Source organism: Mchenga conophoros, linkage group LG11, assembly GCF_057382185.1.
Source record: "Mchenga conophoros isolate Kocher_MC1m ecotype Shallow Benthic linkage group LG11, M_conophoros_male_GT1.1, whole genome shotgun sequence".
Classification (NCBI taxonomy): domain Eukaryota; kingdom Metazoa; phylum Chordata; class Actinopteri; order Cichliformes; family Cichlidae; genus Mchenga; species Mchenga conophoros.
Window position 1 is genome coordinate 2,370,730 of NC_140536.1, and position 70,898 is coordinate 2,441,627.

The 70,898-nt window shown below is 42.8% G+C and overlaps 5 protein-coding genes across 6 annotated transcripts; 4 read left to right on the plus strand and 1 right to left on the minus strand.

Annotated features, from left to right (window-relative positions):
• The first annotated feature begins 12,621 nt into the window (after window positions 1–12,621).
• Window positions 12,622–23,372, plus strand: popdc3 (popeye domain cAMP effector 3). Its single transcript, XM_085290505.1, has 3 exons — window positions 12,622–13,207; window positions 18,105–18,213; window positions 21,811–23,372. Exons 1-3 carry the CDS (start codon window positions 12,702–12,704, stop codon window positions 22,087–22,089), a joined length of 894 nt encoding a protein of 297 aa, XP_085146631.1. The 5' UTR covers window positions 12,622–12,701; the 3' UTR covers window positions 22,090–23,372.
• A 33-nt stretch (window positions 23,373–23,405) lies between these two features.
• On the plus strand, window positions 23,406–32,475 carry popdc1 (popeye domain cAMP effector 1). Its single transcript, XM_085290506.1, has 8 exons — window positions 23,406–23,543; window positions 25,139–25,390; window positions 26,408–26,532; window positions 27,443–27,630; window positions 27,767–27,875; window positions 28,542–28,709; window positions 28,813–28,954; window positions 30,614–32,475. The coding sequence occupies exons 2-8, from the start codon at window positions 25,162–25,164 to the stop codon at window positions 30,736–30,738; spliced, it is 1,086 nt and encodes a 361-aa protein (XP_085146632.1). The 5' UTR covers window positions 23,406–23,543; window positions 25,139–25,161; the 3' UTR covers window positions 30,739–32,475.
• Window positions 32,476–40,150: 7,675 nt separating this feature from the next.
• Window positions 40,151–56,583, minus strand: cnot10 (CCR4-NOT transcription complex, subunit 10). Of its 2 annotated transcripts, none has more exons than XM_085290509.1 (19): window positions 56,360–56,583; window positions 54,780–54,871; window positions 53,898–54,059; window positions 53,667–53,817; window positions 51,310–51,446; window positions 50,491–50,559; window positions 48,097–48,180; window positions 47,817–47,934; window positions 47,504–47,653; window positions 44,841–45,043; window positions 43,956–44,077; window positions 43,408–43,587; window positions 42,088–42,168; window positions 41,876–41,989; window positions 41,557–41,687; window positions 41,444–41,476; window positions 41,155–41,282; window positions 40,684–40,759; window positions 40,151–40,479 (listed from the first exon to the last, which is right to left on the minus strand). In XM_085290509.1, exons 1-19 carry the CDS (start codon window positions 56,373–56,375, stop codon window positions 40,337–40,339), a joined length of 2,190 nt encoding a protein of 729 aa, XP_085146635.1. In that variant the 5' UTR covers window positions 56,376–56,583; the 3' UTR covers window positions 40,151–40,336. The 2 variants fall into 2 exon arrangements, with proteins under 2 accessions (XP_085146635.1, XP_085146634.1); XM_085290508.1 differs by having other exon boundaries at window positions 51,310–51,449; window positions 56,360–56,582.
• Window positions 56,584–57,883: 1,300 nt separating this feature from the next.
• On the plus strand, window positions 57,884–62,379 carry calhm6 (calcium homeostasis modulator family member 6). The gene is made up of 2 exons (XM_085290510.1): window positions 57,884–58,463; window positions 60,205–62,379. Exons 1-2 carry the CDS (start codon window positions 57,918–57,920, stop codon window positions 60,637–60,639), a joined length of 981 nt encoding a protein of 326 aa, XP_085146636.1. The 5' UTR covers window positions 57,884–57,917; the 3' UTR covers window positions 60,640–62,379.
• A 3,744-nt stretch (window positions 62,380–66,123) lies between these two features.
• On the plus strand, window positions 66,124–70,260 carry LOC146563424 (calcium homeostasis modulator protein 5-like). Its single transcript, XM_085290511.1, has 2 exons — window positions 66,124–66,890; window positions 67,843–70,260. The coding sequence occupies exons 1-2, from the start codon at window positions 66,348–66,350 to the stop codon at window positions 68,233–68,235; spliced, it is 936 nt and encodes a 311-aa protein (XP_085146637.1). The 5' UTR covers window positions 66,124–66,347; the 3' UTR covers window positions 68,236–70,260.
• Window positions 70,261–70,898: the final 638 nt, after the last annotated feature.

Here is a 70,898-nt window from a genome sequence, read left to right on the forward strand (position 1 = left end):
GCAGCTGTGCAGCAAAGACACAGAGTAACTCCAGCTTTGTGTCTTTTTCATTGTAGCTGAATTACGGGACAAACTGTTCCTTTTCACCTCAATAAGAAACGCGTAATATTTTCTCTGAATACCAGACGGGACGGTTGGCAACTCTAATAACTTATGAACAAAATAAAGTTCAACATCATTAACTTCATAGCACCACCCAGCTGTATAGAAACTCCGTCATGCTAGCTAGCACGCAGTACGGAAAAAGTCAGCATAACAAAAATAAACTCCACCTAAACTTGGTTCATATCTGACCCAGAGAGACTGCAGGTCATAACTTCTTACCTGAAGTTCAGTTCACCTGACACTCGGACCAGTGGCCGCCTCGGGTCTCACCGCTTGCCTCCCTTTTCCCTCCTCCACCTGCTGGCTTCCACCACTTGCTAATGTTACTGAATCTGTGGAAGCTCCGCGATGCCACCACACGAAGTAACGAGTAACGACCCTATCTAAATCCCAGTAACGAGTAACGCGTTCCTGGTTTTGGCATAATAACTAGTTACCGTGCTCGTTACCACAATAATAACGTAGTTACTGTAACACGTTACTTAATAACGCGTTAGTCCCAACACTGGTAATCATGCTTATGTACATCTGGATAATGACACAAACTAGTGTGTGGTTCTTCACTTTTTAATAAACTAAAAGACAGAAATCAGATTATAGGATCTGTAGTGTTGTTTATTTATATTATGGTGCTTATCATTCGTGACATTTATGACTGTGTGCATACTTTATTAGAAGAGATGAAATTTTAAAAAAATCTCTTTCTTACTGGTTCCATCGAAGAAGAAATGCTCAAGTAACTCTGTAGCACGTATGTAGTCCAATTCCACAACACAATGTGATGGGGAAATCAGCTTTGTTTTGCTGTCCATTTTATTTTGAATCTGGCGCGAACCGGCGAGCCAGTTCCTGAATCAGTCACATGGTACGGACTGCCCGCGAGGCCTCGACCGTCACTGCATACGTAATCAAAGCAAGCCTCGATACGTGCTTCACAAAAACTCCCCCGAGATTACCCGACACGGGCAACGAAGCTTCGACACACAGGACACATCACTAAACATTTGCTCAAACACCTTGAAGAGGACACAGGCAAGAAAGGTGAGTAATCATATCTTACAAACACTTATTTGCATCACCGGGCGACCGTGGCTCAAGGGTTTGGGAAGCGTATCTGTAACCGGAAGGTCGCCGGTTCGATCCCTGGGCTCTCTGTCCTGGTCGTTGTGTCCTTGGGCAAGACACTTTACCCGACTTGCCTACTGGTGTTGGCCAGAGGGGCCGATGGCGTGATATGGCAGCCTCGCCTCTGTCAGTCTGCCCCAGGGCAGCTGTGGCTACAACTGTAGCTGCCTCCACCAGTGTGTGAACGTGAGAGTGAATGAATAGTGGCATTGTAAAGCGCTATATAAATCCAATCCATCATTATTACTTTGATCTCTAGATTTTCACACCCGCATTTGTTGGTGGTAAATCTTACTTCCTCTCAATCATCATTCCTTTCTCCTCACAGACTACCACCACATTCCTTGATGAGGAGCAACTGTGCAGGATCTGAAACAAGGCTACCGACTGATTTTTAAAATTCCCAATAAATATTCAATAAATAATTAAACTTCTTGTGTGCAAATGTTTTACTATGCAAATCCATGCTTAACGTGCAATGCTAAATAAAGTGCTTATTAAGGTGCTTTTAATAAAGTGAAAGGTGTGCTCTAAAGTGCTATACAGACAATATAAACAATATAAATAAATGTAGTAAGGGAGTCCTCTTCCTTACAAGTCTCCATGAGGTAAAAATTTGGTTATCACAATTTTTTCTTACAGACCAGTTAGCTGATGCCCTAGGTCCTCTTGCTAGCCATCTCTCGCTCACTGTAAGCAAGAGATGGCGTGGTTTTCTGAACACCTAAGTGTCAAACATCTATAGGAGAGATGTTTGGTCTTGGGAAGGGGGGTGTTATGGCCCTGGCCATAATTAGTTTTGGTGGCTGTTTCTTTGTCTGTGTCTTTAAGTCTCTGCAGGTCCCTGATTGGATGAGCTGACGGCTGCTGATTGGCCCCCTGATCGTATGGTTTTGGGGACCAGGGCGGGGTCAATCTTTCCAACTCTTATGCTGCGTTCCTGTATCCCTAGACTGGGGCGTAACGCTCTACAGTATAAGATGCCTTGAAGCAACTGTTTTTTGTTAAAAATATGTTTTTCCTTTTTAAAAATGTACAAAATAAAATGTAATCAACTTGAATCAACTCTTACTCTCAAGTGTTTTTGTTTTGTCGCTGGTGTCACTGCCTCTCCGTCCGCCACTTTTTGATAAGTGTTAACCTGATCTGCTTCAGATTGAATTGATCGGGGCCCTGGTAGCTCCACAGTTCAACTCGAGGTGACTGGATGAGGGCTGGTCTCAGCACTGCGGTTCTTTGTTGTGTGGTGTGAAAATAAATGGCCAGCTCTTGTTCCCACTGATGCAAATTACGATTTCATGCAGTGAAGTCATAACAACAACCGGTTTAAACTGGTTTGTTGTCTGGATTTTGAATGTCTACCTTTTTATGTTTACTTAGGTTAACAGTCTGATCATATTCTGATTCTTGACAATAATCTGCTTTTCTTGTCACATAATAAAAAGGCATATAACTCTGTATTTACACAAAGTTAGACAGTTCAAATGAAGGTGTAATACACTGATTACAAATCATTTAGCTCATTAATGACTGTAGCTTTTGTATGTTCCTCATCTTCTCCTAGACAAGTGGACCAATTTTGACCACACTTCGCTCAACAACTGCCAACTTCTGTATTTTATCAAAATCCCACAATCAAATATATTTGTACATTTGACAGTTCAACTGTGCACCGAATGAAACGGAACGCCAGCATTGACTCACGCTCTGTAATATCAGATAAGACTGGTGTGTGTCAACTCAAACACATTTCTGAAAGACTTTGTTTGGTAGGATGTGTTAGGTGTGGCTGTGTGCAGACAGGAATAGGACCCAAGGTGCAGACTCCGGAGACAGAACTTAAACCAAAACAGCTTTAATGCTGAACTCAAATATAACATAACTGGGGAAAAAAGGTCAAAAATAAACTAACACCGGCAGATTGACAAAACACACAGCAAAATAAACGGTAGATCACGACACAGACACTAAGAAACACAGGGATTAAATACACAGAGGGAGCAATCAGGGAATGGGTAACAGGAGGGAAACACAGCTGGGGCAAATCAGGCCTAACAGACAAGGGGAAGCAAAACCAGACACATTAACATCAGACATGGACTTTCAAAGTAAAACAGGAAACATAACACAGACTGAACAAAGACACAGACTCGCACGCACTGCAACAGAGGGAACAGAGACGTGGGACCAGGGCAGACACAAACACTGACTGGACACGGGGATATAGCCACTAAGGACACACAGAGACGCGAACTAGACAAGGGGATACAGCTGACAGGGGAGACAGAGCAGCTAGAGAAGACAGAGACATAAACTATAAGACAGAACTCAAAGAAACCAAAGACTAGAAAGTATAAATAATATAATAAACTCAAAACCCCTGGGTCAACGACCCAGGCATCCTAACAGGATGTTCATTTGATAGCTATATCAACAAGCTTTTGATATAGTTTGCAGCTCACTGGTGCAGTGGGAAATGGACTGGCTCTTATATAGTTTTTTTCTGCGCGCTGCAAGTCTCATTCAACAACTATACAAGCACAACTCTACTGTGTAAATGTGCTATTCTTTGTATATTACGTCAGATGAAGTGGAACGCTCTAATGCGTGGGTGTTCTTGCAAACACAACTTCCTGCACATATAATATTATTATTTTTTACAGACAGTCTTTCAGGAAATCTGTCTGTCAGACCCTACAGAGGCTGTGCAGTTAGTCCAACTCCTCCAGTATTGCACAGCAATAAGTGCTATTGCCAGAAGCTTTGCTGTGTCTCCCAGCACAGTGTCAAGAGCATGGAGGATATTTGAGGAGACAGAAAGTTACTCTAAGAGAACTGAACAGGGCTGTAGAAGGTTCTAACACATCAGGAGAACCGGTATCTTCTCCTTTGTGCATGGAGGAAGACGAGCTCTGCCTACCTCCAGCAGCCCACTGTCTGATCAAACAAACAGAAACAGACTTCGTGAGAGTTGCTGGAGGCCATAATGTCCTCTAGCGGGTGCTGTGCCCACTTCCTGGCACTGTAGAGTCAGATTGGCATTTACCATAGAATACCAGAATTGGCAGGTCCGCTTCAGATGCTCTGTGCGTTTCACAGATGAAAGCAAGTTCACCCTAAGCACACGTGACGGATCTGAGAGGTACTGGATAAGCCGTGGAGAACGCTATGTTGCCTATAACATCACGACCAGTTTGGTGGTTGGTCAGTGACAGTCTGAGGGTGGCATATCCGTGAAGGAATATCTACAAGCTAGGCAACGGCACCCTGACTAGGTATCAGGATGAAATCACATTGTCAGACACTATGATGGTGCAGTGGCTCCTGGATTCGGCCTAGTGTCCGGCCTCATGTGGTCAGAGTATGGAGAGAGTTTCTGGAAGACGAAGGAATAATCATCATCATCATCATCATCATCATCATCATCACGATAATAATAATAATATCAGTGACTGACCCCAAGAGTTGCATGACCTAAATCCAGTAGAACACAAATACAACATCATGTTTTGACTGCATCCCAGATTCCACCTGGCTGCATCTGGGAGGAGATCCTACAGGATACTGTCCATCATTCCATTACAAGCCCCGAAATCTAGAATTGAATTCAAAATCCTGCTCCTCACATACAAGGTCTTAAATAATCAGGCCCCATCTTATCTTAATGACCTTGTAGTACCATATCACCCTATTAGAGCACTTCGCTCTCGCTCTGCAGGCCTACTTGTTGTTCCTAGAGTATTTAAAAGTAGAATGGGAGGCAGAGCCTTCAGTCTTCAATTCAATTCAATTTTATTTATTTACACAGCGCCAAATCACAACAAAAGTCCCCTCAAGGCGCTTTATATTGTACAGTAGATACAGAGAAAAGCCCAACAATCATATGACCCCCTATGAGCAAGCACTAGGGCGACAGTGGGAAGGAAAAACTCCCTTTTAACAGGAAGGAACCTCCGGCAGAGCCTTCAGTTTTCAGGCCCCTCTTCTGTGGAACCAGCTTCCAGTTTGGATTCGGGAGACAGACACTATCTCTACTTTTAAGATTAGGCTTCAAACTTTCCTTTTTGCTAAAGCATATAGTTAGGGCTGGACCAGGTGACCCTGAATCCTCCCTTAGTTATGCTGCAATAGACGTTGAATTGAATTGACATTGTCAGGCCAGAAGTGACCATATTTGGAGGGTTAGAGGGTGGAGTATCCACCAGCAAGTTTTGGAAGAAGTATTCATATTCAAACTAGTAAAACACTATAATTTACCCTTCGAAACTGGAGCACCTCTTGCCCTGTGGTAGCTGGAATAGGCAAGATGGCATGACTCTTTATCATGTCATTTTTAATAATCAGCTCTGCACAGGAGCTCAAGAAGAGTCCATCCTGTTGCTCTTGGAGTCTAAAATGACAGTGTCGGCAACGTTAGTGACTGAGCAGACCTACTGACCTGTTGGGGCGATCGTGGCTCAAGAGTTGGGAGTTCACCTTGTAATCGGAAGGTTGCTGGTTCGAGCCCCGGCTTGGACTCGGTCATTGTGTCCTTGGGCGCCAGTGTCCGGCAGCCTCGCCTCTGTCAGTGCACCCCAGGGTGGCTGTGGTTACAATGTAGCTGCCATCACCAGTGTGTGAATGGGTGGATGACTGGACGTGTAAAGCGCTTTGGGGTCCTTAGGGACTAGTAAAGCGCTATATAAATACAGGCCATTTATTATTGAGACAGCAGAGAAGGAACAGTCAGTACTGAGTCTCCTAAAGGTCAGATTTCATTAGGGAAAAGGATCAAAAACTTTTTCTTAAGGCTGTTTCGCTTTTCTTCAAAGACTGAAGAAACCTAACATCAACCCTCCCCAACTGGTCATGACAGATGGCCGCCCCTTCCTGAGCCAGGTTCTGAGTTTTTTAAACCGAATTATTTGTGTCAGTTTGCTGTAAGATAAAGTAGGACTCGAATGCACAACTCCTTCAAAACAGTGAATTTAATTTACACTGATAAGTGATAACAACAGTCTCCAAAAATGTAAATCCACAGTAATGATGAGTCCTGATCCCAGGTGCCAGCAATTCTCCTTCCAGATGTTGTGCTGCACTTCAGCTCACTTGGTATTTACAATTGCTCAACACATTCACCTCTGATCCACAGATACCTGCTATTTCTTCTGTACAGGAAAGTTTCATAACACGTAGCAAAAGGAATCTCAGTCACCAGAGACTGTGACTGTAGTCATTCAACGATCTGATCAGCCACTCTTGAGTAGTGGCTCTTAATAGGGTCATCACAGGTAGGCTTGTGATTTCCAGCAGGTGTGTGGAGCGGAAAGGTGGGAAAATTCCATTGAGTCCTGCTGCTGCACAAGAACCAGCACACTCAGAAACAAACATACACACATATTAACACATGAAACAGAGGACTGAGGAAAAGAGCATGAGATGGCAAGAGAGGCAAAAACTGACAGATCAGGACAGCAAGGACGGAGGGACGATGACAATTTGTCCTTAAAGACTTAATTACGAAATAAGAAATTCAAGTTGGTCTTCACTCTGTGTAGTTTATCAATTGAGATTTCAGCATTGACTCTTTTTAAAGTTTATTTCTAAGAAAAACAGGACAGCAACTTAAAAAAAGATACATCCAGGAAAAGGACATAAACGACTTACAAACACAGACAGAAAAACAAACACTGAAACAAACGGACAGAAGAGAGAGCGTAGCGCATAAATCCAGAATTGAATTCAAAATCCTGCTCCTCACATACAAGGTCTTAAATAATCAGGCCCCATCTTATCTTGATGACCTTGTAGTCATTATAGGGGGCGAGCATTTCTAATGAGAATTGGGTAGAAGAGGTTATAATTTAGATTTGTCTGGTCACTGGTTTTTGTTTGGCTGCAGGGGGAGGGGAGCAGCTGATCGGAGCAGCTGACAGAGCTCAAAGGGAGAAACGTGCACAATAAAAACAAAAGTTTTGCAAGCAGCCATTTCTGGGTCCTGCCGGGTCCTGTTATAGTTTGTTTGAAGTGAGATCAGTAATTTCAGAAGTGAGATTTAAACAATGACTCACAGTGACGCAAAGACACAGGAAATGCTCACAGTTAGATTTTCTCCTCTCTCCACATGCACTGTTCTATCAATCTGCTAAACTTAATATCTTTATTTAGTACTGGTAGAATCTGACTTTTTAAAAACATCTTCATTGTGCCTGGGTTGAAGAAATAATCATAATGCAGTCGTTATCCTCACATGTATCCTATAGAATAAAGAACTGTAAATCTGTAAAACTGTAAATAAATAAATAAATAAAACTAAATGAATGAAGTAAATTGAAGTAAAAGAAAATCTAAATTAGACAAATTATTCTAACTTTACTTGAATATTTATTGTATTAATTCGACCTCGAGAATGTCACGGTTCTGGGTCCGTTGGACCCAGTATTTTGAGTTTATTATATTTCGGTTTAATTCTGCTTCATGGATTGTTTTCTTATTCTGTGATGATAATTATTATTATTATTAGTTTCTTGTTTCTGTTTATCCGTGCTTAAGGATTTGTTCTCGGTTATATCTCACGTTTAGTTTAGTTCAGGTTCCATGTGTCATTCTGTCTGTCTCTCAGTGCTTGTTTAGTAATTCATGTTTCCTGTTTTATTGTGAAAGTCTTTGTCTTATGTTAGTGTGTGCAGCTTTGCTCCCCCTGTCTCGTTAGTCCAATTTCTCCCAGCTGTGTCTCCCTCCTGTTGCCCATTCCCTGATTACCACCCTGTGTATATTAGCCCTGTGTTTTCCTGTGCTCAGCGTCGTGTCGTACCCTCAGAATTATGCCTGTGTGTTCAGTTCACGTTTTTGTTTATCACCAGCAATAAAGCTAAGGTTCTCAGTTTCAATTCAGTCTCAGAGTCTCGCATTTGGATCCTCCTCTCCATCCGCCTGCACACAGAGCCCTGACAGAGAACAAATCTTATGATAACAGTAGCGTAAGTTAGTGATGGGACGTTCTGTATCGAGGCTTCGGAGCGTGTGTCGAGTAATGGAGGGGGCGTTTCCGCGAAGCGCGTATCGAGGCTTGCTTCATTTATGGGAGGAGCTGAAAATGATGACGTCCGAAGCCTCGCTGCCCGGCTGTACCACGTGACTGGTTCGAACTTTGCCGCGAGATATGACAGCGATATAAACCCCTCAGACTTCATTCAAAATGTGGGTGTTTGATGGAGAGTTGCGGTTAGTGAGAGTTTGGAGACAGTTTGGAGGTTTATGAGAGTGAGGAGAGAAAGTCAGGAGAGAATGGAGCCAGCTAAGAAGAGGAGGATGTCCTCCCCTGTGTGGGAACATTTTGATCTTATTCCTCCCAACAAGGTATGTAAATTTCTACAGAAGATGTATTTTCATGATACTGATGGTGCAATACAATTTATGTTAAGCTGTCTTGACTTTTGTACAAGGTGAAGTGTTTGCTATGTGCCAGGGAGCTGGGATATAACAACACCTCATCCATGCTTAGGCACTACAGAGCTTTGCATGAGAATAAGGGGAACACCGATTGTGGAGCAAGACCAGGTGAGCCATCAAATGCAATGATAATATAGGATGCAGTAATGTTACTAAATGATATAACAATATTATACAACTGTTATAAGTTACGTGTGTGATATTTATATTTGTGCTTTGTCTTTATTGTCTTTCCTCAGGAGAACAATCTCAAATAGATGAAGACCTGGTCAGCATGGTGATCGAGGACTCCCAGCCATTTAGCATTGTGGAGGACAAAGGATTCAAAAGATTTGTTAAATCATTAAATCCTAGCTATGTTCTCCCCACTAAAAAGGTCATAAAAGCAGTGAAAATGTAGTTTTTACAGAATAAAATATGAACAGGCAGGACTGAGGCCTCAGTGTGTAGCTGTCCATACCTCAACGTTACAAAAGCACAACTACTGTCCACACCCCACCCACACCTCACCTCACAGTAAATGATCATTTCCATTTTAAGCATGTCCAAATAATCATTTTCCATACTGCCACTATAAATATACACAGTATACTGCCATCACTACAATATACATGTTTTACACACTCCTTTTGTTGTTGACATTTACAGGCTGTGTGCAAAATGCCACACTCTTCAAATTCATGCCAGCTATTATTTTTACGTCCAGTAGGTGTCCTACTAGAGCAAATGAAGCTTCATGAAGCTTCGCATTGGGGTGAACCAATTGGATGAAAAGCTTCAGTGCTTCATGGGGCTTCATCTGCCCATCACTAGCGTAAGTATCTCTGCAGCGAGCCTCTGACACTCTGTCCTGACATGAGTCATGGATGATGGTGACGTGTTCATAATTAACAGCAGGGCTGTGGTGTGATCGTACAACTGGCTTTGTGCTGAGTTAGCTTTCACTGAGTCAGCTGGACACTGATTTCATTAATCTCATTAATCACTCCTGCCTGCTAACCTTTCTCCTCCTCCTCTCTCTGCTTAACCCCAACTACACTGTGCAACAGCATTTTCAAAGACTTCTTTTAATAGCTTAGTCAAGCTGTCAGAGGTGACGTCACTGTTCCCTTAAATTTTTCATTGTTTGTCATACCCATGGACCGCTCTGATCCCTCCTGTTGAAGAGAGTGATTAAAGACACGTCTGCACCTGTGAGTGAGCAGAGCCATCAGACTGGAAGGGACACCTCAGACAAGGAGGTGCAGGCAGAGTAATCTTTCCTGTCTTCTGCAGTTTATAATCTTTTATATCTAACGGTCACACTCAGGTGAACGCATCAGAAACAGCTCAGAGGTCAGGATCTTGCCCCTTCTAAAGTCTACTCTCTATACAGAAAAGCTTCCTGGTGCAAAACACTGTCTTCCCTTCTTAATTAATTCAGTTATCATAAATAAAACTGCTTGTTTTTAACTAATATTAATATAACAATAATAATTATCGTTAGTATTTCTATAAAACTTCTTAGTTGTAAAATGTATTTATTTATTTTTTGCCTGTCCTGTTTTGATTCTTTTGCCATCAGAATTATTGTCTAAAGGTGAAGAAAGATGCCCAACGGATTTACTTTACCAAATGGACCATCCCAGCCTCGCTGTATTGGTCTGTTTGATTCACCTTTTATTGCTTATTTTATTTTCACTTGCTCCACACGGGACAGACATGACTGGGAGAAAGAACAACAGCGGGTAAGAGGGACGGGGCTAAAGGGCAAAAAACAAAAACCAACAAAACAAACAGACAAAAAATCCAAATATTGATCACCTGGATCACCTTTTGAGAAAGGAAAAAAGAGAAAACAAGGAAAAAATGAGAGCAACATAATAAACAACATCATCGCGATGATCTATGTGAATATAACAGTAAATACTAAATATTAAACATTATTGTGCAGCACATAAGATCAACAGAACACAGTGTGCTTTGAGGTAGGAGCCAAAAAGGGTGTAGTTTGTGGGTGTGATCACCCGTGTGTACACCTGTGAGCATGGACGCGCTTGTTTTGTTTTTTTTTTAAAAGGTTCCTTCATGTAATAATCTGCTACAGGGTGTGGGGGGGCCACAGCCCCGTCCTCCAGGGCATGAAGCAGGTATGGAGGAGATCAAAACTCCAGACATCCAGAGGCCCCCAGAACACAAGAGACCAAGGAAGACCAACAGAGGGGCAGCTGCGCCACTGTCCCAGAAAGAGCTGAGGAGAGTCCCAGATGAGGGCTCACTCAGCAGCCGCGGAGCAGAAGCCAGGGGGAGTTGCAGTGACGCGCCCGTGAGCTCCGCCGGCAGCCAGCCGCGCCTGAGTGACCGAGCCCCAGGCCGAGAGGCCGGGGGCACCCCACCTCCAAAGTGGCCCGAGCGAGCCCCAGGCTCCAGGCCCCGATAAGCGGCCGCCAAGGAGTGAGCCGGTGTGTACCACGTGTACACCGGCATGTGTGTTCTAAGGTGCATTTAAAACCCAGGAGGGCATGGAGCTACCTGCCAGAGAGCAGCAGGTAAGCGCATGGTCCCTCCTGCTAGCCCTCAATGTCTACGTGTATTTAACATTGAGAGGTGGGCAACGACACCAGGGGTGAGGTGTACACCCTGATGGACATCTGGATGCTGTGTAGCGTGCCCACCCCTAAGATCCTATATGTATGTGTTATGAGAGTGTGAGTAATGTGAGTGTCTAAGTTGTGGGATAAAGTTGAGGCAGAGGCAGCCAGAAGGGGACAGAGGGGGGGATGCCTCCTCTGCACCCTGGTGAACCACCTTTACCCCAAGGCCCTGCATGTGTGGGTGATTGTGGTGGAGCGGGAAGAGGGAGGCAGCTGGAGATGGGGAGGGAAGGAAGGGAGGGGCAAGTGACCCCTTGTAAAATGTATTAAATGTCTTGTTGGTGTCAGTCAAATCAGATTAACAGATGCATGAAGCAGATTTTAAGCAGTTTTATCTCCTCAGTGTCACATCACAGCCTTGGTGTGTGTCTGTGTGTGTTCTGTTTGTTATGCCTCAGGTGTCAAGCAGTGGTTAAAGGTGTTTTTCTTTGTTTTTTCTTGTTAATAACTGTTTTTCATGCTTTGATTTTTGTCAGTGAATGTAGGTTTGTGATTAAAATTGAATTCTTATCACCTACTTTTTTTTACCCTTCATTCAGTGATATTTTTTCTACATTTAATTAGATTATCTAGAAAATAATTCAATAAGGAGAGATTGTGTGGAAATACCAAACATGATTTATTAAAGACAAAAATAAAGTAAGCCATCTGGCAATTAACTATAATGACCCATCATAGAAGAAAGAATCCCAGCAGTGAAAGGAGTTAGGAGGGTTGCATGACAGTGTGTGAAAGACACAAAATAGCAGCCGAAGAGCGAGGAAGCCTTCAAATGGGTTTCTAAATACTGTCCTAATTTAACTAATGCATAAGCTTAATTTTCTATATCATCAGAATATATCTGTATTACAGCTTTTTGTGTGTGACTTTGCATTAAAACTGGGACGTGTATGTAATTGTTGACATTCCAGACTCACAAAAACTGAAATAAACTAAAACTATCTTTTGAAAAATAACTAAAACAGGACAGAACTGGAAACCTGTTTTAACATAAAAGCAGCAAACACATAACCTATAATTACTTGTGGTGTGTATCATCTCAAAAGTGTAATGGTAGAGTTTATTCTGCATTATGGGCTGTAACACTGTATAATAATAATTTACAAATAAACAGGATAATCAATCAATCACAAAGCAACTGTTATCTACAGTAAGTAAAAACTGGTCTTTATCCTTTCATCATGTAACACGAGCTTTGTCCGCACCTGGACTCGAACCCGCGCTCTGATGGTTCCGTAAAAACTCCGTCTTTTTTTCATTGGATATAACGTAGCGATTTGATTGGTTGTTTCTGCGTTCCACCTATGAGTGATGGGCCGAGGTGTCAGCGTTTTTCTACCCGCTCTGGTGGCACGGAGCGAGGCTGGCTGTGGTGGATGTGCTGCGGGTCGAGTCGCTTTATACAGTATGGAGCCGCCCGACTTCGAAAGCATGAATTTTACGGTGGCGCCGGAGGTGTCTGCCTACCCGGTGTGCAAAGAGTGGAAAGAGGGTGCGGAAGGATCGGTGTTCCATCTCGCCAACATCTTTCTGTTCCTTGGCTTCATGGGGGGCAGTGGCTTTTACGGACTCTTCTACCTGTTCACCTTTCTCACTCTGGGCTTCTTCTGCTCCACTCTCTGGTCGTGGTCGGACTCCTGCACCACGGACTCTTTTCTGTGGAGTTTGGCGATCTTCGCGGTGTGTCTGGTACAAGTCCTGCACATGTCATACAGGCTGAGGAGCTTTTCGTTTGACAAGGACTTCCAGGAGCTGTATAGCTGCATGTTTAAAAGAGTCGGAGTGTCATTGTCCCATTTTGGGAAGATAGTGGCCTGCTGTGACGGGGAAGTCCAAACTTTAGAGAAGGACCGCTGCTTCGCCGTAGAAGGAAAAACCGCTATTGACAAGCTGTCAGTGCTGCTCTCCGGAAGGTGATTGCGCACACACGCTTGAACAGCTCAGTGTCAAACATGGTACACCCCAACATAGAGTTTAGCACAGTCATGCCCCTATTGATATTAGAACAAAGGGTGTGTTTTCTAGATACTCTTTGTCATGTGAAAGTCTTACTGACAGACTCCAAATGTTTATCTGGGTCAGGGTTACTGGGACTGATCAGGATTGGCTCATGAGCTAAAAGGTTCATTATTGTAATCTGCATTTCTAGTTCACTCTTTACCTGAGGAGTCTTTGCAGCTTTGACCGCGTAGCTTTGTTTGTTTGTTTGTTTGTTTGTTTGTTTGTTTGTTTGACCAGGCTTTAACCACAACAGCTCCATGTGTCTAAATTATGCGCAAGTAAAATGAGCACATGGTAAATTAGTATAGCTTTCAAGAGCCTAGATTTAAACATGCTTTTCATAACCACATGTCCTTGGGGAGTAAAGGCTGAATAGATTACACTGTAATGATTTGCTTTTCACTCATCTATGGACAGCAGCTTATTGAACAGTTAAATGTTTTTCTGCGGTTACTGTGAAAGCACTCGCATTAGGTGACTGATTACCTTAATGATTAGTCTACTAGTATTTTCATGTAAAGTCAATGCATTTTCATCAGTTTTTGTGCTTTATTACTTTTGTAGCTAAAAATGTACTGGAGTAATAGTTTGTACAAAACGTAGCCTAGTGCACAAACGCACATTGCAGAATTTATCATGAAATCAGTTTTACACGTATTAGAATATATGTAATATATGTAGTAGAGTGCTCTGAGGCAGTGGATGCTGCCTGTGAACTTACATTTTCAGATATTTGTTCTGAGAAAGTGAGGCAGAACACCACCACAAATTTTGGATGTTACTATGATGGAAAGAAGTAGAATTGGTCCTAGCACAGAACCCTGTGGAACTCCATAATTAACCTCAGTGTGTGAAACAGCACTACTCACACGTCTCTGAGTCCAGACGCTAAAAGGCAAGGAGCACTTGCTGCTGGAGCTATTTATGAAGTTCTGCATCACTGAGAGAGCAGCTCTCTTTTAGAGAGGCTAAAAGGTCATCGAAGGTAACAGGCTCACTGCACTGAATGGAGACGGGGTGGTTCATGTATATGTTAGTTTGGTCACAGCATGTCTCTGTGGCTTCACTTTGTTTTTAAACAAATTGACTTAGTGTGGAGTGAAGTGTTTGCCCACTTCCTGATTTCCTGGTGTTTTGCCTATTTGTCACACTTACATGGTTCAGATCATCAATTGATATGAGACAAAGATAACCCAAATAAATATAAAATGCACTTTTTAAATGATGATTTCATTGATTAGAGGAGAAAAGTTATCCAAACCTACCTGGTCCTGTGTGAAAAAGTAATTGCCCCTCTTGGTAAATCATTGATTAACCACATTTTCTTTGGAGAGCTGCGTTCAATTTCACTAAACACACTCAGGCCTGATTACTGGAAGATCTGTTGAATCAAGAAATCACTTGAACAGAACCTGTTAGACAAAGTTAAGGAAGGCTAAAAGATCTCAAGAAGGAACACATCATGCCATCTAAAGAAAAACTTGAGAAAAAAATCACTGATATCCATCAGTATGTTAAGTGTTACAAAGGCATTTCCAAGGCTTGGGACTCCAGTGAAACACAGTGAGAGCCATTATACACAAATGGAGAAAACATGGAACAGTGATTAGCCTTCCCAAAATTACTCCAAGAGCATGTCGAAGTCTCATCCAGGAGGTGACAGAAGAACCCAGAACGGCATTAAAGAACCACAGGCTTCACATTTCTCAGTTAAGGTCAGAGTTCATGATTTAGAGACTGGGCAAAAACAGGATCCATGGGAGAGTTCACCAAACAAAAACCATTGCTGACCCAAAAGAACACAAAGGCTTGTCTCACATTTGCCAAAACAAACATCTTGATTGACCCCAAGACATCTGTGAAAGTATTCTGTGGACCGATTCAACTATTTGGAATGTTTGAGTACCGTTACATCTGCCATAAAACTAACACAGCCTTTCAGAAAAGGAACAGTCCTCAATTACTGAATGGTTGGAAGTGATGCAAATTATATAATGTGGGCTTTGTAGTTACCAGATCTTAAACGAAAAAAAACACCATTATGAAATTAACCAACAGTAAAATATGGTGGTGGCAGTGGAATGATCTGGGGCTGTTTTGCTGCCTCAGGACCTGGAAGACTTGGAACCATGAATTTTTCTACCAAAATATCACGAAGGAGAGTGTCTGGTCCAGTTTGTGATCTCAAGCTGAAGCACACTTGGGTTCTGCAGCAGGAAAATGATCCAAAACACAACAGCAAGTCCACCTCTGGCTTAAGAAAAACAAGATGAAGACTTTGGAGTGGACTATTCAAAGTCCTGACCTGTTATTAACCTCTGTCTCTCTTCCACAGCATGTCTTTATCCTGTCTTCCTTCTCTCACCCCAACCAATCACAGCAGATGGCCCCGCCCCTCCCTGAGCCTGGTTCTGCTGGAGGTTTCTTCCTGTTAAAAGGGAGTTTTTCCTTCCCACTGTCGCCAAAGTGCTTCCTCATAGGGGGTCATGTGATTGTCGGGTTTTTCTCTGTATGTATTATCGTAGGGTCTACCTTACAATATAAAGCATCTTGAGGTGACTGTTGTGATTTGGCGCTGTGTAAATAAAATTGAAACTGAATCTGATTGAGATGCTGTGACATTTAAAAGGCAGTTTATGCTTGAAAAGCCTCCAGTAAAAGACTCATTGCCAGTTATCGCCAACACTTGAGAGCAGTTGTTGCTGCTGAGGGTGGCCCAACCAGTTATTAGATTTATGGGTACTTATGAGCCTTGGAGATTTGGATCTGTTTTCCCTTCAATAATAAACACCTTCATTTAGAAACTGCATTTTGTGTTTTAAGCCTGGTCTAATATTTAAAATAGTTTGATCATCTAAAACATTTAAGTGTGACAAACAAACAAAAAATAGGAAATCAAGAAGGGGGCTGTATGCTCCAGGCCACTATTATTTTAAGCTGCCTGCATGCAAGTGACTTCTCATCTATATATTATAGTGAGGATGACGTCACTTAATGCTGCAAATGACATTTTCTGTTGAAAGTAGAAAACTTAGAGAACAGACAGAGCCGGAGCTAAAAATTGTCTGTTGCCTGTTTTATTTTCTCGCTGAAAGCAGACGCGATTTATTGGGATATTTTAATGATTTTACAGCTCAGTGTGCCACTCTGCAGCAGGTACACCACCTGTTAAAACTGGGGCACCAAAGCCTCATTTAGTCGTGGTCACGTGATCTGGGTGTTTTTAACCACGTTTCAGAGCAGTGTTTTGAAACATCTGCACTCGCGAAGCTCGACACAGTGTTGAAATGTCTGTTTTGAACTTCCCATCTTCTGCTGCTCAACCCAAAGATGCATTTGCATTACAAATATGGCACAATTTAAGGGGAAATAAAGAGTATAAGATTACCAAGAAGCATTGTTACAACAAAGAAATACCAAACACAAATTTCCTTACTTTTTGTGCTAAGTTTAGAAATCGGAGAGGGGAAAGGTCAATTCAGAACTTGCTGGGGAATTCTCAGAATTTTACATTTTCTGTCTTTATGAAAAACAGGATAACAAGTGAACAAGACATCTCCACGATAAGAGCAAAACAGCACAGACAGCAGGACAATCATTGGACCAGGGGGAAATAGGAATGGGTGTAAGGTGAAAAATGTGTAAGGAATTTTAATCTTAAGTGTCAAAATAAAGGAAAGAACAATATAAATGCTAATAGTTACAGTAATTGAACACACATGTGTTGGTGCCCAGTTTGTGTGTCACTGTGCTCCGATTGCCACAACGAACACTGTAACCCTTTCACCTTCTACCTCTTCTCTAGCTCCTCTCTCATCCTTGCTATTTCTCCCGCTTCTCATCTTTTTTCTTCTTGACGTCACTATCACTTGATATAGCTACATCACTTCCTGTTCATCTGTCTGTATCTGGAAGTCCCACAGGATCTTCGCTTGGTCATTCTCAACCTCCGTAGGAGCCGTATCCCATTTTGACCTTGGAATTTCCGTGCTATACTTAGCACAGATATTTTTATATACTATACCAACTACTTGGTTATGGCGTACTCAGAGCTTGTTTCTGAGCTGCCATAATTAGTGCCTCTGTGCTTTCAGTGCAGCTTTGCCGTGCAGGGGCCTGTCCTTCCATCATGGTTCCTCTTCTTTCTGTTGCCTTAGGTATTCACTAAACATACCATCAGTTGTGGCCAGGCTATTATCCCAGCAGGGTATCTGACGCCCGGCAGGGCATAGGTGTTGATTGCCTGGATCAACATCCATGCCCAGCTGACTCCTCGGGACTTGCCTTACTCTGCAGGTATTTGGTGGTTGCAGCTTTCGTAGTCCATGGTCCCATTTGCCTGTGGGATTCTGAGGCATTTGTAGCTGTCCTGCAATGTGGTCCTCTGGCTGTGCATTTAACTCAGTTCTTACTACCTTCCCTCTTTGTTACCATCTTACTACACTTCTCTGGTCTGAATGACATGCCCATGTTCTTGTTCACTCCTGGCATACAGCTCAATGTCATCCGTGTAGAGGAGGCGGCAAACGATTGGTCCATAGTTGTACCGTTTTCATTGAAATTTCATTGCAAGTATTCCAAAAAAAAAAGTTTATTTCTGATATTAAAATGTCCTGGGGGCATGTGGTTGCCTGATCACCCTGTGTGATAAAATTACACACATGAAAAAAACATGTTGCACACTTATGTAGTATTACAACACTACCATTACAGAATGTTTTAGGTTGTTTTAGTTAATAACTTTATCTTTAGTGTCTACTGTTGTGAACTTGACCTATTAAAATCAACTCTTGCTCCATTGTCCAACAGAATCCGTGTGACAGTTAATGGAGAGTTTCTGCATTACATCTACCCTTTCCAGTTTGTGGATTCACCAGAATGGGACTCTCTGCAGCCATCGGAGGAGGGCGTATTCCAGGTTCATTTTGTTGTAATCCAAGCTACACATTAAATACTGTGTGTGTGTCTGTGTGTGAGTGTGTGATGCACAAATCACACATCCACGAATACATAAGGAAGATGGCTCCAACTGGCGTATCGCTACATCGATCACTACGGCCGTCTTCTTCTGTTTGTCTACCACCACTATGTCCGGTTGGTTAGCCACCACCATTTTGTCCGTCTGTATCTGGAAGTCCCACAGGATCTTAGCTCGGTCATTCTCCACCACCTTAGTGGGCGTCTCCCATTTTGACCTCGGCACTTCCAGGTTATACTCGGCACAGATGTTCCTGTATACTTGGCCACTTGGTTATGGCTGGGTGTGGGTTTAAAACATTGATTTTCTGATTAAAATTGATTTTAGTTTTAATAAAGTGATATCGATTCCTTATATCCTGAATCGATTTTTAAATATAAATGTATTTTGCCAGAAATGCCAGAATCTCATGTTAAAGCTCACAAAACTATTTTAACAACCACCAAACAGCTAAAACAGCAAATGAGAGCAGGTGAACGGATTCTGCAAAAAGATGTAAACACAAAGCGTGTGTCGTCACCCCGCGTCCACAGACACACCGTCGGGGCTGAAAGCCGACACCTCACAGATTCTGGTGCTGCAGGTTTCATCACTCTGACCAAAATTCACTGAACCAGCAGGAAAATCCAAACTATGCTTAACAAACAAATAGATATCATCATTAATTCACTCTGACTTTGGCTGTTTTGTTTCCACATCGATAAAAATCACTCTCTCTCTCAGTGTACTTCAAGGACAGTTTCCCATCTCAAATCTCTGTTTTCTGGATTATTTGCTTGCTTATTACACACCAGTCTACGTACAGCGCTGTCAGCTGCTGTTTTTTGGGGGGGTTTTAAGCGACCTCTGACAAGAAAGCCTCATTTCTGCTGTTCAATACAGAAGAAATTTTAACTTTTTAAAATTATGCCAAATTGCATAACGCTTGGCTGTGTCTCTAATAAAGCTTATTTTCTTCAGTTGTTGATCTACGGCAGAATATTTTAAGGTTATCTGCTATAAAAAGCCAGGCCGGGAAAATCTCCTTCATGTTTTTCTGTGTTTTATTCTCAGTTACTTTCACACAAAGGCTCCTCTGATGAAGTCCTACAAGTGTCAGCTTTGTTTTTATACGTAGATATAAAAATGTGCACATGTACTGATAAATGATAAAAGAATTATGTTTCTGACTGCCTGAGAAAAAATTGAATCGAATCAAATCGGTGATTGAATCAAATCCATCCATCCATCTTCTTCCGCCTATCCGGTGCAGGGTTGCGGGGGCAGCAGCCTAAGCAGAGAAGCCCAGACCTCCCTGTCCCCAGCCACCTCCTCCAGCTGGCCTGGCCCAGCTGAGAGATATAATCTCTCCAGCGTGTCCTGGGTCTGCCCCGGGGCCTCCTCCGGGCCGCCATCCCTCCCGGATGGCTGAACTCCTCACACTAGCTCACACTAGCTCTCTAAGGGAGAGGCCAGCCACTCTTCAGAGGAAGCTCATTTCTGCCGGTCACTACCCACAGCTCGTGACCATAGGTGGGGGTAGGGACGTAGATCGACCGGTAAAATGAGAGCTTCGCTTTTACGCTCAACTCTCTCTTCACCACGACGGACTGGTGCAGCGTCCGCATCACTGCAGCCGCAGCACCGTCTGTTGATCTCCCGCTCCCTTCTCCCGTCACTCGTGAACACGACCCTGAGATACTTAAATTCTTCCACTCGGGTCAGGAACTCGTCGCTGACTGGGAGTGGGCACTCCACCCTTTTCCGGCTGAGGACCATGGCCTCAGATTTAGAAGTGCTGATTCTCATTTCCACCGCTTCACATTTGGCTGCGAACCGTTCCAGTGCCAGCTGGAGGCCTTCACCCGATGAAGCCAACAGAACCACAACATCCGCGAAAAGCAGAGATGAGATCCTGAGACCACCCAGGTGAAAGCCTTCCACCACTTGGCCTAGAAATCCTGTCCGTAAAATTTACGAACAGAATCATTGACAAAGGGCAGCCATGGCGGAGCCCATCACCCAGCAGGAACGAGTCTGACTTGTTGCCGGCAATGCGACCTTCCGGTTACAGATGCGATTCCCAACCCCCTGAGCCATGGTCGCCCCTTTTACAAGTCCACAAAACACATGGAGCAGTGTCCTGCATGGAGAAGGACACTAGAGGCTGAGATTAAGAGATCATGGAGGAAAGTTAGCCAACTGAGAGCCCCAAACGAGAGGTCATCCAGCAGCCACGGAGCAGAGACCAGAGGGGGTTGCAGTAACGTGCCCGCTGGCTCTGCCGGCAGCTAGCTGTGCCAGAGAGGACCGGGCCTCAGGCCCAGAGGCCTGAGGGCACCCACCCCCCCGGAAGGGGCCCAGCCAGGCCACAGGCGCCAGGCCCCACCAATTGGCCACCAGGAGTGAGCCGGTACATACTTGAGCGCCCAGCCCCAGACACCAAGAACCACCAACACACCAACGTCTGAAGGCATCGGCCACTGGCAGGGAGTGTGGTGAGGGGAGATAAGCCTCCATACCTCAGAGAGCCTGAGATGTTCCCAGAGAGGTGGAGTCTAAGACCCGACCTGACATATAGATACAGACGAGCAGGCGCACGCAGACACAAACGTGCATTCCCACCCCCATATACACAAACGAATGCTCGGCACTCACCCTGTAGCTGTTGGCATGATGACATTGTATATAATTTGGATTATTTCTTTATCTTGTCAAGATCCGTGTCATCATTGTAAATTGTTTAAGCTGCACATTACTTTGTTTGTTATTTTATTTAGTCAAATTTACTATTTGACAATTTACTTTAGTCAAAGTTTTGGTGCTTTTATTTTGAAATTCAAGCTTGCTTACAAGTTGCGCTAGTTTCCTCTTTGGGTAGAAAGAAGGAGAAAACACCTGTAAGTGCAGAAAGAATGTTTTTTTTAATTATAAGTTATGTTAAGAGGACATTAACTACACACGGTTAAACTGGTAAAGGAAACCTCAGAAGAACCTCAGAAAACCACTTGCATCTGCCTGTGCTTCCAGGGAATCATACACCCGACGTGGAGACAGACACAAATAGGCACTGTACACACAATCACACTCCCCAAACACACTCTATAGGGGCAAACCGTACCCAGACCCAGCAGATGTAACCCTTCTCTCTGGGGTGGAGGAAAGCAGACCGCCTCCTTATCTGCAGTAGCAGGGAGGCCCCGCACCCCAGACCCCAATCTGACGGCCAGCACCTCCTCTCAGCCCCCCAGCCCTGACGGCTAACAGAACGGGGGTGAGTGAGGCTCAGTGTCTAAACGAGTCTCACAGGCCTGAATGCGCGCTTAAAGCCTTTTATGGTTCTTGTTTGATCTGCTGCTCACCACTAACAAGCACAAGCATACGTTTTGGACTTTTCTGTAATTTTGCACATTTATTTGTTACAATTTAATTCCAAAGACTTGTGATGACAGATTTCTTTCTTTGTCACAACAGCTTTTTCTTTATCATGCAGAAAAACAACAAAAATGTTGTATTGAGGTTAAACAAAGTTTAACTTGTTTTGTGGTTTATTCTCAGGTGACGCTGCGTGCTGATAACCCCTGCCGGTACGTAGCGTGGAGGAGGAAAAAGCTCTACCTGCTCTTTGCTAAGCATCGCTACATAGCCAAGATCTTTGCCCTGGTTGTACGCAATGACATAGCAGAAAAGCTGTATTCACTCAGTGACAAGACTTTTGACAAATACGGACACCGCTACGATCTCCGCTTACCATGTTACCCTCACATGCCGGGGACTGAAATAGAAAGGGCTGATGACCATCTGCAAGTGCCGGTGCAGAGCAGGGGGGCTCCGTAAACATACACACACATGCACATTCTTCATGCGCTAAATCGCAGTGCGTGGAAGTCAGTGTCAGTCAGGCTGCAGACATGTTTGCAGACAGGTAGACCGTATACCTGAGCACGAAAACAGTCTGTAGTGTTGTTACTCACAGGGCCATAATTTATGGGGCAATGAAACTTTTGAAACTTGCTTCGGATTTTAAATCAAACGATCAAGATCTGTTAGAAGTGCAGAATTTATCTTTATTTTAAGGGGTTTAGCAAAATGATTGCATTATATGACTTATACACACTTTTATACAGTTATAGCGGCGCCAAAGAGAATGGACAGTAAATTAAATTATGGACAGTAAAAATGTAGCAGATCTAAAACTCTGGATTTGATTCTAAGTGTTGAAGTTTGGAGAGTTAATGCAAAGAGACACAGATGAAGGATGACATCATCAGGCTGCAAAGCCAACAGAAGCCCGTCAGAGAGGAACAACTTTAAGAGTGGCAAATCAACAATCGTGGACATTTTTAAGAAGGATGCATTGGCCAGCTCAGCAGTAACTGAAGGCCTGGACAGCAACTAAAAGGAATAAATTCTTTCTGGGTTTTGGGGGGTTGTTGGGTGCTGGGGTCCTGATCTTTGAGACTTTTCACTCTCATTGTTAAGTGCATTTTGTGACAAACGCACATACTCAGACAAAACACAGAAAACACAAGATTGCTGGTTTGTGTATCCATTTTTTCCTTGTAGGCGCTGCTTGTTTTTTATTGTTTTGTCTTACAGGTGCAGCAGTTGGAGACTCATTGTTCTTCTGTCACAGGACAGCAGACGTCTTAAATTCATATGATATTGACGGATTAGATCAATATGTGTTGTCAGTGGTACACTGACTGATGTTGTTCTGTGACAATAAATGATTTTACTGTGTAGATGCCAAACACAAACTTAATCAGTTTTCTAAGCACATGAGTCTGGAGTTCATTTTGTCAGTATGTTAGGAAGTCTAATGTATAAATATATTTTCAGCCTTAATGCCTCTGAAAGTGAAGTTACTGCGGGTTTGTCAACCAAACGCTTCGACAAAGATCCACACACCCAGCAGTCATTCAGATGCTGGTGCAGTCTCACTGCTTGTGTTGAAAAAGTTCACATATAAGAGTATTAATAAAGTATGAATAACAGAGGGTCGTTTTGTGTGATTGGATCCATTGAGGAGAAGAGAAGGATGATCCGAGCAATTCTGACGATTTTGGAGAGAAGAAGCAAATTTTCTTAAGAACTTCTGCTGAAAGTTAACCTTTGATCTGTCGCCCCCTGTCGGAGCTCTTGGGCACTGCTCTCGCCTTGTTCCCCTTTTAGCGTTTTCCTGTCAGCTGTGTGGAATGTGAGACGCACACAGCATCAGAGGCTCCAGCTATCCGGCCGCTTTCCCCTCTCACTGCTGTCCAGAGCTCCTCCGGCTGCTCCTCTGATCGGTAAGTGAAGAAGTCCTCACTTTTACGGGCTTTTAAGTTGAACCTAAGAAATTCCAGCGCAGCTGCGCAGCTGGACCATGTCTATTTCTACATGTGAGCTCTGCGCGTGCTACAGCTGCTGTACAGAAATATTCACTGGCGTCCACATTTACAGTCAGATGTTGATAAAAGAGCTTCTTTACCATGAGCTGTAACGCGTTGTGTAATCTGACTACTGCTGCGTAGACTGTAAGCTGTACTTTCCCACCGGCGTTGAAAAGACAGAAACATGAATTCATTCATGACTGTAAATATGCAGCTGTGTATGTGTGCGAGTCTTCTTCAATGACAAACATGACGGAGCTCAGCTAGACCCAGTGTAGGAGCTCACTGTTGCGTTCACTAATGAATAAAAACGAGAGGGACCGTTTCTGTCGCGAACCTAAACTTAGCATCAGTAGAGTGACTGTATGACTTAATGAAGGGCAGCTGGGTTTCAAACAAACCGAATTCTAAAATAAACGTGTCAGGGGAGATTTGTGACAGAAGGATAGCAGGAAGGCTCCGAAACCAGTGAAACCAGCTCTGACGTATGGTGTGGACACTGTGGGACCAATTAAAACCACAGGAAGCTGACCTGGAAGTGGCAGTGGGAAGATAAGATTTTTGTTGGGAGGGACCAGAAAGGATAAAATTAGAAATGAGTATAGGACAGCATATATGAATAACAAGCAGAGAACTAGTTTCACTTTAAAGCTGAGTCTGGTCCACCTTTGTTGTCCTGGAGTGAAAACAGATGACAGTTAATTATGCACGTATTTGAAACCATCTACTTTACTCTCAGATGAAATTTCGATCTGGAGATTTTGTCAGTTCCTGACATCTAAAAGACCCTTCAGTTCATAGAAGTAATAAAAGAATAAAAGCTGTTATTATTATCATGTCTGGTTTTTCCTCCTGGTCATTCCCACAGTTTCAATGGGAAACTAACCTGTAAGAACACTGGTTTGGTTCAGTTCGAGATGTTGTCCTCAAATTATTTTTGTAGGGCAAATGTTCACCGGTGTAACTGACATTCTCGTTTGGTTTAATGTTACATTGAACAATGTTTAGTGGATGAATGGGAGCAAAATGAGAAGTGTTTTGTCCACATGGAGGAAAATGTTCTAGCATTCGTCTGCCTGTGAAACGCAGCAAACATCATGGTAAGTATTAACGTGCCATCCTGGAGGAAGGGACTCGCTATGCTGCTGCCATACGTGACACTGACCCCAGCCAAATGCTAAACCAGTGAAACTACAGTTGGAATATATTTAAAGCCCTTCCTATTTTGGAGCGCGTCTCATTGTTGGCTGCTGTTAATTCCAGTAACACCAAAGCAGCTGAAGTTCACTAACAACCCACTTCACTCCCCAGATCAGTTTAGCAGACTCGATGCTGTACTCTGATTAAAAGTGTTCCTTACATTGTTTGAGAAGTATATTAACATACAAGTACCTTAAAATATTAGAAGCAAAGTACTTGAATAAGTATACTTAGTTACCTTTCACAGCTGTGTAGTTTGTATGCTTTGAACAACCATCCTCCCACATTCACTTGTGCTCGCCTTACTCCAGTGTCCAAGGTGCCTAGCCAAAGGATGTCCTCCACCCCAGATGGGCCCACCCTCCTGCTCACCACGCTGTCCTCCTTCCCTTCTTCCATCCCGGCCGCCACGTCTGCAGATTCAAATGCCACCTCGTGCCAGGAGTGGGAGCAGACCCACCACCTGCTATTCCATGTGGGAAACCTGTCCCTGCTGTTGGGCCTGGCCATCCCGACTACCTTGGCTCTGCACATGATCATGCTGCGCCTCCTCCTGACAACAGGTCAGTTCACAGCTCGTTCCCGTGATGGGATCCAGAAGCAATGTAGTGGGGAAGATTTAAGGAACATAAAGTTATCACATCGTAAGCAGATGCGTATTCTGAGTAAAAGCTGCCCGTGCGTTAGTAAACTTCTACCAGGACAGGCTTGTTGACAGTTGACTGTAACGCTGGCATCTTAAAGATTTATTGGAAACTGTTCTGCACAAACAGGGGAGACCCTAAAAGGCTGTGACAGTGGGAGATAAAAGCAGGATGGAAAAAGCACTTCCAACATGTTTATCTTTGCTTGGCAAGAGAATGGAGACAGGAAGCAGCAGGACTTATTGAGGCTGTGGTTGTAATGTTGACAGCTCCGTTATTTATGCTGCTATTTTAGAGCAAGTCAAGTTTCAGTCTCTCAGAGAGCGAGTAAAGGAGAGTGCTGAAATGTGTAAGGCAGCAGTTTTGGTGGTTTTATCATAAGACTGGATGGGTAATCATTATATAACACCGAGTAAGACATTTATTCATGTATCCAGACGAGCACATTTCTAAATAATTGTCATGATGTCTAAAATCAAAATATGTGAATGCAATGATTATGAATTTGTGAGCGATACAAAAGTAAAGTTTTGGACAATACTCCCATATATGAGCTTAGAAACAGAGCAGTGTGTGGCTCAGCGTTGTCCCGTAAGTTTCCCATAGAGCGATTTATTTTAAACGTACTACATTTATGGAACAATTAGACTACCTCGCTTGTTTGTCTCACTGCCCAAAGCTGCTTTATTGTTTTGCTGGCAAATTCAGATTCTGAAGTTCGAAATGTGCAAAAGATAAGTGAACAGAAGAAATAAACTGGGAGGAAATCATAAATGAATGGTGGGGTGGCTCAAGACTTTTGCACAGTAGTGTACATTAAAGTAATTTCTGATATTACAACCATACCAGATAATTTCTCCAAGATAAGATGAAGTGTTTCTTGTCTCAGCGTGGTGTGTAATCAAGTGCAGTGTGTAAGTCGGGTTGTTCTTGCAGCATGTGGTTTATTCATCGCGTGGGCCACGCTGTTCAGGTGCAACATGGATCTAATGGTGTGGAACGTGGTCTTCCTGGTGATCAACTTCGTGCACCTTTTCTACCTTTTGTATAAACGCAGGCCGGTGAGTTCAGCATCAACATCACTCACATTATACAAGATCATTGCAGGCCGCCCACGTGTGCTCATCAGAGGAGCAGTGGAGCTTCTAGCTAATAAATATGGGTTCAGTTCTGTTTCGTGGTAACACAATGCGATTATGTCTGCAGCAGCACACACCTACACTTTGGAGCAGCAGACAGGAGGAGCAACAAAGTGCAGCCGTAGTTGTTTTTTTCATCAGAGAATTAAAGCCTTTCATTCATTAAAGTTCAAAAAACATTTTTATAACTTTTATAAAAAACATTTTCTCTCGAGTTACTTTGATTGTCTTAATAAGTGACTTGACATAAAGGACTATTTTTATTTCTTTCATTCTTTAATTAACCAGGAAAGTACGAATAAAGCTTTTTTCATAGTGTCAGTGTCTGAAGTGTTTCTGAAATATATCTGGAGGACAAATTACAGCTGTTCTGGAAACTTGCCAGAGTTGTTTTTGTCTTCGGTGCAAACGAGACACGACTCGAGTGTACAAACTGTGGAGGCAACAGAATCATCCTGGTTATTCATGCGCTGGTTCCCTTTTCTTAAATGGTCAAACTCTCTGTGTGTGAGGTTTTGGAAACACTTTTGTGACTATTTACTCTTTATTCTCTTTATTTGTAGTACAACAGTTTTAAAATGTATCCACACAAAGTAGCTAAACAAACATAGTAAATATGCAGAATGCCCCATTTAAGAACAATATGCATCATGTTGTTGATTCATTAACTTGTGAATTCATATAATTCATGTATACTTATTATTTTCTATACCATAATTTATAAATGGCTCGTGTCATTATCCCAACTAGGCCTGTGCTTCAGTGCGCTGGGCTACACTGACTGTGGATGAATGCTCAGGTCAGACTAACCGTCTCAAACTGTTGCTGTCAGATTAAGATTGACAGGGAGCTGCGGTCAGTCTACAAGAGGATGTTTGAGCCTCTGCATGTGCAGGAGGCTTTGTTCCAGCGACTCACGGGACAGTTCTGCACCATTCAGACGCTGAAGAAAGGCCAGGCCTACGCTGCTGAGGACAAGACGTCTGTAGACGAACGCCTCAGCATTCTGCTCAAAGGAAAGTATGTGCTGTTTGTTTCCCTAATGAAAGTCACATAGGTCTGACTAGTACACACGATTAAGGTTATTATTTTAACACCGTGCTTTTCTGATTTAGTTGGTCAGAATTTTGAATTTCATTTTTTTTGTGTGTGATAGGATGAAAGTTTCATACCGAGGCCACTTTCTGCACAACATCTATACCAACGCATTCATTGACTCTCCAGAGTTCAGGTCCACTGAGATGCACCGAGGAGAGAAGTTTCAGGTAAATTCACTTGCATGGAAGCTCTGACATAAAGGATGGACATCGTTTGCAGGGCCGATTTCCTTCTCTGGCTGTAAAAACATGTCTGACTTTGCAGAACATGAATATTCAATAAAGATTTAAGGAGGTCAAATTTCTTTAAACAGAGCTCTGGAACATCATAAAGTTTCACATGCATGGTAATTCAATGTAGCATATTTTTGAAGTACTAATAATAATAATAATAATAATAATACTAATAATAATAATACTAATACTAATAATAATAATAATAATACTAAACATAGTAAAATAAATGTTCTTTTGCATTCAGAAATAACAAAAAGCTTTTGAGAAAGTTGTCATAAAATAAAGCGCTTAATTCAAAAACTTGTGGAAAGGTATCATTTGACTTTCCCGTCTTCTTTTTTCCTTAACTACACTTCATGTAAGCAGTCTGAAGTAATGTTAACTTTAAATCCTCTGAGGTCTCTGAACGTTCCCTTACTCATCTCCTTACAGACTTCTGTTCAGCCATAGACGCGCAGAGACGGCACAGTGTCTCAGTCAATCTGTAGATAGACGACGAGAACAATCAGGCCCAAGAAAACCGTGAAACGAAGCATATAAAAATATGTATCCCTACCTGTGGACACCTTAACACTTGTTAATGTGTCTGATTGACAGGTGACCATCATGGCAGAAGAGAACTGCAAGTTCCTGTGTTGGTCGCGAGAGAGACTTACCTATTTCCTGGAGTCAGACACTTTCCTTAATGAGGTTTTCAGGTTCCTCATCGGCAAAGATATCACCAACAAACTGTACTCTCTGAATGATGCCACACTCAGCGACAAGGTGAGTCCCGCTGGTGTCGATTTATTGGAGCATCTTGTTTAATGTGACAGCTGTAAGAGTGCTCACTGTGCTGACGAGGATGTTGGTCATGGATATGTTCTAGGCTGTGAAGAAAATGGACCGACAGCCCAGCCTGTGCTCCCAGCTGTCTATGACGCAGGTGAGAAACAGCATGGCAAGCAGCAGTGACACCGACGATGTTCTCAACCAGATCCTACGAGGTGGATCTGCTGGATCATCACTCCGTGAGTCTTAATGGGATATTTACTCTGTCACTGCAGCACGTGCTACAGCAGCGATCCACAGCTCTGCCAGTGTTCCCAGCAGCTCAAACGAGTGGGGCTCCCTCACTTCCTCCATAAATGTTCAGTGATGTTGAGGTTTATCTTTGGACTTCTGCATGTTGCCTCCTCGCAGGCTTCTGTTCACACGCACACATTTATATTTCTAAAGGTGCTGCTGAGATGAAATCCTCACCAGATGTTGGTAACAATCCATTCAATCCACACGTGAAAATTAAAATATGTTTAACAGTGAGAAACGACACATGAACACAGTGAGGTGCAAATAGTCATGAACTCTGAAATCCTGGCTCAGCTGCAGAGGGCTGGTGCAGTGGATTCAAGCGGAGGCTATGGCCACCTTGGGCGCCATGCAGATCCTGGTCCACGATACACTGGTTTGACTCGAGACGTTGTTGGACGCAGAGCGGATGGAAATTAAGTGTGTGCATGGGGATAGTCACATAGATCCCACGGTGCCAGTGGAAATAACGTATACATAGACTCGAGGCTGTGGTTTGACAAGTTAATGGGGCAGTGTGAAGAGGTGCGCTCACAACGTGTAGGGACATGTGATGTTTGTGCTGCGCTCAGTGGTGATGCAAAGTCGTCACTGCTGATTCTACTGGTAGGGCAGATAGTGTGCTAGTTTGGGCCATTAGTGGGGGTCCTGTTCGAGCACACTGGCATGGACCCCATCATGGCATCATGGCACAGGGTATCGCTTTCATAAGTTCCTTCATGAGGACGAATGCAGTTGGGATCGCTGGCTGGACCCTGTGTTGTTGGCACTTCGGGAGGTGCCCTAAGCATCCATGAGTTGCTGTTCAGCAGGAAGCTGCAGGGGCTGTTGGACCTTAAAGAACACCGTGAGGAAGGTCCAAGCCCGGGTAAGAGTGAAATTCTGACGTTCCTTGTAGCACACCTGTGCATCAGAGAGGTTCCTGAGGCAGGCGGGGCTCACAGCCAACCTGAAGAAGTGTGCGGTTGGATGGAGGGAGGGACAGTATCTGAGGTCCCACTTGGGATGGTTGTTACCGACATCTGGTGAATTTTATGTCAATAACACCTTTAGAAATATATTTCTTCAAAAATTGGTGAAATGTTTACTCGCTGTATGTGATGTTAAAACAGTTCTTCTGTAGTGCTAGCTAAATGCTGTACACACGCTTAATGTAATTGATCTGTGCAGCATGAATGCATAAAGATGAGAAGGGGGAAAGGATGCATGGTAGGATTGTAGGATGACATTAAGTAGCAAATATTATGCTGCTGGCTGGAAGCAACGCAAGGGAATAAGATAGCAGTGAAGGAACACACAGGTGGACTGTCTTATGCAGAAAATGTCATCTGAAAGGTAAACTGCATGGTGGAGTCAGCAGAGAATTCATTTCATTCACTTTTGTCCTATAACACCAAAACACAACACAGTTGCCTCAGGGCACTTTATATTGTAACGGCCAAGGAGGGGCGCCCAGCTGCAGTGGATGATACAGGACAAGGACACCCTGTGGAAGAGAGATTAATAATAACTAATGATTACATGCAGAGTGCTGCATATGCTCACACTTCAGATTGTTTAGCCACAATGTTCCATATTTTTTTCATTTTGTGTTTTTCTAGAGATTTCACCCGGCACCAAAGCATCCTCAAAAATGAATCCTATAGAAGAAGGCATGGAGGATGATGTGTTTGAAGAATCGGCCTCGTCTGACCACATGCCCAACACTTCCACTGAGAATGTGTAGCCAGCAGCGCCCACAGGGGCATACTATGGAGTCCAACACAGCTGACACAACTTTCCTTGTGTTAGCTTGAGGGAACGCAAAGCCCCATCAGACACGATGGGTATCATGACGGTGGTTGTCAACTTATGTTTCCTCACATAAAAATGTGCATCTCATGTGTCATATGTCTTTTCATCCCTGTGACTGCAACATACTAATTAGGAGATGTTATCAGAGAAGAATCTTTAAAAAACTTCAAAAATATAACTACAATGTAATATTGTTGCAAATAGGACCAAAGTTAATGCTGCAAACATCTTTAATACAGTGATTTAGCACAAAGTAAACCTTTTTAATTGAGATAATATATTTATTTTACCCCTGAGTGCGCTCTAAAGCTGAAACTTCAAACTGGATCGATAGCGTAATAAAGGCTATAGGAGCAGTTCAGGCAGTGTAAAGGAGACACGTAAATCTCAGAAGGTTGATTATGTTCTCTCACTGAAAACATCCAGATGAACAGAATCAACCTTTAAAGTATAAAAACATTTATATATTTTCTGCATCACCAACTGAGACATACAACTTAACAAATTTCTCATATAAAATTTATTCTCCCAGCAAAGAATCCTTTTAAGAATCAGTGAAACGTGGTACTAACTCATTTTAATCTGAAACTCTAAACCACGGAGTTTACAAAGACAGCCACTGTCATCATGCAAACCTCTGTGTTTAAGTCCAACATAGCTCACTAACCCTTAATCTTGCTTCATAGCACATCACTCAGCTCTATAGTCTATAGATATGTTTAGCACTAACTGGGATAGCTGCAGCTCAGGAGGCAGAGCAGATGGTCTACGGTTGGCTGGTTTGATCCCTGGCTGATCTCCAGTCTGCACGCTGAAGTATCCTCAGGCAAGATACAAAACCCAGAGTTGCTCTCTGATGCACTCATCAGAATATGAATGTGTCATTGTTAGATAGAAAGCACTTAGGCTTAGGTCTTGCATGAGCGGATGTGAATAGATGACTGAGGCATGCTGTACTGACTTTGAGTGCTCAAGTAGAAACTGTTCATTTACCATCAGTACATATTTGTCTCAGACCTGAACAAACAGCAGCAAAGTTGATACATTATGTCATATTACACTATAATGTTCTTAGTTCTTACTGCAATTGTTTCATTTGGAGTTCACTGTGTATTAAATGTATGTGATCACATGTATGTACAGTGCATCCAGAAGGCATTCACAGCTAGTTCCATATCCTGTCATGTTACGGTGCTTTTCCACCCTAAAACCCTACACACATACCCCGCAGTGACAAAGGGGAAAATGTTGGCTTGAAAATTCTTCAAAATGTATTAAAAAAAACAAAAACGAATTACATGTGCATATGTTTCCATAGTTTTCACAGTCAGACCTGAGCTAAGGAGCATCCTGTTTCCACTCAGTATCTGTCACATGTTTCTACAACTTTGTTGACCGTCGTAAATTCAGTTAATTGGACAGGATTTGAAAAGGTATGCATCTGTCTATATGAGGTCCCCTAGTGGACAGTTTATACTGAAGCACAAACCAGTCCAGGAGTCTAAGAAGTTGCCTGTACACTTCCAAGACAGGATTGTAATTGAGGCCCAGATCGGGCGAAGGGTACATTTCTGTCACATTGAACAAATGTTGGACCTTTTTTATTTTAAATTCACTTGTTTTCTGTGTAGTTAGTCATGCATTTTTAAATTAAATACTGTGAAGATATCCACACAAGCTTTGGTGTAGAAGTGGCCGTAATAATACTGCAAAGATCTGATTTCTGATTCACTGATAGTGAAGAAACGCACACATCATGGGAAGCAGCAGCCTATTGCAGCGACACTAAGGGAGGATTCGGGGTCACCTGATCCAGCCCTAACTGTGTCAGCAAAAAGGAAAGTGTGCTTTAAGTCTGCTCTTTTGGGGTAATACGGTACTGAGAGTTCATTAAGATTTGAGCCCTTTTTGGAATGATTAAACTATTTTTAGGATTTAAACCCTTTAAATCTCAGTTTAAACATTTGAGTTACTAAATAATTATTGAAAAAAAACTAACAGAAAGCTGCTTTTTTCCATATAAATAGTACGGGAGTGGGATGCTGGTGCTGATTAGAGTCTTGGACGTTTCAAAGATCAGCAACAAAACTGATTTTCATGCATTTTCGTTCTTTTGTATATATGGTTCCAGATACTCCCTAAAACGTTCACCTCAACTAAAACCACATGTTTAATCTCTGCCATTGCAGTGTAAAACAGAAGTATTGATTCCTTACTGGAGGGATGGATTTTGTCATTTAAGTTATTTAAAAAAGTTACAGAATTACTGAATCTAACACAGAGCATGAAGTTAGTTTGTACAGTGGGTCAAACGTCATCCTGCTTTACGCCTCCTTGTTTGTTGCAGACTAAATATATATGATGGATGAAAGTGGAGCTAAAGGCAGAGGAAGAAGGAGATGCTGCGGCTCGATGATGACAAAATGTCAGTCTACTGGAAGTGCAAAATACTACAGACCCCTGGCGGCATCGTGGTGGGGGGCGGCATCACAGCAGAGTGAAGCTGACCCCCCACCCACTTGAAACGTAAAGGCAAATAGGCAGAGCGGTTAGTGCTACGTTTGTGCAGATTTGTGCAGGTAAAATTAGCGTTTGTGCTGCTACGGTTTTAAAGATATTAATGAAAATGTAAAGGTCAACCAGCCCCCCCACATTACCCAAATCCAACAAAAGTGGTATCAAACGTTTGTGCTACGTTTAAGATAAGATAAGATAAGATAAGATAACCTTTATTAGTCCCACACGTGGGAAATTTGTTTTGTCACAGCAGGAAGTGGACAGTGCAAAAGTTATGAGGCAAAAATTAGAATACAATAAGAATAAATACAGTACACAACTGTACAGAATAGAATAAAATAATATACTATATACAGTAGAATAAAATAAAATAAAAATATACAATAAGATAAAAATAGAATACGAATGCTATATACAACTGAGTAAAAATACAACGATGCCAGAAAAGATTATTGCACTTAGTGTTATTGCACATGTATGGATGTGTGTGTTTGTTCAGTTAAAGTCTTTATTATGGAGTCTGACAGCAGTGGGGAGGAAAGACCTGCGAAATCTCTCCGTCCCACTCCGTGGGTGCCGCAGTCTCCCACTGAAGGAGCTGCTCAGTGCTGTCACAGTCTGCTGCATGGGGTGGGAGACGTTGTCCATCAGGGATGACAGCTTAGCCGCCGTTCTCCTGTCACTCACCACCTCCACTGGGTCCAGAGGGCATCCTAGAACAGAGCTGGCCCTTCGGATCACCCTGTTCAGTCTCTTCCTGTCCCCAGCAGAGATGCTGCCGCCCCAGCAGACCACGCCATAAAAGATAGCAGAAGCCACCACAGAGTCATAGAAGGTCTTCAGGAGTGGGCCCTCCACCCCAAACGACCTGAGTCTCCGCAGCAGGTACAACCTGCTCTGCCCTTTCCTGTAGAGGGCGTCTGAGTTATGAGTCCAGTCCAGTCTGTTGTTCAGATGAACACCAAGGTACCTGTAGCTGTCCACAGCCTCAATGTCCATACCCTGGATGTTCAGTGGTTGCAGTGGAGAATGCTTGTGCCTGCGGAAGTCTACCACCAGTTCCTTGGTTTTACTGGCGTTGATCTGGAGGTAGTTCAGCTGGCACCAGTCCACAAAGTCTTGGGTCAGACCTCTGTACTCCTTGTCGTCCCCATCAGTGATGAGGCCGACTATTGCAGAGTCATCAGAGAACTTCTGCAGGAAGCACTGGGTGGAATTGTGGGAGAAGTCTGCAGTGTAGATGGTGAAGAGGAACGGAGCCAGAACCGTTCCCTGTGGGGCCCCCGTACTGCAGACGACCCTGTCCGACACACAGCCCTGAGTCCTCACATACTGTGGTCGGTCGGTGAGGTAGTCCAGGATCCAGGTAGTGAGGTGATGGTCCACTCCAGAGTTCACCAGCTTGTCCTTTAGAACCGAGGGAAGAATAGTGTTGAAGGCACTGGAGAAATCAAAGAACATGATTCTCACAGTGCTTCCAGCGGTCTCCAGGTGAGCGAGGGAACGATGTAGGAGGTGAATGACGGCATCATCCGCTCCAATGCCAGGCTGGTAGGCAAACTGAAGTGGGTCCAGTGATGAGCTTATTAGGCGCCGAAGCTGAGCCAGGACCAACCGCTCCAGGGTCTTCATCAGGTGGGATGTCAGAGCCACCGGCCTGTAGCTGTTGAGGTCCTTGGGGCGTGAAGTCTTTGGCACTGGTACAACACAGGAGGTTTTCCAGAGCTGTGGGACTCTTCCCAACCTCAGGCTCAGGTTGAAGAGGTGCTCCATCACCCCACACAGTTGGTCCGCGCAGGACCTGACGACCCTCGAGCTGATGCCATCTGGGCCCGCTGCCTTCTTGCCATTAATCCTCCTCAGTTCCCTCCTAACCTGGGTGGTTGAGAGAGACAGGCTGGAGCCTTGTGTTGAGTGTGTATTGGATGCTGTTGTTGGGGGTGGGGGGGAGTGAGCAGGGTGAATAGAGGAGGTGTGAAGTGTCTGAGGTGTCTGAGGTGGAACAGCAGCAGTGGGGGTGGGTGAGTCTGCAGCCGATGTTGCAGACTGTCTCATGGTTGAATCAAATCTGTTGAAGAAATGATTCAGTTCATTTGCCCACCTCACATCCCTCCCAGGCAGAGAGTTCTGCTGTTTGTGGCCTGAGATGGTTCTGAGGCCTCTCCAGACTTCACCAACGTTGTTTTGCTGAAGCTGGTTCTCCATCTTCTGCCTGTAGCTGTCCTTCCCATTCCTTATCAGTCCCCTCAACTCTCTCTGCACCCTTTTCAACTCCTCTTTGTCTTTGGATTTGAAGGCCCTCCTCTTCTGCTTGAGGACAGCTTTAATTTCTGGGGTAATCCAAGGTTTGTTGTTGGAGAAACACCGTACAGTCCTGGTAGGTACGGTGTTATCCACACAGAAATTAATATAGTCAGTAATGCATGTAGTAAGGCTGTCGATGTCCTCTCCATGGTCGTCACAGATCACCTCCCACACAGTCGACTCAAAACAATCCTTAAGAGCCTCCTCGCTCTCCTCTGACCATCTCTGCACTGTGCGGGTGGCTGGTGGCTCCCTGCGCACTAAGGGCTCATACACAGGGACAAGGTGCACCAGGTTGTGGTCAGATTTGCCCAGGGGAGGGAGAGGTGATGAACTGTATGCCTCTTCTGCATTGGCATACAGTAAGTCCAGTGTTTTATTGTCTCTGGTTGAGCAGGTCACATACTGGGTGAAGGTGGGCAGTGTGGAGTCCAAAGAGGCATGATTGAAGTCCCCTGATATTATGAGAAGGGCTCTCGGAGATTGTGTTTGCAGTCTGCTGACCACAGAGTGGAGAGTGTCACAGGCTGCATCCGCGTTGGCCGAGGGGGGGACATACGCTGTTATTGCGATAACAGCGTATGTGCGTATTTGCTGGTTTGTGCTGCAAAGATTTTCGTTTGTGCTGCTATCATTTTAAAGATATTAATAACAATTTCTAGAGGTCATCAGAGGTCAACCAGCCCCCCCACATTAATTAAATCAAACAAAAGTGGTATCAAACGTTTGTGCTACGTTTGTGCTGGTTTGTGCTGCTAAAATTTTCGTTTGTGCTGCTTCTGTTTTAAAGATATTAATGAAAATGTAAAGGTCAAAAGGTCAACCAGCCCCCCCACATTACCCAAATCCAACAAAAGTGGTATCAAACGTTTGTGCTACGTTTGTGCTGGTTTGTGCTGCAGAAATTTTTGTTTGTGCCGTTATTATTTTAAAGATATTAACAAAAATTTCTAGAGGTCAACCAGCCCCCCCATATTAATGGAATCAAACAAAATGGATGTCAAACGTTTGTGCTGGTTTGTGCTGCAAAAATGTTTGTTTGTGCTGCTAACATTTTAAAATGTTTAATAAAATAACGTCTTGATGCGTGCTTAATCATCCAGGTAAGTAAATCCCAAAAGGTTGATCTTTCGCCATCCTACAATGCTGTGATTGTAGCCATTCCCCACTTTCTGTGAATGGTACTCATGGCCATTGATCAATAGGCTTTGATTAGTTGTCATTGATCAATGGTCATAAGAATTTGCATACTAACAATCATGGAACTAACCCCCCGGCACATTGTTCATTCAGTGGCGCTAGTTTCCTTCACTATGCAAATGTACTGTTTATAAGGTTGGTGAAACCTACAGTCAGCTGAGACTGAAGAAGTCACTTGGATGATGACGAAACGTTTCTCCAACTGAAAATGTCCAGATGAACAGAATCAACCTTTTGGGATTTACTTACCTGGATGATTAAGCACGCATCAAGACGTTATTTTATTAAACATTTTAAAATGTTAGCAGCACAAACAAACATTTTTGCAGCACAAACCAGCACAAACGTTTGACATCCATTTGTTTGTATCCATTAATATGGGGGGGCTGGTTGACCTCTAGAAATTTTTGCTAATATCTTTAAAATAATAACGGCACAAACAAAAATTTCTGCAGCACAAACGTAGCACAAACGTTTGATACCACTTTTGTTGGATTTGGGTAATGTGGGGGGGCTGGTTGACCTTTTGACCTTTACATTTTCATTAATATCTTTAAAACAGTAGCAGCACAAACGCTAATTTTACCTGCACAAACCAGCACACACGTAGCACTAAAAAAGTCGACCATTTTGGTTTGTTTTGGAGCAGTCTGGGGGGATGGTGACCTTTGAATGACCTATAAAATAAAGTTTAATATCTCGGAAACCGTAGCAGCACAAACGCTAATTTTACCTGCACAAATCAGCACAAACGTAGCACTAACCGCTCCGCCTATTTGCCTTTACGTTTCAAGTGGGTGGGGGAGAGGGCGGGGCGGGGCGGGGCTGGAGGGAGCAGCGTCTAATAACCAACATCGCAAAATAAAAACAAAACAACAAACACGAAAACAGCAGACATCATGATGCAGACTTATAATTTGCACCCATGTTGTTGGGTTTTCTTCGAAATTCTATACGCGAAAAGTGAGCGCGAGAGCCCTCAGTGCGCATGCTCGCTGCTGAAGTCAAAGTAAACTTTATTGCTACATACAGTCCAGCAGACGAGAGACGAGACGACGAGGCTCCAGTTACAGCAGTGCAAGCAAACAAACAATAAATATAAGAAGAGTAAGAAAATAAATATGCACTTTAGGACTCGGGGCAAAGGATCAATAACAATTTATAATTTATATTTTGATGATTTAATGTCTCACACACAACCCGTGGAAAGGGGAGGGGCCGGCTGCTTCCAAATAGAGCACATTTCATTCATAATGTTGTGAATCCAAGCCCATCATTCATTCATGCAGAGGGAGTCTTCGCCCAGGGCGCCGAACAGGCTAGGACCGCCACACAAACTGGTTCATCTCAAAGACAAACTTAACAATGTGCTGTACAGTGTGGCTCGGACTCTACATTGGACCAAACAGCCACTTCACAAGTGCATAGCACAACAGAAGAGTCACCTCCAAGACTCGGCTGTTCATCGGCATCTGAAGGTCAAAGGTCACTCTTTCAAGGATGCCGATGTTCACATTTTGGACAGAGAGGACAGATGATTGGAAAGAGGAGTGAAAGAAGCATCTGTGTCCACTGTGAATGACCATCTTTGAACAGAGGGCGGGGCTTATGACACCAACTGTCTGCCATCTTTAATCCAGTTTTGAGATCAACAGATACTCAACATTTGATTGTTCAGCATGTCAGCAGCCTACGTCTATTGCAGCATAACTAAGGGAGGATTCAGGGTCACCTGGTCCAGCCCTAACTATATGCTTTAGCAAAAAGGAAAGTTTGAAGCCTAATCTTGAAAGTAGAGATAGTGTCTGTCTCCTGAATCCAAACTGGAAGCTGGTTCCACAGAAGAGGGGCCTGAAAACTGAAGGCTCTGCCTCCCATTCTACTTTTAAATACTCTAGGAACAACAAGTAGGCCTGCAGAGCGAGAGCGGAGCGCTCTAATAGGGTGATATGGTACTACAAGGTCATTAAGATAAGGTGGGGCCTGATTATTTAAGACCTTTGTAGCTGTCGCATTGAAATGTAATTATTATGTGATTGCAATGTTCAAAATTTGGTGTTTAATCTGGATTCATGTTGTGTTGTCGCCACCTACTGGTGGGCCTGAGTGTGTCGCTTTGTGGTGCGCATGCTTTGGGGTGATGCTCAATTAAGTGCACATGTCACCAGAAACTGAAGGCTCGAGCCAGAAAGAGAATGCTGGCCTGTGTAAAGGGTGGAAATATAGAAGATATGGACTACAATTGCTCATGAATGTTCAGTAGAAAGGTGCACACGGTATGTTGGTGCATTTACTTTGTGTGTATCTTTTATTTGAGTTGTAATTTTTGTTCTGCTGATGTAATATCCGTGTTTTTATTGATCATTTCACCATAGTTTTTCACGGTGTTTGCTGGTGAAAAGAAGATTAAAATACTGGCTGAACATCAGTTGGCCCTTTATTCTACTTCGAACATGAAAAACCTTCAGGAGCAGTTACAACCTTGTATGTGAGGAGCAGGCTTTTGAATCCTGGATTTAACAGGAAGCCAAAACAGGAGAAATCTGCTCTCTCTTTCTAGTCCCTGTCAGGACTCTTGCTGCAGCATTTTGGATCAGCTGAAGGCTTTTCAGGGAGTTTTTTGGACATCCTGATAATAATGAATTACAGTCGTCCAGCCTGGAAGTAATAAATGCATGAACTAGTTTTTCAGCGTCACTCTGAGACAGGATATTTCTAATTTTAGAGATGTTGCACAAATGGAAGAAAGCCGTCTTACATATTTGTTTAATATGTGCATTGAAGGACATGTCCTGGTCAAAAATGACTCCAAGGTTCCTCACAGTGTTACTGGAGGCCGAGGTAATGCCATCCAGAGTAAGAATCTGCTTAGATACCATATTTCTAAGCTTTTCAGGGCCGAGTACAATAACCTCAGTTTGATCTGAATTAAGAAGCAGAAAGTTAGCGGCCATCCAGGTCTTTATGTCTTTAAGACATTCCTGCAGTTTAACTCATTGGTGTGTGTTATCTGGCTTCATAGATAGATATTGATCTGATCTTCTCCACCTGCTCGCCTCACTCAGACTTTGAGCCTTTAGACGTTCTGCCCGAGACTTTGGACGCACTTCCACCAGATCTCCGGACTACAACCCAAAGACTACAGATGGACAGGCTAACCATTTAAGACCAACTACACCTCCGCAGTCATTTACAATCCAAATGTTTTACACACACACACACACACACACACACACACACACACACACACACACACACACACACACACACACCTCGCTGTCCTCTTCCACATCCTCCCAGGCAAACATAAACCGAGCCACATGTGATTCAGTAAATAAAATTTATTTTCATTCTTCACACACAAATTCCTCATACAGTGAAAATAAAAGAGGCCGCTCTCTCGGCCATTTGACACCAACGCAGATGGTGTCAAAAGTCCCCTCAGTTCATACAGCTTCATAAATATCAAGGTTCGGCCAGGATGTGTGGTCTGGAATGGGTGAGGTGGCTCATTTCCTCTGGATCTGAGTAAAAGATGAGGGCAACTGGAGCGGCTGGATGGGTTTCTTACGGAAGTCCGGGGAGACTCTCTGTTGCGTGGTAGGCAGCAGCTGGTTGCGTTTGATGATCTGCAGAGCCAGCTGAGTGTTTCCTGAGGACCAAACATAACATTCAAGGATCAGGTTTAAAATGCCCTCACAAACACAACAGCTCAGCCTGTTTCCACTGTTTGCAAAGCCAATACGACGCTTTGATATGTGGAATACGAGTGTGACAAACCAACCCAACCAAAACAGGGCGTCAGGCGAAAAACACGTTACAACAGGTGTAACTGGTGACGCAGCAGCTCACTGACCATTCTGCAGCTCCAGGTACACTCCCAGCAGGATGGCTTCAGGGGGGATCTCCTTGCTGTTCATCATCGACGCAGCCTGATGGTGACAGCACAAATTAAATTATTACTGAACTGTCGGGACGCTCACTGCTTTAAGCTTCCTGATGGGTTACACACATAATTACAGCATTAAAGAAACGGGACGAATCAGATGCTTTTGAACAGTAACAGTTTCCAAAATGAATTTTAAAAAGGCTTTAATACATTTGTCGAGCATAAAATGCAGCAAAAACAATCAGCAACCAGTTTGATCAACATCGTCACTGAAATGTGATCGTCCCAGATTCTTCAACGTTTATTAGTTTCTCTTTTCTCCCCATAAAAACATTTCTTCGAACCACTGCAACAATGAAGTAACATGTCTAATGCCAGAGTAACTAGATTTTGATTGGCCAGTCCTGGACATGAGTTGCATAAAGTTGCCATGGTTACCTGAGTCAGGCACTTGCGGGCCTTGTCGTACTCACTCCTTAAACAATAGGCACTGCCCAGGTTAAAGAGCATCATAGCTCGAGCTGATGTCACACTGCTGGGATAACACAGTGGAGTCTGCTTCCCTGCTGCAACACGTACGCACACGCGCACACACACACACACACACACACACACACACACGCACGCACGCACGCACACACGCACACGTTATTTTCCTGCTGCAATGTTATGCTGTATATAAGATTTTGGAATCAAAAGCAAACACGTTGCTTAAAAACAAACTCACAGGACTCAACAGGCTCATCTCCTTTGTCGGACCCTGCTGACAGAGAGGAAATTATTCAGTGAAAACAAGACTGCAGCAAAAGTTTAGGCGAGGAATGATTTCAGCCCACGCACCCTGGTCTTGTTCGTTCATCAACATGCCCACTGACACATCACTGACGTTCTCTGGATTAAGGTGAGCGATAGCGTCGGAAATCCTGTCCAATGAGATGAGGGCTTCGGCAGCATAGAGGTGACCGAGGAACCTGAACAGAAAAGGTCCAAACAGAGAACAGTTAACTCACTCAAGTACATGAAGACCCTGATCGTACAATGACAGGACTCTTTTCTGTGTCCTTCTTTCTCAGACTTTACATCCTTTTTACAGACTTTCTGATTTTTAAAATCACTTCACAAGGATCCTGTAAGCTTCTCCCCACCTGTAACCACTTACTTGAGCGATCCGGACAGCTTAGTTTGATGGAGCAGCTTCTCGGCGTGGTTTAGGGCTATCAGGTTGTCTCCCAGCGCCAACGCTACATAACTGCTGCAGGCCAGGATGGAGCACCTGCTCACACAGCGAGAATCAACGAGTGGCATTTTGGTCCTAATGACATGAACCGTCAGGACGTGTAAATGAGCAGAGAATACGGAAAGCATCATTACCTGAGGTTTTCTACCTCCTGTTTTCTAAGAGGAGAAGATGGAGCAGCGGACAAAAATTTATCAGCATCCTGACCTTTTCCACTGCAAAGAAACACAGACCCTCCATCAGAGCACATATCAGCTCTGACAGTTTAATGTGACCGAATCACAGGCCACCACAATTCAGCCATCACCGTTTCTCAGTCCTGCATCAGAAAACATTCTGAGATGAAGGTCTCCTTGCAACTCCACCCTTCAGTCCACATCCTCTTCCCTGTAATGGAGTGACTTCCAGATCTCTTCCTGGTGGGTTGGATCAACTGGTCAGTTTCACTGACTCCCGGTGTTTAGCTTCACTCCTGGATCTACAGCTGTGTCTGCTCTTTGTGGTGAGATGGCTGGACACACCGTGTGCACGAGTGTGGCACTGAGTTACAGGCTTTCTTGCAGTCAACCCAGGCAGTGGTCAGGCCGCCCTGTCTGGTGTGCACGCTTCTTGACCAGCAGCTGATATTTTGACCCCATTTCGACGTTCAGAATGACGAGCTGTGTTTGCAGTTTGTGTTCATGACTCTATGATGACTGAGTGGATCCAACTTGTCATGCAGAGGAAGGTAATGTTCCAATAGCTGAAGGCGTCACTGTAAGGATGTTGTTGCTGTTAGGCCAGTCTGGGTGTAACCAGGCATCCACAGTGTGCTGTTAGCTGCGGCTCGTCTTTGTGGCATCATTTCATTGAAGCTGCAAGCACAGCCTGAGTGGATCTTGGGAGAATATGTAATTTTTTCTGTGACCTTGTTGCCAGAGAGATATGAACCATAATGTAGTAGTTTTAGAGCCTCAGTTTATGTAAACATCTCTATACATCATTTTGCACTGGGTAGCATTGGGAATCTAACCTGATGATCCTTAATATCGGATGCTACATGACTTTATGCATAGCAAAAAAGAAATCCAGAAAATGCATTTTAAAGATTATGTACGATATTAATAAGATCTATTCTTTGTTTTTCCATCATAGTTATATAATGCACGAAAGTACCAGACTTAATGAGTGTATATTTCTTGACATTATGACGGATATTAAGGACTCTAAGTTGTAGTCCTCCTCAGTATGCAGCAGAGAGTGTGCATTTTAAATTCAGCAGTAAATACAAATTTACACACAGATTGTGTGACTTTGTACAGTTTTTGAACATAATCACTGGAGAGATGTGTTGGGAATACAGAACAAACAGGAACACTTTATGGAAAAACAGAAATATAGTTTGGAACCAGCGAGTTAAGAAGGCATCACTGTCTTTCTGTAACAGGTGGGTGGGGTGGACAGACGTGTCTGACCTGCAGGCGTCGCTGTTCTCGCTGCCACTCTCGGTGCTTCCTGACTGACTCGAGTTCTTGGAGCTGTTCTCTGTCTTGAGTTCTTGCTGCTGGTGTTCAGGCAGCAGCAGCAGCGCATTCCTCAGGCAGATAGCTGCAAACTCCATACTGGCCACTGGAATAGCTGCTGATTGGCCCTCACTATACAAAGACAAACACTATGAGGTCAGTCTACCTCACATTAAACTACAGTAAGATTAAATATCAATTGGATGTTAAAATGTACACATGGACAACCTGTTAAATATGATAACTTCATGACATGATAGTGGAAACACAATAACCAGCATGTCAGTGATGTAGCAACTGATGTAACGTATGTTACTCTGTAATCATTGTATGTAGGCTGAGATGCTTTAAAACAAAACAAAAAACAGCTTTTGCTAACCACTTCCTGTTTCATACTGTGGACCCCGATAGTTTAAACCAAACTGGCAGAACTCTGTTATCGAGGAGTCATGTGTGTAATTTATTGGCTCCGTGTGGATTTATGGGTAGTGAGCACTGACCTGTACGTGGTGTTCTGCATGGACTGGGACGCCAGGATGATCTTGCGATGGTAGCCCTGGCCAACAACAGACTGAACGATACCTTTTTTACAAGGCAAACCTTTGCTTTCCTGCTCTGAACCCTTGAAATTGGAAAATAAAGATGATATAATTTTAGATTTTACCCCCATAAATCCATTCAAAGATGCAAAAAACAAACAAACATTTGACTAAAGTAGTGTGGCTGAAATATTTTGTCCATGGTAGAATAAGTTAGAAAGGAAAACCATTACAGGAGGACGGCCTTATGTATCCTTGAGCCACCAGATAGGCATCAAAAATAATAAAGGAGAAAATATGTGCACATGTGAGAGCAGTTTGATCTGATCTCCATCAGAGATGAACCCAACCACGGTGTCATCAGCATACTTGATGATAACATTGATTGGGTTGGTGTGTGGGGGGGCTTTGCTGCGGACCAGTAACCAGGAAGTATTATTAAACCATACTGTAGCCAGTGGTACCCTTGGCTTCCTGGCTTCCTACTAGATACACGTACGGTATCAATTTGAAAATTTGACGTCACTTTGTTCTCAAGATATGAACTCCAAGGTTTTCAATGGATGCACCTATGGCATGAATTTCAACTGTTCTTCTTGGGTTATCACATTCACAAGATTTTGAGAACACTTGACCTTTGACCTTGAAGTCAAGGTCAGAGATTTAAGCTTGTCCAAGACTTTTTGCATTCACAAACTTGGGTGCCATTACTGCCGGCCTAGCAGGGTGACAACAACATCCCGTTAGCCTTTTACAGCTGAGGGGTAAAAATGACAAAGAATAAACAGGTAAAAAGGAAAGGTCACCATCGAAATGCTCAAAAACATCCACATCTTACAAACATACCCCTTTGTTAGCAGAGATGCAGCACTCGGCAAGCCGCAGCCACAGCCGAGGGTTGAAGTGGTAAACCTGCACCGCCTCCATCAGACATTCAAATGCTGCCAGAGGTCTGCCAATATGCAGTAGCTGAATACCGCAGTTATACAACAGCTCGTAGCGTTTGTTGGCTAGTAAAGCGCACATCGGGATACCTGTGAATTTTTTAGCTGAAAACAAAAGAAAAGGACTTTTTGTTACTGAGGAACACATAACTTACACCTGTGTGTAAAAACACAAAATACATACCAATATAAAACATTTCTATTGTGTCAAAGCTGAACAAGTCCAACACAAGACAAGAACAACCAAAAGGGGATAAAAACAAATTACTTCTGTGAATTTTAAATCCTACATCATCTTGTTCTTGAGTCATTGCACTCATGAACATGCGTGTCCACGCCCCCCACCCAACTCCCTGGGCGAAGGCAATAACCCATCAGCCTTTACAGCTGAGGCGTAACAACAAAGATCAGCAGGGTGACAGACACTGAAAAAATGAAAACTATATCAACCACTCACAAGGCTCAGGGTATAATGCACAGATTCAAACTGACATACTTGGGAGTAAATTTGCCGCCAGACTTCTCCGAATTAAAATCTAGAAATAACGGTCCTTTAATTATTGTGGCCCGTATGTCTTCCCCACTTCTCTCTCTGCCCCCACTTTCCTGTCGTTTCTTTACTGAATCTATCAAATAAAGCTGAAAAAGCCCCCCCAAAACATTTAAAGTTGTACATAGCACTGGAAAATTTGAAAGCGAGCAGTGAAGCACACATAAATGAGAAAAAGCGGCTGCAGGGAGGTTATCGATTCAGGTTTGAGTTTGAGCCAATCGTTATCACGTCTTCCAGGAATGTCTCTAAATTGTTCCGTACTGGCAGGAGTTGAAGAATTGCATAGAAAGGTTTTAAAAGTATTGTTTTTACATTCAACTTCCTTTACATGGGAACAAACACGTACAAAGTTGATATGTTTAGGATCATGTTAGTCACTAGTAAAAAATCCATTACTAGGGATTGGCTGAAGACAGAGGCCCGTAAGCAGCAAGTTTGGACTGAAGTGATGCATAATGTTTATGATGGGAATGGTGACCTTCACTGGCAGACTAGAGTTGGGCAAATGTAAGTTTTTCTGGAAAAACTGGGTGGACAGATTTGGTAGAGTAATAGTTTCTGGTTCTGTGAAACCCTCAGTTTAGTGCGACAGACTGTATGTAGTTGGCCAACTAATTTTCAGGGTATAATCATTTGTTTGTCTTATTTGATTCTGCTACATGGATTATGTCAGAAGAAGAAGACACAAAGAAAAGTGGAAAGAAGAAACGATCAAATGTATTTTCTGCTTGAAGTTAACGTGGTCATTAATGCGTGTAAATGACAATCAGGGTGTCTACAATGTCCCAGGACAGGATTCTGGTGATGTTGTCATTTGCAGAGGTTCATAAAAATAGAGAACAGAAAAAAAAAAGTAAGGAAGTCCAGTCGCTTTCTTTGCAAGCTTCATTGGCTTTCTCACATCTTTTACCATCAAAGTCTGAACCAGTTTTTTCCATAATAGCTGGTAGACGAGGTTTGCTGTGCTCTTTGTTATCGTTTTTCCTACCAGGTGAAACGTGACAGTCTCGGGCTTTTAAGTATTACAGACGAAATCTGTTATTTAACACACAGTTCACAAAAGTTAAAACAAAAGCCAAAAAATAAATAAATAAAAATAACCAACAACAAACAAGGTTGGCCAGATTCAGCTTCATCTTTTTGCTGACAGTACGTAGCAGTGAAACTTGTTTCCCCACCCTTCCTAAAATATAAAACCTAATATAATCACAGGCTTAATGCTGGCTTTCACAACTGTCTCACTGGCTCCATAATACCAACTATGTGCACATATCTGAAGGTTTTACAGCAGAGGAACTGATGTATACGTGAAAGGATAGAAACAGCACTAACAGGATAGTCATAGTAATACTAAACACAAACTACTAACACTCGGTAGCTGCTCCTGTTATGCTAGCTTCGGTTTGTGTTATTACTGGTATCCAAAGCTTTGTTTATAAATGGGAAAATCTTCAAATTCTCTTCAAACCTAAATACTTTTTATTTTGAGTATGGACACAACTGTGGGAAACAGTAATGTGTATATCTTTCACTTGGTTACCCAAGTTTCCACCATCAGCCCCAGCTGGTAATGGCAGATAGCTGCCGGAGGTCTGTCCCTGCTAACAGGGAGCTTTTCACTTCCCACTGTCACCAAGTGCTCACTCAGAGGAAGTCGTTTGATTGCTATGGTTTTTGCTGCTTCTATACATTATAAAGTGCCTTGAGGCACCTGTGGTTCTGAATTTGTGTTATATAAATAAAATTGCATAGAATATAAGTAAACTGGGGCAGCATACTGGTGGAGTGGTTAGCACTGTTGGTAAGGAGTTTGACTCCACCTTCGGGCTTCAGTTTGCATGTTCTGTTTGCGTGGTTACTCTCGCGGTACTCAGGCTTCGCATTTCTTGGGGTTAGGTCAACTCATTATTGTCCAGCCTGCCTCGTGCCCTGTTGGTAGCTGTGATAGGCTCCAGGCCCTCTGGGATCCTGATAAGTGGAAGAGAACAGATACATGAACTGCCTTCACTTACACTGGCCATTGCTACCATCTCCCAGCTGTGCACAGGTGTGGTCATTCTCTTGCAGAGCCTTCTTGAAATAGAAAATGCCGAGATTGTGTTTCCCCATTGCAAAATGAATGCAGCCCAGGTTGTTCCAGAACATACATCGAACACATTCACCTAAATGAAAACAACACGCATGCAATTAGCAAATCATGAAAGCCAGTTACCCCAGTAATGACGTCAACATCTGGAAATGCAATTAGGCAACAAAACCTGAGGACGACAAAGTAAACAGCAGGATTATAACAGAAAGCCAAATGATCCTGCGAGCAGCCGTTACCTGTCTTGATGGGCCCAGCATGTTCTGCAATATTGGAGCTGTTCAGCAACTTCACTGCTTTCCGGTAGTTTCCTCTCAAATACTCAAAATTACTCTTGAGGAACAGTGAGGGTGCAGACTGATGACAGAGGACAAGAGAGCGTGGAAGCAAAGTCAATTTCCAATGAACTGCAGCGCCCAAAGAAATATTTGAGACAAATTTTAAATTGCATCATATGCCAATCGCATAAGGCATACTGCATCCTCTCCCCTTTACATTAGAACTAACAAGCAGACTTACATTCCCTGCTGTGTTCATCACTGACTTGATCTCCCTTTTACAGGCCTTGGAGGATTTCATCTGAATGTACGCTCTCACTTTGTACTGCAGAAAGGACAACATCAGTTAGAACAGGGGTCGGCAACCCTGGGCACGCGTGCCACAGCTCCCACAGAGGCCAGCAGGTGGATGAGGGAAGGGGAGGCAGGAGGAGAGCCCCGAGGCGGCCGCCGGTCCGAGTGTCAGGTGAACTGAACTTCAGGTAAGAAGTTATGACCTGCAGTCTCTCTGGGTCAGATATAAACCAAGTTTAGGTGGAGTTTATTTTAGTTGTGCTGACTTTTTACAATCAGTTGCAATAACTCGTACTGCTACTAGCTAGCATGACGGAGTTTAAATACAGCTGGGTGGTGCTATGTTACTGATAGTGAACTTGATTTTATTCATAAGGTTAGTTAGTAGAGTTGCCAACGGCTCCTTGAAAAATGGAATGGTCCCTCATTCAGAGAAAATATTACACGTTTCGTATTGAGGGGAAAAGGAACACAAAGCTGGATTTATTCTGTGTCTTTGCTGCACAGCTGCCTCTTCTCCTCTCTCCCTCCCTCTCCTGTTGCTACTTCAATCATGAAACTGATCAATGATCAGCTGATCGTCTCTCTTGTTTGTTTATCGCCCACTTTGCGCCAGAAAGAGGAAACCAGCGGATGTAGCGCTAAACAACAGCAGCACGTTTAAGCTTGATCAGCTGTTGTTAGAATTTATTTAATATTAATTTCTAGTATCAGCTGATGTTTGCTGGAGCCAGAACAGGTTTACCCTTCAGGTGACATGAATGAGTTGAAGTTATGAACTGTTTCTGAGAGACAAATAACACCAGGATCCTTTTTTAGGTAGCTGACAGCTGGTAACTGTGCAGGGGCGGGTCTAGCAAAGTGTTGCCAGGGGGCCAGGTAGGGCATTAACAGGGAGAGGGGGGCACAAAGACATACTTTTCTTTCTTAGTCTCATTTAAAATGTTTTGCTTTTAATAAATAATTATCTGAATCTTACAACCAAAGTTTTTATCTGATGTAAAATGTATAGAAATCACACATATACCAACAAGACTGTGCATCACTGTCACCACAGCGTTTGTTTTCATTCAAAGGCTTTATGGCTTTTATACCTGGGGGGCCGGTCTCTAGTCAAAATGTCCAGGCTGATGTTTTGTCCCAGTCCAGCCCTGGGCACGACACGCAGTGAGTTAATCTGAGAGGTGCATTAAAAAATAAATGGCCGGGCCAGCGGTGCACATCGCAAATTGCAACACAACTAATGTGTCCCATAGACACATTCTTAATGACGGTATCTTAGCTAACGACCCCAACTACCAGATTCAACTTGTAATTGGCTAAAAATCACTTAGCCTAGCGGTGACAGGGACGTTGTTAGCTGGTAGTTTTTTCAAGCGATGTTGAAATTTTCACGTTCTGACACTTCAAAAGCTTCAGCAGCTGTATCCGTGTATCTCCGCGGCTCAGCGCAGCATCAGCACCGCGGAGATACACGGATACATCCGTAGACTCGAGACAGAATTCACGATGTGTTTTCAGGACTTTCAGCTGTTTGGACCAATGTTTTCTTTTCTGATCAAACCAGAAGCTTTAATGAGCAGCTGGATTTGTCTCGCATTAACTGGCTCGACACATCGAAATGCAGCTGATTGAACTGAACAGCTCGACTCTGTGGGGTCAAAGTTTGCAGAACTACGAAGCAGCTGGACTCCACAGCTGTGCGTGTTCATGGAGCTGCATGTTCACCTGCTGGACGTCACTACCTGACAGGTTTAACTGTCTTCAGAACATTGCAGAGGCCTTATTGACAGTGTTTGGCTCCACACGTCTGTGTGAGCAGGTTTTCTCTCACATGAGTCCTCAGGTCTGAATGCTGGACACTGGGAGACCTGTGTCTCTGAGTGGGAGACCAGAGATCACAGTAACACGTGTGTCTCTGTATTAACAAACATGCCATATTGGCCCAGTTTATTTTTCTTATCATTGTTGTGAGGAGACCATAAATAGCATTTGTATTTTCTGTTGTTCAGTTCATTTGCTGTTATGGATTAAAAGTGTTTTGTTTCTAAATAGCTGATAACTATTCGCTGACAGCTGCAAACATCTGTGAACAAATATAATCCTATAACGTTGTTCTATATAGTGAGTAACTGTTCATATAGAGCGTTATTAGATTTATTGCTAATGCAGTCATACGGCACACTGACCTCTGAGGAAATGGTAGATGCACTCATCATCAGAAAGGTTGCCGACCCTGCTCTAAAAGCATGCATTACAAATATTACAGCCCCTGAGTTAGAGCATGCAGACGAAGGCTGAAGCAGTTAAAGAGTGAAACATGGGTGAACCCAGCTCTCACCTGGTGAATTTTTGATTTGGCTGCTTCAATCATAGCTGCTAACTCGGCCTTCTGGTTTCCTCCATCTTTCTGAAATAAAGCACAGAACTTAGTCAGCTTCATTTCACAGACTTAAACTTGTGAAGTCGGTGACCTAAGAAACAGCTTCATGACTAAGGTCCCTGCAGTTTAATCATTTAAAGCTCAGCTATTCATCGACTCTTTGATGTTAGTTCTGTTTGTGGTTGAAAGATTCATTTGCTTTGATAGAAACATTTTCTGTAAGAGAGTACACTGTTCTTCTTCAAACACTGTGACCACTGCAAACTGAATTCAGCTCACTGTAGTAAGAAATCTCACAACTGTGACTCTTCAAAGTTACCTTTTAAGCTGCAGCTGCAAAGCTTTCAGCGCTGATATGTTTTTAGATGCCTTAAATAAATATGGAAGGTGGTGAGCGATAACTGTAGCTCAAAAAGTGACTTTTTTCACTGCATTGTGCGTCCAACAGTTCAGACCCTTTCACATGAAAAACTGCTGATGGACAGTCTGAGCTGTGAGACACATTCTTGATGCATAACACCATGGATGCTGGAAAAAGATTTGTGGGCACAGCCAGAGATTTCATTTCAGATTTCAGGAGTGAAATCTCTGGCTACAACAGACGCTGATATGAAAGTCTGTGAGTTTGCACAGAACAGATTATCAGGGAGTATTCTATAAGCAGCAGCAGGTGTCTGCAGTGCTGCTCGAGGAGACGATCTTGAATGTGCACACTAATGGGTTTGCTTCTGTTGTGCACATTCCTGTTTTTATCACACAGACTGTATTTGTGTCTACCTCTCCTTTGCCGTTCTTGTTGCTTCCTTGCACAGAGAGTTTGTCCAGCACAGTCAGCAGGTGGAGGGCCTTCTCTGGTTGGAAGGTGAGCAGGTAGAGATCCACCAACAGGAAGCACACAGACTGTGCAAACTTTTCTTCTAGGGGAAATAACATAAGACATCAACAACAACTACTACAAGTACAAAAACAACAACCATTATTATTATTAGCAGTACAAAACTGTGCAAAAGTCCTGAGCCAAACTCCTTCGTACTTTGGTCCCGAGGGGCCAGACTTTGTTTTTAACGTGGTCTTGAGTTGGGTCTCCAGGCTTTTCAAGGTCTTTGAACATCATTGACTCCAATAGTTCTAAAACAGCAACTAGTCATCTGCAGAAGAGCGGTTTGATTGTTTCAATCAGGTTTCACACGTCACCAAAGTACAGAACAAGTACTGGGAAGGTTACCAGTAGCATTTATACGGCCTCTGACACTGGACTCATCTCTTGTCCTGCTATCAGTGCAGTGTTACAGTTGTCCTTAATATTAGAGATCAGTAGGTATGAAATATTTACTGCTGATTCAGCTGCCTGATGCACTCCAATTTTTCCATGTAAACCCACAGGGTTCCATGATAGGACCAGTTATTAACATTACACATGCTTCCATGTATAACATTTATAGACATAGTATACATTTTCACTGCTTTATTATTATTATTATTCCATGAAGCCAGATAAGATCACACACACACCTCAAATTTCCTGCTTTTAAATTTAGATAAAAACTGAGGTTATCGTGTGTCATCTGGCTTCACTGATGATGGAGCGGGGAATCATCTGCATAGCAGTGGTGCTGCCTGAGGGCAGGATGTATAATGTAAACAGAACTGGCCCTTAGACTGAAACCTGTGGAACTCCATAATTAACCTGTGTGTTAAGAGGACTCTGCAGCACTGCAGTGTTGGGCGATCGTGGCAGTTCGCCTTGTAGTCGGAAGGTTGCCGGTTCGAGCCCCGGCTCGGACAGTCTCGGTCGTTGTGTCCTTGGGCGAGACACTTCACCCGTTGCCTACTGGTGGTGGTCAGAGGGCCCGGTGGCGCCAGTGCCCGGCAGCCTCGCCTCTGTCAGTGCGCCCCAGGGTGGCTGTGGTTACAATGTAGCTGCCATCACCAGTGTGTGAATGGGTGTGTGAATGGATATGTAAAGTGCTTTGGGGTCCTTAGGGACGAGTAAAGCGCTATATAAATACAGGCCATTTACCATATACTTTTAATTCCAATAGTATGCTCTAATCACGGTAATAAAATAAGAAAATCAGGTCAACAGTACGAAACACTGCACTGAGGTCTGGCTGGGCAAACAGAGATGAGTCCACTGTCAATTATTTACTTTCTTTTTTAAGATAACAATAAATAACAACAGTCGGCTGTCTGTTAAACGTTGTCTAAGGAGCTTGGAAAGAAAAGTGTCTGCACTGAAAAGGTTTCACCTCTCATCTGAGAAGCTTCTTCAGTTCTGGGACTACAATGAGCTGGATGACTGAGAACCTTCACAGACACATCTGTTAAAAGTTGTTTAGATTTGATCATTTTAACCTTCACTAACACAGTTTCTGTACTTTGTTGAATTCTGAAGCCTGACTAAAACTCTTCAGATAAAGCATTCTCTGAGCTAATGACTTCTCTGAGCAGTCTTGAAGTAATGGGATCTCACAGACATGTTGATGGTTTTGATTACTGAAGTTAACTCAGATCAATCAGAGAGTCTATATACATATCAGTACTACTAAACTACTAATCTCTATGAGACGTCTGCGAGTCATTTTTCTCTAATGATTTAAACTTTATTAGTGAAGAAAATCATTAAGTCATTACTTCTTAAGGTCATCTTTACTCTGATGCTTAAAGCCTTATTGTTGATTCAACCACAGTCTCTATAGTGAAGCAGTTGTTTGACAGGATGAAACGGGGAAAGAGCCCAACTTGTTTCATTGTTGTGTGAGCAAAACTGTGACATCATTACTGCTGCTGCTGATACAACTACAGGTAAGGTCTCACAAACCCTACCCTGTACTGCCTGATTGTTTTTGTCATTTCATATATTCAAAGTATCGTCACCATCAGTGTAATACACAATACAGACAATAATAAAAGTCATTCTAAAAACCGTTGCATGCTGCACTTGAACTTAACACTTTAAACATACATAAGAGGGGACTGGCTCTCCATTCACAGTCAGTAAGATATTTCAGAAAGAGCGCACAACTGAGCCGGCCTTACAAAGAAGAAAAACGGCAGCTGACAACATCACATCCTGGAGCTGATGCTTTGCAACAACCCTGCCAATTAAATGCATGGAAGTTAGCACGACATACCAAACGGTTCCAGAAACTGGTAGAGCTTTTCTCCGATGCAGATCGCATCAGAGAACTGCCGCATGTAATAGTGGATGATAGCTTGATTGTAGTACAGGAAACTATTTTCAACATCATCCAAACCATCAACATCTTCTGCTGACGTGTGAACCTGAAACACAGAAAGTAAGCCAGGCTCTGAGTTTACTGCAAACAAGGATTAAACCTATGAAAAGAACTCGGTTTAATTACCTGGTTCTTCATTGACATCAGGGTCTGCTTCAGCAGCCCTGTGGTCGTCTGACCGCTTTTGTAAAACTCAACAACAGCTTTATTCATTGCAATCTTGTAGTCCTCTTTAGTGAGCTCCTGCAGGGCTTCAAGGTGTCTGAGCGCCTCGTCACATCTCCCAGCCTAGAAGAAAAAACAACGTTTCACAATGTTTGGATTTCTTCTCACAAATACGACAAATAACAAGAAAAAGAGCAGCTGGTCAAACCTGAGTATACAGCGTGAACTGATGAGCAGGAGTTTACGAGGACTTTCATTTTATTCAGGATTTCCACGGCCCTCTAAAAACTTGGCTGAGACTGGAATTGCCTCATAAATGTGGACGGTGTCACATTTTAGGGGCTGAGACCATTTCAGGTAGAGATACTGTTGTGGAGCGAGCAGTTTGCTCATTTTACTCTGGTTAGTGTGACTCACTCATCATAGATGATGCACTCAAAAAGACTATCTAAAATACCTAGAAGACCCCTCATGCTGTGCAACAGTTAACATAATATACTCTGACACTGCCTCCACTCTATCCAGTTAACCTCTTGAGCCCAGCACCCTCGGTACTGGGGGGCAAAACGGGGCAGATCCTGTTGAATCGGCTGTAACATAAGTCCCAGCGTGTGTCCACAGAAACCTCTAGATCTCAGCTAAACGCTCATATAGACCACTTCTACAAACACAGCAAAACAACATAAAAGTGACAGTTGCTTTGCTCCAAGTACTGAATGTGTTCATATTCACATCTCTCTCACTTCTCTAAAGAAGAAATTAGAAGCACTTGCAGTATTTTTTTATATACACATTCATTGTCAGAAGACACTGTGGGTTAAGTTGAAATGTTTGATTATTTACCGTAAATGCTTCGTATGCGCTGGCTGCCATCTCCTTCTCCTGGTCTGTCATCCCCGGGGACGGTGAGCCGTCATGCTTTGCCTCATTTTGCTCTGATTTAAAAATAAATAATAATATTAAGTATAAGCTGAAACACCCATAAATAGTATATATTTTATTTGTTGGTTACATGATAAACATTTGTGAGAATTTTTTTAGAAACGTTTTTGCAGCAAAAGTCAAAATTAAGCAAAATGGACTCACACAGATGATGTGAAGAAAATATTTGCTGAACTTCCATTAAGGGGGTGTACCTAATAAAGTGCCACTGAGTGTAATATGCATAACAATGTACAAACAAGCCAGCTTACATAAATAGTGCCTCTTTGATTGTATGATTTATCCATATAAAACCAACCTGTTCAGAGCATTCACCAAACAAGGCCAGGGTTAGGGTTATCACCTGCTCCTCGCCCCCCACCTGTTTGACCCGCTGCCCTTGGCTTAAAAACAGCTTCGTCCCTGGAGCCTTTCGGACCGGTGTTGTGCCAAATAGTGATCGCCTCAGTGAACGGGGTTTACAAAGGGCTTATATATAAAATTTAAATATTACCTGTTTTTCAAGTATCTTTAAACTCTGTGTGTTGTACTTGCATTATAACCTATCCAGTCCTTTTCCTCCACTTAAAACATGTTCACAGAACTGTTGTAATATTTGTTGCAATTCCCGCTTGGCCAGATTAGTCTTACTAAAGACAGTTTCAATCTTAACGAGATTTTTTTAAATATAAAAAGTCACTGCTAAAAACTGATTGTGGCTTGTACTTTGTTACAGGAATGTTGTTTCTAACTGACTTGATATCATTCGTGAGGGAAACATCTGACATGTTTCACATATTACAGACCAACAAGTTATTTATAACAGTTTAAATACGAACAATCAGTTTTTTTGCAGACATAATCTTTTGGCACAACACTGGTATCGGACACGATCCCACCCACGGTCTGAGTAACGCTCATCACTCACACACTCAGACCAAGTCCTTTACAACCTGTTCTCCAATGTGCGCCGTTCTCTTGTTTTGTATATATTCCTGCTGTCTTACTATTTCTATTTTATACCTACACAGTTGGCGTGGACAACGTCGTACGTGTACATCGATAATAAAGGGCTACTCGTTCTAATCTGGTGCTGCATTAGCTGCTAGCTGTTAGCGGCTGACTGTTTTTGAAAGGGCTCGAGGACTTACGGTTTTATTACCGAGGTTTTACTATTGGCTGGATTAAATGTACCATAAAGCTCACGTTGTAAACGAGCGAGGACTAAAATTCCGTTGATTCATCTTAGTTTAGCCCAAACGAAGGCAGAGAGGGAAAAGCGCCTGCTGCAGCACACAAACCGTCTAAGTTAACCGAGAGAAGTCATTGGGATCCCGAGGATCCAGAACACACCAATAAATAAAGACTGAAAGACCAAGACATGAGTAAATCCCAGTGAAATACATGGGCGGCTTTTCATGAGAGACAAATGGGTCTGCTTAATGGGTTAAAGCTAGCTCTTGTCAACCACAGCAAGCTACTTGGGTAATCTTCACACTCACCTGTATTTTCTGCCATTTCTGAGGGCTTCTTAAGAGAAAATTAAAAGTAGACCAGACCGGGTTACTGCGATAAACTAAAACAACACCAGTATAACGAATAAATGTGGAAACTTTTCAAACACAGAGGTTAGCCTAGCAGAAATCTATCCAATTATCACGGCACTGTTTCTTCTTTGCTGTTTGGCGATAGCTTCAAACGTCGCATGATAAGGCAGTACCGCCCCCTGTCGATATGCGCGTGTCAGGAAAATCTTCTTCTTCCTTCCTTTGTTGGCGGTTGGCAAACAGCAAAATGGTGAAATACCGCCACCCTCTGGTGTGGAGTGTGAACTGAAGCGTTAAAAAACACTCAAATCGTCCCAAACAAATGAGTCTGCCTTAAAAACCAAAATATAGCCTGATAAAGTTCACCATACACCAAGTCCAGTTTCATATGGTAAATGGCCTGTATTTATATAGCACTTTACTAGTCCCTAAGGACCCCAAAGCGCTTTACATATCCAGTCATCCACCCATTCACACACTGGTGATGGCAGCTACATTGTAGCCACAGCCACCCTGGGGCGCACTGACAGAGGCGAGGCTGCCGGACACTGGCGCCACCGGGCCCTCTGACCACCACCAGTAGGCAACGGGTGAAGTGTCTTGCCCAAGGACACAACGACCGAGACTGTCCAAGCCGGGGCTCGAACCAGCAACCTTCCGATTACAAGGCGAACTCCCAACTCTTGAGCCACGATCGCCCCAAGTTATTGATCAATTGTCTTCTTTCAGCATAAACAAGATGCTATTCAAACCAGTGAGTCGAGATAGAACCGTCTCCTTCCTCCTGTTTCTTCCTGTGCTTCTCATTTCTCCTGTTTTCCTTTGGATTTTGTAAAACCATCACCCCTTCCTCTCTTCCTCCCATTGCTGTCAGGAAAATTGAGGTTCCTGAACTTCAAAGATTCACTCACCGGGCCTAGTTTGTTAGTCAGGTGGCCGCAGGGCTCTCTCTCTCTCAAGTTTGGATTAAAATAGCAAATTCAAAAAGAACATATATTAAGTAAATTAATCAATAAATCAGATTTTTGGAAATGTGATACATTCCCTTTGTACTTTCCTCAATAAAAAGTATAATTCAACTTGTTCTTTATTACTTTCTGCAAAGGTGGAAATGGAATTGCTGTTTAGTAGACTCTCATATGCTGACTGGGATTTCCTTTTAACCAAAAGTAACGTTTGACATTTATGTCCTGTTACAACAGTGCCGGATCTTACAGAGCCTGCTTTGTTTTCACTTTATTTGGTGAAATCTGCTCCAGTGTTTTCTAATCTCTGCTACATAATTTTGCACTTTTGCTGTAACAAAACAAATTTCCCACCTGTGAAACTAATAAAGGTCATCTTATCTTATCTTATCTTTATGCAGGTGTAAACAAGGGGCCCTATAATGCAGGAAGAGCAGTCACTGTCATCTCGTGTGCTATTTTTCAAAGAGGAAGTGGTAGAGGACTCAGCGGTGCAGCTAATGTTGAAGCTGGAAGTGAAACAGACGTTGTTTACGCAGCAGTTGAAGATGGACAAGTTTAAGACTGTTCTGAACATTGCAGGCAAACAGACCAACCTTGGTTTTGGCCTGATAGCTCTGTTGACAGCGGGAGGAGAGCAGATATTCTCTGCAGTGGTATTTAAGTGTCCCTGCAACGAGCTGAACTTTGTCTATGGGATAGTGTTCCTGCTGGTGCCAGCTCTGGCTCTGCTGCTGCTGGGTTACATCCTCAGTAAGAAAACGTGGAAGCTGCTGACGGGTCTGTGCCGGCGTACGGACAAGCTTTTGTGCTGCAAGAAGCTGGTTGCCGCTGGTGTGGTCCTCTGTCAGATCGGCACCTTTGCGCTTGTTGCGCCTTCTACTTGGATAGCTGTAGCTTTACTCAATGGAAACTACTACGAGTGCGCCATGACAGGTACCAATGTGAGCATTTACAACAAACACGTGTGCAGAGATAGGAACTCTGAGATCCAGTGTGAGAAGGAGCTGCACCGGTTCCCGTGTGGGAAAAGCATTAGTGTACCTCAGGCTACGAGAGAAGATGTTCTGCTTAATCTCCGAGCTGAGTCTCAGGTACGTAAAATGCTCTGCTGCTTTCACACTCATGTGAAAGAGTTCTTTAGATCTGTTTGGGTTTTTTATCTACAAACTATCAGCAAACTGAAAGTTATTTGCTCAATAGAACAGCTAGAGATGCCTACGGTGTAAATGCTTTGATTTTCATTGGCATTGTTTATCATATTTTTAATGTTATTATTTGTGTTACTTAATTCTGCAGTGGTTCCCAGTTGTGTTCAGGAGTTAGTTCATGTTCTCTCAGAGCTTTACGCTCCTGTTTATACAATCTGCTATGATCTGCTTTACCATCAAACGTCATTTGACCCAGTGTTTTGTAGGTTTTGGGTTTTTTCTAGTCATTATTTTGAAATTCGATTTGTGGTTTGGTTGGTGTTTTGTGTGTGTGTGTGTTTTGTGTGTGTGTGTGTGTGTGTGCGTGTGTGTGTGTGTGTGTGCGTGTGTGTGTGTGTGTGTGTGTGTGTGCGTGTGTGTGTGTGTGTGTGTGCGTGTGTGTGTGTGTGTGTGTGTGCGTGTGTTAGGGTTAGGGTAAGCGACTAGGGAAAGCATTGTGTCAATTAGGCGTCCCCACAAGGATATAAATACACACGTGTGTGTTTGTTTAGATTTCACTTCTCGTTTTCTCAGCATCATAAACAGCTCATTTTTTGTTGGACGCACCCTGGCATGTCTACATTTGGGTCTTCCACACTAACACTAAGTCTGCATGACTGTGACACTTGCTTACTTGGGTTTAATAGTCAGGGGTGTCCAACTCCAGACCTCGAGGGCCGGTGTCCTGCAGGTTTTAGATCGCACCCTGGGTCAACACACCTGAATCACATGATGAGTTTATTACCAGGCCTCTGGAGAACTTCAGGACATGTTGAGGAGGTCATTTAGCCACTTAAATCAGCTGTTCTCCCATTCTGGGTGAACTCTGCTGTCAACATGTGCTTCCAGCAACATGCAGCTAGGTGATGTAGGGCTGCACAAAAGTGCACCTGGGGTGGGTGAAAATCATCCGTGACCCCCAACCTTCCACCCAAATGGATAGATGGAGGATAACAGTTTGATGATGTTTTCATGGATAAGTCTGGATGGTAATTTGTCTGTATAACAAAGTTTGGATGATCATGGGATGGCTGTAGCCACTTCTTCCACTTAACAGATTGTTTTTGTTCCGATCCCTGGCTGCTCCAATCTGCGTGCCAAATATTCTCGGGCAAGATACTAAACCAAGCGGCTCTCTGATGCTTCCATTAAAGTAAGACAGTACAACAGTAGGTACGTAGGTTGTATATGTTGTGTTCAGCTAGAGGAGAAATGTGCTACAGTAGAACCAGTCAATTCACCATTTCAGCAGGTTGAGACTTTTATTACACGATTAGTCTGGAAGATCATGGTTAAGTTGATACATTCATGGGATAATTAGTCTGATCATCATTTTACTGGATCACATGGTTTGCATGATGAGTTTAGTGGATCATGTTGAGTTCATGAGTGTGTTTTTGTGCTTATCAGTGAATTAAAAGTGTAACAGTATAAACACAATACACATAGAAATGTGATACTGATATTTAATGACAAAATGTACCAGTGTTCTGTTTTCATTTGTAGCCGTTGACCTAAAGAACTTCAGAAACGTTGTTCCCTTGTTATTTTTTTGACTTTCATTTCCTGGTGTGTGACTAAACGGTTAAACTGCTTTTATTACCTCTATTACCTGTTTACTATTTACTATAAATACTGTCCGTAGATTCTCGGTTGGATGCTCATCACTCTCATCATGTTGACAAACCTGGTGCTCACCTGTGTGGCTCGGTGCTCCTCCCCTATTAGCTACCTGCAGCTGCAGTTCTGGAAGGCGTATGTGCATGAGGAGAGCAATCTACTTGATTCCTATACGGCTAAGCACGCCAAAGCGTTTGCTGAGAGAAACCTAAAGACCTTCTTTGAAAAGACACCACCTGAAAATGTCATCACACCATCCAACCGAGACTGGGAGAAGATCTCCTCTCTCTACAAGTTCACCTCCAAAGATACCTACTACAGCACTTTGCACCGATATGTGGAGAACTGCCAGGAGACTGACAACGGGACGATGAGGATGAGTTCAGTCAAGTCAAACGAGTCTGTAGAAGACAACCCAGCTGTTCTTAGTTTTGTAGATGATGGGAGAATGCCACTGTGAGTCACAGACTACCCACATTAAACTGTAAAAGGTGTGAAGTAGAGAAGCTCTAGAAATGCTCTTAACTTCGTAATTTTGAAGAATAAATGAAATATGCATGAAATAATCATTTGTATGCTTAATATTGTAGTTGCATAAAGTGGGACAGTGAAGGATAGTGTGCAGCAACTTTTTATTATTTTGTATTTCCTTTGTCATGTCAGTCTTTAGTTTTTAATTCCATGTTCTGTTTGCAGACTCAGGAGAATCTGTCTGATCCTCCCGAGTCTTTCATCCTGTGTGAAGTTTGTGTGTCTGCATTTACCCCACTGCGTTCCCACAGTACCTCCTATATTCTGTTAATAACCTCTTTGCTTTGACCGTCCTGCAGAAGTTTAAAGAAGAGAAAAAGCAGATGAACTCTACTCTAACACTTTGTATCACTGTAAACATAAAAGGACGGCTGCAAGAAATTTATGTCCTAACTTAGGTAGTAACCAGAAACGTGTTTTTTCCCTAGGCTGCAATCTTCCATGCCGTTCGAGTTGTTGTGGTATGCATCGAGCAGATGTGTAGTTAAATTTCTCAGGAAGTGTACATCAGGTTATGTAGAAGGTTGCAACGCAGAGCTAAATGGGGTTCTGGTGCATAGTTACCCATATGGTAAAGAAATAGAAAAAACTTATAAAAGACTTGCATCAGATGTGGCCTACTTCAAATAGTGAATCATAGAAGGCTTATGTGATCTACTCATGAAAGTGGCCACTTTCATTTATTGTTTTAGTATCCAAAACATACAAGTTTCATTTATATAATTTTTCAAGTTTTCACTCTTGTATGCTTTTCATACAAGATTCACACACGACACATACAAACTTTAGAAGATTTATAGATCTTTTCCATGTGGGTATTCAAGTACAACATGCAGTGAAATGTGACGTTATGATGTAGATCTGATGCAGGAGTTGAATCAATGTGTTACGCTTGTCTCTCCTTAACAACGTGACATCAGATCTCCGTCACATTAAAACTACAACTGCACTGTGGCCATGAAACATTCATCTTTCATGGCCACAGTGTGTTCTGGCACCGTTGTTTTATAGAAGTCGTATGAACGAGAACAGGCAAAGGTTTCCTTTGCACTGATTATTTTGTTGAGAAATGTGGGATTAAAAGTTTACCTCTGATTACAACGGCGAGAGTAAAAGGTCTTAACATCCAGCCTCTTAAGGTTACAGTGACACAACGTGTTTGAACACAGTTTCTCTATATGTGCTTTTACTAATAGTAAATCAGCTTTATTCTTAATCAAAGATATAATCAAAGTAAGTCTAATTAATATGATGGATGAGAAATGCAGTTTGAGTAATTAATATCTGACCTTTTCCTGTGATGGGTTTGTGTTGTATGTGCTTCTGTGGTGGGGTTCGTTGTACCAGTGAGAATCTGAGGGCTGTAGTGCTTGGTCAGAACAATAAACAAATATTCAGAGACAGTATTTTAATATATGATTTAATAAAAGAAATTAAGCTGAGTATATTATGACTGAAAAAAGAAGTTTTGAAGACAAAAAGTGAGTGAAAATGTAACTGAAGTAAAACAGTATTAACTGAGTGAAACATGAAGAATTCATTTGTGACTGAATGTTCATATGTGATGGAATTAACAATAAAAGATGTTAAGTACAACACAGAAGAGAAGGAAATGTAACAAAATGATTTTAAAGCTTGAACTTTGTTGTAAATCCCACATGTGAAACAGTCAGAGAACCGAGGATGGTTGATGGACATCAGCTGAGTCACTGTGAAGAAAACTCATTGAACTTTGTATTTTGTAAATATTGGAGTCCTGGACACACAACTCACACGTCCTTGTGTTGTCACTGTTTGTCTCACCGTAAACTGTCTCGGTACCATCCCAAGTCCTGCAAATGCACGTGAACCAGCTAACTGAAACTGTGATTTATTTCCTGTTGCTGTCAAAGCACAAAGGGTAGTGGCTTAATTTGCAGAAGTTCATGTTTTTACAGGCACTGAAGGACCAAGTGTTTGTTAGTTTGCTACTGAGTGACTGAGCACTCAGGCTCAACGTGTTTATGAAGTCACACAGCATTGATTAGCGGCTGCTAGTCATCAGAAGGATCGTGACCCGTGGGTTTCATAATGCACCTTTGTAGACTGACCTCTGATCCAGTATATATGGAGCTCAGTTATTTATTAGGCACTGAGAGTGTCAGGATGAAGGGGCTGTCTATCCGGTCGTTAAGTGATGACGTGACGAATCCTACTTCCGGGTCTAAAGTAGTCTGCGTTTAATATGGCTTTTGTGTTGTTAACATGTTTAATGTTTTGTATTTTCTTCTATTTGATCTCAAAAAGCTCCTAAAACAGTCAGTGATCCCTGTTGACCTCCCTCGGCTTTTATTACCGCTAATCATTTATTTAAGCTCAGTTTTTAAAACCTTAGGATGTAACTACAGCCCAGCCCATGCAGCAGTATATGAATGACTAACCTCGTATTGTGGATGGATTATCTCAGTTGTTCTCCTGGCTGAAGTTTGGTCCTTTTACAGCATCCTGCCATGCGATTACATTTGTTCCTGACCACCGAGAACACTCACGTTAACTTTTATCCAGTGGAAAAAAAGTTAGCTTGTTTATATTATGCTAACATAGCTGTGTCGCTAGCGGTCACGTAGCACATCATTATATACCAGCTAGCCAAACTTCAGTAACCCTACAAACGTCACTGCTGTTTAGTTTTCTGTCTTCATTTATGTTGGAAGTGATAGCAGAGCTGTACGTTTGAATTTGTTTCCAAAACCCCGCAGTCAGGACATGCTATATTGTATTTAGATAGAAGCTAGCGAGCTAACTCCCTGCTAACTTCTAACTCCGTTAAATGTCATAAATTCCGTTTTCATGGATGCCTGGATGTTAAACTCAATTGTTACACCTGGTAGAGCAGAACGCTGATCATTTTATTAAAGATGAAAGACTTTAGACAGTTTTTCAACTCTCAGTAATGCCATAGTGATCGTTTGATATATGGACCTGCAGCGGAGTTTAGGCCCAGACACGGCTAGTGACGTCAGACTGAACGACCGGATACCATGTACCAATTAGAAGATACTCCCTCTACTCGGATTCACACAGATCAGTTTACATTTATTGACACATTGTTTGAAAGAAGATGAATTCAGCAGCAACTGAAAGAGAAATCTTTTAGATGGATGTTCTGACACCCCCACTATACTCACAAACATCCTGTGCAACCTTCTCTGAATAAAGTTGAAAATAAGCATGAAACTGAATCGGAAAAGATAAGAATACAGATGAATACAAGTTCAATAGTTCAATTGGGAACATTTTAAAGTTTGAATAGTTCCTGCAGCTGAAAGTATGTGGAAGTACTCAGAGTTGGAGGTCGATTAGGTCGCATGTGGCTTTAAACATTCTTTCTATCCAAATACACAAAAGATTGCTTTAAAAAGTTTAATGTTTTAGGAAACTTATAAATAAGAAGCTGAATGATGGTTTTTCTGGAGTTTCCTATATTACCAGATATATTTGCTCGTCTTCTTTCTTTGCATATGAATCCATGGCTTTAATATGATGTCGTCCTACTCTCTGCAGCTATAACAGCTTCAACTCTTCTGGGAAGGCTTCCCACAAGGTGTAGGAGTGTGTCTATGGGAATTTTTCACCGTCTTCCTGAACTGCATTTGTGAGGTCAAATACTGATGTTGGATGAGACTGTGTGGCTCGCAGTCTCTATTCTGTCTCATCCCAAAGGTATTTCAAAGTGTTGAGGCCAGAACACTGTGCACACCAGTCAACGTCTTCCACACCAGGCTCACTCATTCATGTCTTTAACAGGCAACAGGAGGGGGATATTCCCAGACTTTCCCAATTTTGTGGGAACTTTGTGTGATATTGTCCAAAGTTTCTTGGTATGTTGAACCGTTAGGAGTTCCTTTCATTGCAACTAAGGGCCTGCACCCAAATCCTGAAAAAGACCCCACATCATACTTCACCCTGCACCAAACTTTACACTGGTGGCACAATGAAGTCAGACAAGTACTCCCAGCAGCTCCCAGACACGATTGGATTAGTCTGATTTGTCACTCTACAAAACTTCCACTGCTCTACAGTCAAGTGCTTTACACCGCTGCGTCCTGCGCATCGCATTATCGGTGATGTGATGCAGCTCGGCCATGGAAACTTCTTCCATCAAGCAATCATCAAGCCACATGAGGTTTGGAGGTCTGTAGGGACTGACTCTGCACACTATGGGTGTCACCATCCACTGAACCCCAATGTGTGATGATACGTGGCCTACCTTTGTGGCCCACATGCCTGTGTGCTTGATTTTATACATCTGTGTATAAAAGGGATTAGAACACCTGAATTCAATGATTTGGATGGGTGAGTAATATAATGTATGTAATGTATGCTTTTGCTCACACTGGGTGCTGCCTGCAATCTCAAAGTAGGTGGATCTGAACATTTTCTACTATTTCAGTAGTCCCCAAAAATGAATGAAAACCTAAATATTTTAAAACCTACAGTCAGGGAAATAATTATTATAAATAACTAGTAAAGAAAGGACCAGTCTATAACTTGAGTGGTAGGTTTATTTGAACAGTGAAAGACGGAACAATGAGCAAAAAAATCCAGAGTTATGAATTAATTTGCATTTTCATGAATTATACCTTTATAAACAAGCTTCACAGAGTAAAATAGAACCGAATGAGAGGGCACTTCATAGCTTGACTAAAACAGATCAGTGATGTAAATGAAACCTAATGAGAAACCTGCACTGGGCTAATGTTTGTATGCAGAATGCCTACAGGCTAGCAAGGGTCACACCACTCTGACACCACATTTCCTGTCTGCACAGACAGATCACACCTTGGTTTACTTGATGGGTTTCATGTTTAATTCACATCACTGACAAAGATGTAGACATACGAACATCAGTCCAGGGCAGGTTTTTCATCTGACACTTAGTTAACACTCATTTTCGAAACACAAATGTGAGCTGTAGGAACTGCTGATGTGTTTTACACATGAACAGATTTGTCAGAGTGCAGCATTAATGCACTGCAAGCTTCAGTCCTGTGGGACAGGAACAGACACACCACATAGATGTTTGCACTTCCCCAGCACGCTAAGCGCTGACTGTCTCTCTGCTACAGACGCCGCTGGTGTGCGCTCTAATAATCTGCTCTTGTGTTGCTGTTGTGTACTGTGTGTCTTCCCACTTTGCATGTTCTGTCATGTTTTTGCTCCTCAGATAGTTTCAGGTTACAGTCTGGATTGCATAATAGTTAAAAGACAACCAGAGTAACTGAACTAACAGGATTTTTCTCCATGACTGACTCACCTATGCTGGTGCTGGGGTTGGGGGAGGGGGGGAGTAAAGAGGGATGGTAAAAGAGAAGAAAGCAGAGTTGAACTTTTTCACCTTTCTTTTTAGTATCGACTCTTCTCTGGAGATGGAATAGATATGGTAATAAAAGGGGAAGTGGTTGGGAGGAAGTGCAGCCTCACTGAAGGAGGGGCCTGCAGAGAAGACAGAATGCCAAAGGGAGGGGCACATCCAGGCTTGGCAGATGAGTTTGGTCTGGCTGTGGAAAACAGCACAAAGGAAGTGACTCCACACTGACACTTGGCTCTTTCACTTTTAGCTCTCTGCTGTTCCACTCGGATTTATTGGCCGACATCATGGATAACTTCCAGAGTATCTTGCGTTTCCTCGTGAATCAGAAAACCACAATTGGCTACAGTTTCATGGCTCTGCTGACTATAGGCGGGGAACGAATTTTCTCCATGGTCTCCTTTCAGTGTCCCTGCAACCACGACCAGAACTTTGCTTATGGCGTGACATTTCTGCTGGGACCAGCTGCAGTGCTGCTGATCTTTGGTATTTTCTCCAGTACCCGCTTTTGGAAGCTCTACACTGGGTGCTGCCTCAATCCCACGAAGCTTTGCCCCCGTGGAAACTGTTTCGGCTGTCTTAGGGTGTTCCTGAGTATTTTCACCGGGGCCTGTGTGGCTCCTATAATGTGGCTCTGTGTGGCTCTGCTCAATGGAACCTTTTATGAGTGTGCTGTTAGTGGTCTTGATGATAGTCTGGTGGTCGATCTCTTCTGCAAAAACAAGACATTGAAGTGTCGTGAGGAGCTGGCCCGGGTGCCCTGCGACCGCTCTAAACTGTCTAGCGAGGAGCGCATGGAGCTGCTGCTGATGTTCAGGGCTCAGTCTCAGGTAAGATTTCATAGTGATGTCGGGAGGGCGACTGGGATCCAACATTACAGACTTTCACACAAATTTGAAGTATGGGGTTCGATTGATCAGTATTTTGCTGTTTGTCTGTTATGGTTGTTGTGAGTGTAGTGGGGTTTCTAGTTTAAACAGCAGGCCATCACTGAAAAGGCACAAAGACTGATCATTTGTGTTAGACCATTATGTTAACAATGAAAAACTATCCTCTAACTCAGGGCTGGGCCACTCCAGGCCTCGAGGGCCGGTGTAGGTTTTAGACCTAACCCTGGGTCAGCACACCTGAATCACACGATGGGTTCATTAGCAGGCCTCTGAAGAACTTCAGGACATGTCGAGGAGGTCATTTAGCCATTTAAAGCAGCTGACACATCTAAAACCTGCAGGACACCGGCCCCCGAGGCCTGGAGTTGCCTACGCCTGCTCTAACTAAAGACTTACTGACCGATTTGTTCATTTATTTAATTTTGCTTCACTTAAAATAGTGTCTAGCTGCCAGACAACTTTTAGTAATTGAATATTGGTCCTTTATGGAAGTGCAGTCCTGAATTGCTGTTGCTGTGGTTCTTCATGTTGCATGTCTAAATAATGAAATCAAACTAATACATTTTACTTCCAGCTTTTTCATGTTTGCGTGCTCTGACTGCCAAACGCTTCAGGCTGTTCTCTTTACGTTCAAAGGAAGTATGAAGAACATAACTATTTAAATACTGCATCACTGCCAAAAACAAACAAAAAACTGGGGCCTTCTTAGAAATCTAAGAGACTGAATTACTCTAGTAATTGAGGTTTGTGCTTCCAGGTATCTCAGTGTGATGTATTCAGGTGTTACACAGTCTGAAGGTGTCAGTTATCCCCCAACTCTCCTTTCCACCTTCTGAATTCTCTGCCGTCCCTAAAGACAGTCTGAAACTGACAGCATCATTTGTTTCTGCAGATTCTGGGCTGGTGCATTATCATTATTGGCGCTTTTGTAGGCCTTCTGGGTACCTGCTACAAAAACTGTCGCTCCCAAGTCAGCTACCTGCAGCTTAAATTTTGGAAAAGCTACATAGACAAAGAAAAGGAGCGGTTTGATGCCCTTGCTATAGAGTATGCCACCAAACTGGCTGAGAGAAACCTGGAGAGTTTCTTTGAGAACAAGGCACCCGATCCATTCCCGTTTCCCAACCACAAAGCCTGGGAGGAGATCTCTGCATACTACACGTTTTCCAGGAGCGAGCAGTATTACAGCACCCTGCAGAGGTATGTGGAGAAAGCGGAAAACAGGAACCTTCCACCAGAGAAGAGACCCGTCATGGATGTAGAGCACGAAACAGAGATGAACTAAACAGCATTTTATCTGGAAAACAGTTATTCCGATGTTCAGGGAAGTGATAAATAATGAATACACTGCATTGTGATTGTTCCTACTCAGCACTGATTTTATTGACAGTGCAAGTCTGACTCAGGAAAAAGCCTCCACAGCTGTCTCTTTATAACAACGCTGCCCCCAGTGGTTTAACCAAAGAATGAGCACATGAAGAGCATAACCACTTTGAAACCAAACACACCCACTGATGCTGCCTACCTCTTTTAGACTTCATGCTTTTGAGACCTTTCATAAATGACACTGCTGGGTAAAATGTCTCACTTTACATTTTCAGAGTAACTTGATTTAAACACAAAAAACAGCCGTGTGCCATTTGAACACTGACAATAACAGCTGTAAATATAGTGTATTGTTATAACAGAGGGTAATCTGTAAGTGAGAGGAAAAGAAGAGGGCCACAGGAGGTTTTTGGATGCGGTAAAGGATTCCTGTGCAGGCTGTAGGCAGACCAACCCTAACAAGAGCTGCTGAATGAAGTATTGCACTAAACTGCAACAACAGCCCTCTGAAGACACTTGCACTGCAAAGATCCTAGTCTGAGGTGTCCCCAGCTTCAGAGTTGCTCTCCCAGACCACAGCAGTGCTCTGTGCTCCACAGAAGCTCTCCATCATGGATCTCAGAAATAGATCCTGCTCATGCCTTCTTGTGTGCAGCCTCTGTTGGTCTCATAGCTCAGCTTGTTGTCAGTTGTTCTCTGGCACCACGTCCATGACAGACGTGGACCTTTCACCGTCATCCACGAGCGCTCTGTACGCCTCCTCCGTCACCTCAGTGACACACGTTTTGTTTTATTCAGTTTATGTTGATCATGTAAAAAATAACCAAACAAATTTCCCACGTGTTGGACCAATTAAGGTTCACCTTATCTTATCAATATACTTGTATGAAAAACAAGAAAAAAATCAAATAAAACTATACACTACAAAAGAAAAAACTGTACAAAATGAAGCAAACTAACATATCGCACCTTTCCTGATTGAGTTTACAAATCCAAACAAGAGTGGGAATAAGTGCATGCTTCTCTAACACCACCTCTTCTCCTTAAGTCATCTCTAATTATTTATGCAGCTTCTTGTTGTTATAAACTTAAATAATAATAACAAACATACTCCAAATTGCATAGAATATAGTTCGTACATTAGCTTGTTCCTACAAGTCATTCACAAAACAGATGTTAATGAAAAATTCTGAATATGCACAGAAACTAAATAAATGAGACATTTACTGAAATTCAGCATCTTTATGTCACGTGAAGACTTTTTTAAACTGCTTCAGCTGTTGCACAGTTTCACTCCATGCACTGAAACACAAACATTTTTCCAACATTTAGCATGCAGATACATAACTTCCTACTTTCAGGAAAAAAAAAAACTTTGAGTATTTCCTGATTTATTATTTTTCAGTCTGAATTACATTTGTGCTCTCTGCAATTTCACTAGATCTGCATATTTCACAACTTCAGGCTGTAAAAAGAGTAAATTTGAGGGAATCTGTATAACCTGCATTGTAATGATTATAAATTTTGTCTTTCACAAAATTGTCCTTTACAGATTGATCACGCTTGTCTTTTTAGCATTAGCGCTTCTGAAGAGCATTCTGTACCTTTGCTCAGGTGTGCAAAGAGTCCTGGCCTCTGTTACTCTGTTACATTCTCAAAAAGAAATAAAGTACTAGACTTGAAACCACCACGAGCCTGGAAGATCATACACACAACTGAAGAGTCAACACGTTCTCATCCCAAGGCGCAACATGCCAACAAGAAGAATTGTTTTTGTGAACACTATGCTCAGTGTTTTAAAATGTTTGACACGTGTGATGTGATGTTACACATATATATGAGAGATTTTCATAAAACTTTTTATTAGTATGTTATGCTTTGAAAATCTGTTTTTCTTACAGTGTGTAATTTTTCTAAATAAAAACTTTGTTCATTGTGTTTATGCCTGATCATGTAATGTTAATAAATAAAATATTTAATCTGGTATTTGTGTATTTTGTGGATAATGATTAAAAATTAGTCCCATGACACTGATGAGCACAGAGGCTAGCAGCCCTGACCCGAGTCTGCATGTATCACGGGGAAGCAGCAGTGGACTCCTCTGTCACAGGGGCATTTATTCTGTGTTACTGATCCAATGAAACAGGAAGAGCTCGTGTTACAGCACATTCCTGCCATCCTGTGATCTCTTTTGGCATATTCTCCTAATATCTCAGAGTTATTTCATAGCTAACAAAGTTTATTTTAGATCATGTTTTTAAATCAGGTTGTGATCTTAGAAACAGCTTCATAGCACGGATTTTAGAGTCATGTGCACATATTGTAGCACTTTATATTGTAAAGCACTGCAAAATCTAATTAGTTCCCAGAACTCAAAGACTAAGTAGAGCGTACTTAAGATGACTGTTAGGACAACTTATTCATTGCACGTATGCCGTCCTAAGAATAACTGGATGTTTCCGACTGTGCAGTACTGATGATTTACCCGCTGACAAACGTTAACGTTCTACTAAATTAAAAAGCAATTTGTTTTTTTGTTTTTGTTTTTTAAACCACATTTCGTTTTGTCATCCTTGACATTTCTAGTACAACACTTATATTAATATAACACTGAATGCAAAT

Coding starts and splice junctions, on each gene's coding strand:
- popdc1 (XM_085290506.1), top strand. CDS start 25,162: ATGTCCTCCACCCCAGATGGGCCCACCCTCCTGCTCACCACGCTGTCC. Junction 27,876..28,541: donor ACCGAGGAGAGAAGTTTCAG/GTAAATTCACTT, acceptor TCTGATTGACAG/GTGACCATCATGGCAGAAGA. Junction 28,710..28,812: donor ATGCCACACTCAGCGACAAG/GTGAGTCCCGCT, acceptor GATATGTTCTAG/GCTGTGAAGAAAATGGACCG.
- cnot10 (XM_085290508.1), bottom strand. Junction 45,044..47,503: donor AGATGGTAGCAATGGCCAGT/GTAAGTGAAGGC, acceptor TTTTGTTTTCAG/CTAAAAAATTCACAGGTATC. Junction 41,688..41,875: donor AAGCTGTCCGGATCGCTCAA/GTAAGTGGTTAC, acceptor TTTTCTGTTCAG/GTTCCTCGGTCACCTCTATG.
- LOC146563424 (XM_085290511.1), top strand. CDS start 66,348: ATGGATAACTTCCAGAGTATCTTGCGTTTCCTCGTGAATCAGAAAACC. Junction 66,891..67,842: donor TGTTCAGGGCTCAGTCTCAG/GTAAGATTTCAT, acceptor TTGTTTCTGCAG/ATTCTGGGCTGGTGCATTAT.
- calhm6 (XM_085290510.1), top strand. CDS start 57,918: ATGGACAAGTTTAAGACTGTTCTGAACATTGCAGGCAAACAGACCAAC. Junction 58,464..60,204: donor ATCTCCGAGCTGAGTCTCAG/GTACGTAAAATG, acceptor TACTGTCCGTAG/ATTCTCGGTTGGATGCTCAT.
- popdc3 (XM_085290505.1), top strand. CDS start 12,702: ATGGAGCCGCCCGACTTCGAAAGCATGAATTTTACGGTGGCGCCGGAG. Junction 13,208..18,104: donor TCAGTGCTGCTCTCCGGAAG/GTGATTGCGCAC, acceptor ATTGTCCAACAG/AATCCGTGTGACAGTTAATG. Junction 18,214..21,810: donor CGGAGGAGGGCGTATTCCAG/GTTCATTTTGTT, acceptor GTTTATTCTCAG/GTGACGCTGCGTGCTGATAA.